Below are 72,089 nucleotides of genomic sequence, written 5' to 3' on the forward strand. Positions count from 1 at the left end.
AGGAAAACCATCATTGTGGGACCACTGCCAAAAAATATGGATCCCAACCTACACGGAAACAGGCGAAAAGATAGGGCCGAATACGTTGAGAAAACGCTAGCGCAGCTGGACAATACAGTATACACGGACGCCGCCGTATATCCACACGGAAGAGAACACGTGGCCGCGACGGTAGTGGTTAACAAGGAAAGAAACCCGATCGCGTATGCCACGGCAAAGGTCGCTGGCACAGCGGAGGCCTAGGAGATTGCCGTAGCGCTGGCGGCAGCGGAATGTTATAGAACAGGCCGATCTCTCAACATACTGACGGACTCAAAAGAGGTGTGCAGGAACTACACCAGAGACAGAATCAGCAAAACTTCCCTCAGAATACTCATCGGAGCCACCTCCGCCGAGAAGGAAAAGCCCAGGCACAAACTAATCTGGATCCCGGGTCACGTAGGCATAGGGGGGAAGGAAAGGGCAGACAGCCTAGCTCGAGGCGAAGCGTTCCGAGCTGGGCGGTCGATGCCCCTGAGACCCACCTACAGGCTTGCGAGGGGGGATACGCAGAGACCCTGAACTTACATACAGGAACTAGAATTAGATATCCGCCACCACACAAACACCTCACGAAGGACGAAGCAACTAGCTGGCGCAGACTACAAACAAACTCCTTCCCCAACTTACACGTGCTCAATAAGATGTTTCCGACACAATACAGGGCCACCTGCCCTTGGTGCGGTGCCAAACCTACACTCTACCACATCACCTGGGAGTGCGAACGCAATAAAGCATTCCACGAACACGAACACCCGAGTGCGGAGCAATGGGACAGTCGGCTCACCAGCAGCGAGGTCACGGCCCAAGGGGCCTAGTGCAGCACGCGAGCGATGCAGCACGACTCAGTGGAGCCTTGGAATAGGGGCCCACCCTTGCTGAAGTGAAGTCTCAAGTCGCCAGCGCCAAGAAGATGAAGACTACGGAGACCTCGTAACCGCGAAACTCTTGAAAGACTCAAAAGTTTTCACTCACTCATTCCCTTACCCATCCTCTAGAATCGGTATGTGCCACTGGGTAGGGGCCCCGAATAATTAAGAACAAGAGACGCGCTATGGCATCGCCGTTGTCGCGTCGTCGTCATAGGCAGCAGCGGCAGCAGCGCCGATGACGACAGTTCGGCAGCAGCGCACCGTCCATACAGCGCTAATAGACATCGTCTGCTTTTGCAGGAAGCATGCTGCACCTAATCCGACATATCAGCAAGAAGTGAAGGAGCGACGCAAGGGCTAATCGGAGGCATCACGTGATAGTCGAGACTACCAGTGCCACCTTCCAGAAAAGGGCGTCACCGTGCCCCTATAAAAGGCGACGGAACGGCTAGCACGGGCTACAGTTCGGCAGCAGCGCACCGTCCATACAGCGCTAATAGCCATCGTCTGCTTTTGCAGGAAGCATGCTGCATCTGATCCGACATATCAGCAAGAAGTGAAGGAGCGACGCAAGGGCTAATCGGAGGCATCACGTGACAGTCGAGACTACCACTGCCACATTCTGGAAAAGGGCGTCACCGTGCCCCTATAGAAGGCGACGGAACGGCTAGCACGGGCTACAGTTCGGCAGCAGCGCACCGTCCATACAGCGCTAATAGCCATCGTCTGCTTTTGCAGGACGCATGGTGCATCTGATCCGACATATCAGCAAGAAGTGAAGGAGCGACGCAAGGGCTAATCGGAGGCATCATGTGACAGTCGAGACTACCACTGCCACCTTCCAGAAAGGGGCCTCACCGTGCCCCTATAGAAGGCGACGGAACGGCTAGCACGGGCTACAGTTCGGCAGCAGCGCACCGTTCATACAGCGCTAATAGCCATCGTCTGCTTTTGCAGGTGAGCTAACTGTTTAGGAGTCGAGCGTTTTATTGGGTTGTCCTGTGCGCTGCTGCCGAACAAAGTGTGTGTCGATATTGATGTATACTTGCTTTGTTGTCTGAGCTAGTCTGGTAAAATGGATGTGAAAGAGTAGTGCCGAGAACTAGAGAATTTCAAGCGGGACATGAGAACGGAACTCAGAGAATTGAAAGACCGCGTAAATTTCTGTTCCACTGCATGCGATGGAATGCAGGGCCTCACGAAAGATATAGCTGATTTGAGGGCTGAGATCAAGGAGCTAGTGAAACTTAATGTTCATTACAAGGCAGAGAATGAAAGGTTGTCACCAAGAGTAAACGAACTAGAACAGCATCAAAGAGCCAATAATTTAGAAATTAAAGGCGTGCCCGGTGGAAATGACGTCATGACAGTGACGGAAAGAATTGGAGTAGCGGTTGGCGAGAGCATTTCAGAAAGTGATATTGACACGTGTCACTGGGTGTCAACTGCAAGGACTGGAGTCAAAAACATTGTTTAGTGCTTCATGCAAAGAATGAAAAGAAACCGTGTCCACATGAAGGCAAGAAAAAAGCAGCTAACTTGTAAAGATGTTGGTTTCACCTCAGACAACTCAGTGTACGTCAACGAGCATTTGACGCAACAAAACAAAAAGCTACCCGCGCCTGCGCGACAGAAAAGGAAGGAAACAAAGTGAAAATATGTCTGGACTGCCAATGGCGTGGTGCTCGCTCGGAAAGATGATGGCTCGCCCATTCTGCGCATCACCACTATTGAGGACTTATCTAAAATGACCTAATGATAAACTATGACACTAATATGGCGACTACTCATTCACCTGATCACCAAGTGACAGACGCTTATTATGACATGCAAAAGCTGAACATAGAATATTCCGGATGCAAGACGTTATCCTGTGTACATATTAATACAAGAAGCATTAGAAATAAGTTAGATGAAATTAATGAGTTAATACAATCAAAAACCGAAAAATTTGTTGTCCTCTTCACGAAAACATGGTTAATTGCAAATGATCCTGTTCCACAGTTTTCAGGGTACTGCTCGCATCATGTAAGAAGAGAAAATAAAGCCGGCGGAGGGGTAGGAGTTTATGTTAAAGAGCCGTTGAAGTTAGTTGTCATTGAAGAATTTTCTGTTACTACTAATGATGTGGAATGCTTGACCGTGCACCTAAATAAAACTATTGTAAGTGTCGTATATAGGCCCCCAACTGGAGACAAGGCCACATTTTGTCCTTTTATGGAAAGGCTACTGCTTTTGACCCGGTCAACTAGTGAGACTTGTGTAATTATGGAGGATGTGAATGTCAACATGATCACGGATAACGCATGGCCGCTAGAACTCAAAACATTGTCTTCTTGTTATGGCTGCAGTAATTACATTACTGCACCAACAAGGGTAACAATCAATAGTGCTACATATGCGTTTCGAACTTAAATGAATGTGATGTCAAGTCGGGAATACTAATAGCGGATGTAAGTGACCATTTACCTGTGTTTTGTTTAATACCTAAAGACCCTGACAAATAAAACAATGACTGCAAACCGCGATTCCGAAGAATAATCAGATCAAATACTCTAGAGCAATTCCGATGTCTCATCAAGTACGTATACTGGCAAGAAATCTATAATGAAACAGATGTAAACAGAGCGTTTGCTCTATTTCAACGAAATGTGCTTGCGTGCTATGATTTGGCTTTTCCACTTCAGCAAGCGGCTTCTGGAAAGAAGCATAAAAAGGCGCGCAAACCTTGGCTCGACAAAGACTTGTACGAACGCATCAAAAAGAAAGACTCCATGTATCACACCTTCATCCGCACGCGGCAGCCTGACCTATTCGCGACGTACAAGAAATTTAGGAATAAAGTACAAGGTGATTTAAAGAAAGCAAAGTGTGTTTACTATGAGCGCGTTTTCTCGAATATACGAAGCAATCTGAGAAAAACATGGTATGCCGTTAATGATATAACAGGAAAAATCCAAACGCGCATCCGCAAATGACACGGCTAAACGGACGGGAAATAGAACGTGCGGAAATGGTTAGCTGCATGAATACGCATTTTACTAACGCTGGTATGAACCCTGCACACGTTGCAATCGGAAACGATCACAGGTTTTCCACACCACGTGTATCAAACTCACTTTTTTTTCCAACCGACATGTGTGAGTGAAGTACGTGATCTTATCAAGACATTAAAGCATGATGTTTGAGCTGGCGTAGACGGTGTTAGTACTATTCCGGTTAAATATGGGTCACACGAAATAGGGCTAGCACTCGCGCATGTTATAAACTTTTCCAGACGAGCTTAAGATAGCGCGTGTCACACCAATTTATAAAGGGGGAAGTGCAGACCAATTGTCTAACTACAGGCCAATTTCAGTTCTCACGGTATCTTCAAAACTTTTTGAAGGTGTTATCTATGCAAGATTATCAAATTTTTTTACGAAACACAGCGTTATTGTGCAATGCCAATGCGGTTTTCAGAAAAATAAATCAACTGAGCAAGCTTCACTGGATATTAAAGATCGAATAATTGCTAACATCGAACAGAAGAAGTTAACGCTTGGCCTGTTTTTGGACCTGAGGAAGGCGTTTGATTCAATCGACCACTATATCCTAACTGAAAAATTGGAAAGATACGGAGTACGAGGCGTTGCAAATGACTTCATAAAAAGTTATATATGTAATTGAAAACAGTTCGTGCAGCTGGGAAATACTGCATCTGACATGCTTACCCTACATCAAGGTGCCCCACAAGGTTCAAAGTTAGGACCGTTACTATTTCTAATTTATGTTAATGATATTACAGATTTATCAGGTTCACAAATATTGGCAATGTATGCAGATGATACAAATGTGTTCTTTACAGCTGATAACAGAACAGAATTACAGCAGTGTGTAAATGAATATACAATTTCGTTATCAGACTGGTTGGCGACCAACAAACTCCAGCTGAACGCAACCAAAACAACCTACATTATGTTTAGGACGCCCAATAAAAGAATTGATGGTAGAATACAATAAAATTTAACTACCTCATTAAACAGGTCAAACAACAAAAGTTTCTGGTAATACATTTCAGTGAAGAAGTGTCATGGCATACACATGTAAATTCCCTTTGCGGTGATTTATCAAAAAACATCGGTGTAATCTATAAAATTGCACATCTGATTCCCCTATGGCTGAAAAAACAACTGTATACTGTACTTATTTATTCGAAGCTTTGCTACGGGGTATTGGTTTGGGGTACAACCACCAGAACAAATTACATAAAATTGATTACCTTACAAAAAAGTTATCCGCTTATATGCAAATTACCATGGCCGTTTTTCAGATCTAAGAAGCGGTCCACTATTCCAAATATGATATGCTGCGTGCGGACAGGATATATTACATGCAAATTCTTCTGGAAATCTGAAAGAGAAATCCAAACGCTCAGCACAGTGAATGTAACCTCTCCGGATACTCCTTGCGACACAGCTCACGACACAAACCAAAAGCAAGGACCAATTACGGGAAACAAACATTTCTCTATCAGTCCACAAAAATAATGAACAGTCACAGTGCACCTGTATCCTTAAACACTACCTTACAGACATTTAAAGAAAGAATAAGGTAATGGTTAGATAGGGAAGACATACTTTAAAATTGAATAAATAGTCTCAGTCTACCCTCGTTTGAATGAACGAGAAATAAAATTCAGTTCAATTCAATCGTTGCATCGTCGCCATTCCCTTGCAGTCACTGCGTCGTAGTCGTGTGTTGGATCGACATTTGCGAGCTAGGCATTTCCCAGTGAAAATATATCCAATCTGGTTGTGGGCTCTTTACCTGCAAAGGACAGCTAAACAACAAAAGCGTTCTCGGCAAATACCAATGAATGCTTTGCCTAAACCGATTCCGACTGTGGGCAGGATATGCAATTTTGTTTCTTCAATTTGTTATTCTTAATTTCTTCTCTTGCAAGCATACAAGCTTCGTTATGTTTCGGAGCCTACTTGCGACTCTGTATTATTGATCCTTACTGTATTTTAGCCCGTACTAATCAGGCCACATCGAAAAGCAACGCCTCCGCGTAATTATATTTCTTATACTGTGAATTTAGCCACGCTTTTGAATATTTCGCTCACAACAACCTGAACAATAAACGTACTGAAATGAACGAAATTAAAGTAATTTGGTGACTCATGTTTTCAACTTGATCTAACGTCTCTATTGCACACTATTTCGGATTTTAAAACACCGCATGTACAGATGGTGGTTAAATTGAATTTTTCTCCTTGTCGCTAAGTAGGGCTAGGAAAATTTCCTGCTTGAACATAAGCTTCAAATCTTCCGTCTTCACATGATCTGCAATACTAAGGATGAAACACAATAAGCGATAATCTCGGGCAGTCGCAATTGTGTTCTTGAAACATCAAAAACCAGCAAGCAATATACATGTGAGCACTTGTGTCTTTAGTACGTGGAAGGCCTCGAAAACGTAAAAAAATAAAGATACCTACAGCTGTACAGCAGTGTTGAAAACAAGTCAGTCAGTGATTCATAATCAAGCGTGTCTCCAAAAGCTGTTTTGGAGAGACAGAAGAATGTAGGTGCTTAAAGCACATCCCGTACAATGAATAATACATACATACAGACACAAAGAAAACTTCTGTGATGCCACTGGAAATAGCTTTACGTATAGCTAAAATAACATCAGTGCTGCGCACCCTTCTCAGACCAACTTTCTCATAAATAGCCCGAGCCTCTACCGTTCTGCTCACATTCTCGAACACCCTTGTTATCCGTTTTGTGGCAGCAATTCACCGAAAGCATGGTTTCTCTTGTTCTAATTGTCATTTTCGCCCTTGCTAAGAGGAGTTTTAGTTCCAGCATCAAGGGTTCTTCGGAGAGCAACAAACCAACATTGGCTAATCTAATCCAGGTATTTGATTATTTAAATCGGGATATCTCGTGTTATTATTGTCAGACGTTGTGTTCACTTGATGAGCCGTGAAATTTTGATTGCTGTTCTAACTGCGACGCAATACTTTCCTCTTCAAGTGACTTTGAAAAATCAGGGCAGATATTCGAATATTCTAGCATGTTTTTTTGCCAGCTGGCCGGTTCGAGCCCGGAGAGGGAGCACAACAGAGGACACAAATGAGTCACATCCATTGTCGTGCAGTACATATCGCCGTCACGGCTTCGTCGACGTTGTCCTTGTTCCACGTCCACGCAGTGCCCTCTTCCTGTCATTGGCGCCAAGCACGCATTCCTGTTGCGCACAAAACTGCTCCCTTTATATGTGCGTTTTGCGCCATTTACGTTACTTTCAGGGCAAAACAAACGAGGAAGTATAGACGGCTACGGAAATAATTTGCAAATGACACTGGTTATCGCAGAGTCTAGTGTCATCATACTCTGACCTTCGCTATCTGCTGTTTGAGACTGCCTAAGCTAAATGCTCGTGAGAGTCGCTAACACATGATGTACGTAATACATAGTTTGCATTAGGGGAAAGTCAGGTGCGGACTTTGCGTACGCGTAATCCGTGGGGCAGCATTATTGCTTCGTACAAAAAACGTACAGTCGCCAAGGAAAAAATAACAATATTAACATAACGTTTCGAATCCTGAGGTGAAACGGCGAAAGAGCGAAGCGTACAGCACTAGCGTAAAATGCAGCAAGAAGTTAGGCCATTGCAAGAATATTAAAATGCTGCAGTTTACAACTGCCCCAACTGCCTTCCCGAAAACCTGACCGACAGCTTGCTAGTACGAAGTCCTTTAGAAGCGTAGACAACCCGGCAGTAATGTACAAGGTACCGTGCAATGCAAGTCTAACGTGGCATACTCTGGCGAGAGTGGAAAATTCAAACGGCGTTTGAAGCAGCACAAAAATGACGTCGCCGAGGGCCACACAGCCATGAACGCCTTGGTGAAACGTCATGAAATAATCGGACACTGCATTGACTCGGACTCAGCAACCATCATCGCAACCGAAAAGCATTTATATGACCGTTCACTTTTAGGATTTACTACATTTACTCATCTGAACGCACGATAACCAGAACGAAGGGGAGGGGGGTAATCTTGCCGAGTGGTACACCCGTAGGCTGTGCCACCCCACCCGTTAATAGGCGCGCGCCCACGATTGCACCAGCACTGGGATCAAGGGACCCGTACGGGGCCCAAAACGTCATATTATTATTTTCATTTGTTGTTTTATTCTTGGGGAGTGCAGTTTTTTTGCACCAGTATGTTTCGTCGCCAGATGAGTTTTCGGCAAACGTATGACTACATTGCCGTTTATAGCTCAATTATGATCCTGCCAATTTATTATTTCATACTCGTGTTTGCCTACTTCGATGCGCTCCACGAGGCACGTATTATGCTCCTACAATGTCAATTGTGAACTAAACAAGGCGCTTCCTCTATACTTGGGAATTGCAAGAGTCAGGCTATGGGTCACATGTAGAGCAACTGAATTTGTGTGGTAGAATATATATCTCGTAGTAAATTGCGTATTGAAGTGCTCCACAGCGCATTAGGCATACATTATGAACAGCACAGAATGTAGTACGCCGATCAGAGGCATTATGTTTTGGACTAGTTGGTTGTACATGATTCTTTAGAGACTTATGCGCGCACAAAGACAGGACGTCGAAGGAAGAAGGGACGCGCAACATGCGTAAACGAGTGGAAGCTTGCGCATATTATGTGTCCCTTCTTCGTTGGACGTCTTGTCTTTGTGGGCGCATAAGTCTCTAAAGAATCATGTAGTACTCCGTTTGGATAACGTAGACGTCCCCACGATAGAGGAAACGGAGAAAACATATTACGACGTTGGAATTGAAGGTAAGTATATGTATAAAAATTTGTCTTTGTGCAAATATGTCTTCATCAAGTGCTTAAAAGCGCGCTATGCTATGGTAACTAGTCTTCCAAGAGAACTCTAACCTCAGAGCAAGTTCATAGCTGGTATAAATACAGGACAGATATGAGTATTGTGAGGAGAGGTTGTATTGTTTCTGGTTTCGTGAGGAGCTTTGCAATCAATAGCTGAGCATTCGTTTTTCTGACAAATTTGACCCGCTATACGAGGTGCCCCAAGTCTCCTCAGTGAAGTATGCAAACGAGTAACATTGTTAATGCATTATGAAAATAAGAGGACGGGTGCGCATTGTGTTCACGCAAAGTTATGAGTCCGTCGCCTCCTTATGGCATTTGAAGGAAATTTCGTATGCAAGTGGTCTGCAGCGTTGCGAGCCGTGTGGTACGCAGAGCTCAGTTTTAGCCAGCAGTCCCGGGGGATCTATTTGTTAAAGAGGTTCACTTTAATTAAAACATGGTGATCGTTATGTCTGATGAGCAAGCGACATTACAAGTGTGTACGTGAAGAAAGGCTTTTACTAATAGTTCCTCACGAGAACTTTTGAAAGGAATGCGCAAATACTTCTTTAAAACTGTGCTTTCTATGACAGAGGGTTGACATTTCTAGCGAAGCTGCTGCAAAGGATAAGTTTCGCTTGAAATGTGGCCGTCATTCTGCTGGGTAACGAAAGCCTACTGACATTTTTTTATGTTGCGTTAGCAATTCCACGGTCGCTGGAAGCGCACTAGCGCCGTCGTCATTGGCGTCGCGCTACTGTACTGCTCGACGGCGCATGCACGGCCACGCAGTGGACAAGTAGAAGGCCTCCAGTGGCACGTGGCGGGTTCTGCTCCTAAATCCGCGAAGCTACTCGGGCGCACCACGACACTGTCCTTAGTCTGTGCTGCCGGAGCTATCACAGCAGTGCTCGGCTCCCGCTGCTGCCATGGGCATTATGCGCAAGCACGTTGACGTTTCTGTTGAGCGACTGAGGGCGAACCGCAGCGTGGTTCACCCACTAATGTGGTGTGGGGATGTTCAGGAAAACATGGCAACGTGCACAGCCGAACGCTAACCGAAGAGCAGTGGCAGGCAGAGCTGTCAGTCCCGGACCCGTGGAGACAGCGTAGCATCATCGAACGGGCACGAGATGGTCATGGCACGCGCCTTTCCGGAATAATGAGGCCGTCCACCTAGGGCCGTCCACCTAGCTCATAATAAGAGTTGATTCTCTCTCTCTCGCTTTCTCTCTATGTTGGCGACTGTTTCACGCCAGCTTTAATCAGTGCGCAGGTAAGTGTTCACTTGCAATAGCTCAACGCTTGCGGATCGTTCGGCTCAGAGCACTGCATACACACAGCAGCTCAGCAGGAATGCTGGTGTGCTGATGTCGGCGCGCGTACAATCCTCCACCAAGCAGCGGGAGGTAGAATCGATGTATTGAAGGACCCTGGCGCCACCACCGCGGCGATTGAGCGTAACGCCGTTTTTTTTTTTCGATTTCGCTTTGTCGTTGTTGCGGCAAAAAGCAGTCCGTGCGCGTGGAGGCTTCTTTGCCGCTGTATCCAATTTAACCCAAGCCGCCCAGATCCTGTCGAGCGGGGTAGCCTTCCAACGGTGATGCATATATGCCAAAAGCTGCCAGAACAGTGCTTTTGCGTCTGAATTAAAACGGACAGCGGGCACACTATTGGGTATTTCTACAGATGCCTTCGCAACTAGAGAAGTCCTTGGCTCCAAAATTATTGCTGCCGAGATAACCTAAAGGATACAAAACTCATATATAGCTCTACGGACTGGGCACCTTCAAAAACTGCAGTTCACAGCCACTTTGTGCACAGGCGGCAACCTTCTCCGCTGAAATCGTTTCTTGCAGGCAAGGCGCGATTGCCGAGAAAATTGAATGGGAAATATACTCGTTGTGTATCCCGCCAATATTATTGAAGCAAATGACGGCCCAATGGAGCAACTGCGCTGGTTTGTAGCTGAAGGCTGCCCGTCTGCTGCTGCAGTCTGCGCATCAGCGCGTCTGCACGTTTTTATTTCGCGCCGATTGGCAGCGTCCGCGTCTCCATTTTTCACAGCGAACCTGTTTATGCCGACCTTGTGCCGTCGTTTTTAGACTTCGCTCAAAAATTGGCCGCATGATCTAGCGGGAGAGGAAACGACGAGCTCAACAAGAGAAATGAGCTGGCGTGTCCCCTTTCCCTTTGTGAGAATGCCATCTTAAGCGCGAATCTTTTACGATTGTCACACGCTACATATTGGGCGATCGAGCCAGATCGGCATCCAATATATCGACCATTGATTCCACCCTGCCGCGAAAAAAGCAAATGTTATGCTTGCGGTTTACGACCAAGGAACAGTGATCAGCAATATAAACACGATACTAGGAGCGCGTGGCTTCCGGCACTTCTTTCTGGCGCAAGAAGTGCAGGCAACTACGTCAATCGTCAAGCCAATCCAACCAATCGTCAAAACGATTGAAGCGTCCCCTTTTCAAGGGGTGGGCCTTGCGCCCAATACTTCCATAGAAGCCCACATGTCAGGAAAATGGCGGCTCGTTGCTACCATCGCCATGTATTTGTCGGGCGGAGAACTAACAGCAAGCTAAAAAAAAATAAAGTGACGTCACAACAGGAAATGTCAGTGACATCAAGAGCTTATGCAGCTTGGCGCGGATGTTTGAACTTTCCGGCGTCCGGCATTTCCAGCGCTACGCCAGCAGTTATTTTTTTTTCTTCAGGGTGTGACGAGCCTGCGACTCACCTCAGCTGAAGCGCCAGCGCGTCATTAAACTGTAGGAATGGCGCAAATCTTAATGAGAACATAGGTTCTTTTTGATGGCAGTTGCTTTAGTAGATTGCTTAAGGCGGTTAGTAAATAGGATGGAAATGAATGAGTTCCACAGATGTTTTAAAAGCAAGCTTACTTTTACTCGTATAAGATAATGCACCAAATGAACCGAACAAAACATCTTTCAATGGATGAAAATTACTATGGCCAGCACCCTTGCCTTGATGTATATACCAACATATGCAAAACCTTTTCATAGAATCATTCGCAATTCCGTGCGGTATCATATATTAATATCCAACAGTTATCAGACAAGACAACATTGCCTTACATTATCATTAAGAAAACATTCGACTTACTAACTTGGCTTCCCGTCGAACACTCAGAGCCTTTTTTACAGAGGGTGAACGAACACAATGCGACGTTTCTTCGTGGAGCGTTCTGAATTTCGCCACGGCGAGAAACAGCGCGTTCGATGCCGCAGTAACTGGAACGCTAACAAAACACTGCACTCACACCTTTCGCCCATGAATGCAGTGCGCTAGGTCACGCAAAACTAGAAGTGAAGCGCGTGTCACACTTTGAATAAACACTCAAGGGAATAAGGAAAAACTCGGATGAAACCGCCGCGTTGAAGTGAGCCGCGCCATTTCCCACGACAACTGGTTTCCGCAGTCTGGCGAAGTCTTGTGCCAGAACTACTGGTTGGTAGGGGTCACCAAGAACGATCTGATAAATTGTGAAATCGAAGAAATTAACAGTTCTTGTAATAGTCGAGCAAAAATATTCGAAACTGAATGTTTACTCGCATGACAATACTCTTAGAATTTTTCTGAATTTCTTTTCTGAGGGATCTTTTAATTACCGTGTTCGCCCCCCCCCCCCCCCCCCCCCCCGGAGACACTTTGTCGCGCTTCAATCGTGCACCACCACGGAGCAAGAAACGTGCACCACTAACTGATATCTCTGGTGATAGGTTTGGGCACGTTTTTCATTCCAAGCCTCGCGACCTGTTTAGATGGACCTTGCGCACTATACGGAGCTTTCGAGTAGTGGTTCCGCGCATTCCATCTCAGCTACAACTATGGGAGGACCACGTGTAATGCATAATCCTGAGGAAGGAGCTGCCTAGCACGAGTGTCAGCGAGAGTTGGCTCGTGAACGGGCTCGTCGTCGTAGGTCCTGCCTGCGCGCAAAAAAAAGAAAAGAACATTCGGGAACCACTAAGAAAGCTCTCCTAAAGCACCCTCACCACGCGAAGCATGCAAAAGCGAAAATTAGGGAGAAGAATGGTGAAACAGCAGATTTATATTATAGACTGCTGTAGCATGGTGTAACATGGTGTAACACTCGGTATAACTAACACATCTTCGCTTTACGACTATCTTCACGGACTGGAAAGGGCGCTGATTTTTTTTATTCTTTTCATTCAGGGACTTCTTTTTTAAGGCAGAAATGATCATAATTCCCTTGTCGGCGACCTTAAAATGACATTGAGCCAAAAACCAGAACCGTTTGCCGGGCAAGTTGCGATAGCAAAACGCGAGTTTACGGGCAACTATGGAGGCAAAACTTAAATAAATGCGGTCTATGACCCCATACCTTTTGTACAGGACCGCTTTACAATAAATAAATAAATAAATAAATAAACAAATACATACATAAATAAATAAATAAATAGTTTTATTTTCGCTGCAGACAGTACATTGTTACTGCGAAAATAGGGGGCCAGAGAAAAAAGCTGCATCTGTGCAGCTTGGCTAAGCTCAAGCCACCGGTGACAAGTGACACGACGATTTGGTATAACGATTCAGTAATCTAACCATCAGCAAATAAAGAAGCGATCAGACACTTCCATCACAAATGGCAATTACAAGAACAATTACACAGCATACTTATTTCAATGAACAATTAGAAGCATAAGCAGTTTTAATACAGTCAAACAAACAGGTCAAATAACGTTTTGTTAGTAAGGGCCAGAACGTCCACATTTCTTCCGGTCTACCTCATTTAGTATAGTTGCTAGAGCGTAGTCAAGTTTTTTCTTTCCCATAATGGGTGCGCGAGAAGGGAACGTAGTATGGCGGTTGATATCGAAAAGGGTAGGAAATTGTACTTTTCCTGAGATTTGATAATTGTTCGAATAATTCCGCCCTACCTAATGTGGAGTTTTGTAGGCTCTTAATAATTTGTATTTGTATATATTGTGGATATTTAGAATTTTATGTTTGTGAAAGAGTTCTGTTCTAAGAACGAGGAATTTTCTATTGATCTAAGTGCTTTTTTCTGAATAAGGAAGAGTTTCTGCAAGTTCGATGCTATCGTGTTTCCCCATATTAGCAGGAAGTAATTGAGTGAGAGTTAGAGTAAACATATAACATCTCTTTAATGCTGACTGGAAAAGTGTGACGGCTCTGGCTTAATACACCGGCGGCTCGACTTAATTTTGGTAATAAAGTTTTCACATGTTCATTCCAAGACATACTATCTGCGAAAATGACACCTGGAATTTTAACTAACTTTTGTATTTTAATTTTGAATGACCCGAGAGCAACATGGTCATCTATATTTTCTAAGGGTGATGGGGCGCGAAACAACACACACTTAGTTTTTGACTCATGAAGAATGAGCCTATTGTTGTGGCACCAAATCTGCAAGTTGTGACAGAACGCACTTCCCTTTTTTCTTACAATATCAATGTTTTTCCCTTAACGAGTACCGAGCAATCATCGGCATACATAACATATCTACAATCCTCATATATTTTTACAATATTATTAATATAGAAAAGAAAGAGAATTGGTCCCTGTATGCTACCCTGTGGAACTCGAAATTCAATAGAGCGTAGGTGAGATTTATGCTCATTTAGTTCGACGACGTATTGATGGCGCGCACACAAGTAAGATTTAATAAGTTGTAGTGTTGTGCCACGAAACCCATAATGCTCTAACTTACCAACAATATTGGATGGTTGCATATGCTAGTTACTGCCCAATACACTTTCCCGTTTGCCCGATATGGCAACGTTTACAATTGAGCGGGGTTTTATAGACGACCTGCGTTGTGCAGTCAATGAAGCGGCGAACATGATTCTTATAGCAACTTTACGCGCGACAGTATCCACGCTACTGACTAATTTGCACAACCCGCTCAGTTTATTAGGCGCATTGCACACAACCTTCACTCCTGCAATGGCGCAATTTTCATAATAATATGGGAAGCATGGTGTGCAAAAGGAATGACGGCAAACCTAGATCTCGAAGGCGGTGACTGCATAGTTTGTTTTCCAGCGTTTTTAAACTCTTTTACAAGGTCACCAGCACCACTGCACAACAGGCTGGTCAGTTAGTCTGCTGATGTTAGTCTCTTAACTTGCGCTGAAACGCTCTGTTCAACAGAGTGCTCGCACGAACGCTTGAAAGCAGCTCGCAAAGATGTTTTGTCGATGCCTCGTTGTACGAGTTTGTAGTGTGCGGACGAAAATGGGAGAAGCCCTTTATTTGAGCGAGGCCCGTAGCTCGAATACACGTGATGAGGTTTAAAAACAAATTCAGTCTCTAGAAACCTTAAACGGTCATTGGTAGGCTCTATCAATAATGCAAAATCTCTCATTATTTCAGTGAAGGCGTCTATAGTTGTCTTATAGGTTAACACCGTGTCAAAAGGGTAATAATAATCACTAATAATCGTCAACAGAGTGGAATATTTTTACGGTTGTCAGCTGTAGGCGAGCGAGCAAGTCCCTGTCATAGCGTGCCAACAAAATTTCGCTAAGTTCTGGTGCCAAGCATGAACCTATACACACTTCCTGCTTTTGTATAAAAAGCTCATTGTCATGACAAATAAATGTGCATTTTAGGTAGTATGTGACCATATCCACGAAGGTGCCAACACTCCTTCCACAGGCATTTTGAAACCTAAGTACCCCGTGCTTATCGATGCAACAGCAACTTCTTCTAAAATCAGGTTACATGTAATGAATAGTTCAAGTCTTTGACATCAACTGAAACGGCGCGGTAGTCCGGTAGGTACACACTTTGCAAGAAAGTAGACACCTGCTGTGGCTTCCGGATGCGGAAAGGGTCGTGAACTTCCAGTATGCCGGGGATTTTTGCAGGAAAACACCTAGGAGAAGCTGTCAGCTTCCCCGCTCTCACAGATTCACATGGAAAGGGGTTTCCACCTTGTGTTTTTGCCGAGAATAACACTGTAAAAGTTGCGTCCCTTTAGGTCCTCACAGAGGATGCCAGCTTGGTCAGACCCGAAGATTCCCACAGTCTTCACCTTTTCTGGCTTGACTACACTTGTGTCCACTGATGTACACCGTGTTTCCCATAATATTTTGAAAATTGCGTCCAATGCCGAAGTGAAGGTTGTTTGCAATGTCCCTAATAAACCGAGCGGGTTCTGCAAAATAATCAGCAGGGTGGATACTGTCAATCGTAAATGTTGATATAAGATTGATGTTCGCGGCTTTGTTGACTGTACAAGGCAGGTCGTCTAGAAATTTCCGCTCGATTGCAAAGGTTCTTTATCTGGAAAACGAGGAGGTGTATTAATGATTGCCTGCGAAGCATGCCGCTTCACTAAAAGGAAACCCGTACAGTCATCTCGCTGCTCACTGTAACACGTGTGGTTGCACCCCGATTTTTAAATGCGCCATAATTGGATAATATAGTGAAAAGCGCGCGCATAAATTTTATAGACACTTTGCAAATTCACAAGTGGCGAAGCGTGTGTCATTTCTGCGTCCCCCGCGCTATCAACTAAAGAACTGGATTATCTCCGTGGCTGACGCTTATCCTTCTTTTTCTGTTCTTTGTCACATTCAATGACGTCTTTATATGCTGCGTCTGCAAATAACGCATTTGGCTGCTAGTGAGCGCTCTACCCTGTGCTCTTTACTCGCTCGTCCTGCTTCGCGCTTTTTCTGTTTTCTTTTTTTATTCTTATTGTCATCTTTTGGCACTGAGACAGGGTTGCGAGCGCCCTTTTGAATGCCAGAGGTCCGGGAGCTCCGCGGCACGGCATTTTCGATGCCCCGAGAAATGGCACCACGCTGCGTGGCGCCGCCTTTAGGTGATTTTCTTCTTCTAGTTGGGTATTGCGCTTTGTCTCCCTGGCGCCGCTCGCCGCCAATCGTGCCGCATCCAACCGGTTTACGTCGTGCAACTGGGCAGCGCCCACACAGACAAGTTCGCAGTATGACGTGGTGTGGTGTGATGTGTTGGAGTGTAATATTGAGAACGTGCACTACACCCATTTTAAGGCTGTCGCTGGTATTATCTCCAACCAATCTGCTTTGCTGGTTGGCATTCCCTTACAAAAACTTTTAATGTGTTTTTTTAGAAAGTCTTTTGAATGTTCTCTATAGAACTCTATTGTGTTTATTTTGATTGCCTATAGAATTTTCCTATAGAGTTTCAAAAGTTATTTGGCCACCGCATTCTTATAGGAACTCTAAAGACGCATTTCTATAGAACATTTCTATCGAGTTGCTTTAAAGGTGCTAAAGACAAATTTCTATAGAATATTTCTATCGAGTTTCTTTAGAGATGCGAAAGACAAATTTCTATAGAATATTTTTATCGAGTTTCTTTAGAGATGCTAAAGACAAATTTCTATAGAATATTTCTATCGAGTTTTTTTAGAGATGCTAAAGGCAAATTTCTATAGAATATTTCTATCGAGTTGCTTCAGAGATGCTAAAGGCAAATTTCTATAGAATATTTCTATCGAGTTGCTTTAGAGACGCTAAAGACAAAATTCTATAGAATATTTCTATGCAGTTGCTTTCGAGTACCTACAAGCAAATGCCTATAAAAGCTAGGCCGATATGTGTAAATAACTTGCAATTTACCAAAGTTCTACTGTAGGCAATAAGGACTACAGTAAATGCAGTGGCAAAATAATTGGTGCTACAACCACAAAGTATTCAGTTTGAAATGTTTATTGCACTTGAGACTAGATACATACTTCATATATATGACATACACTCTTCAGACTAGAACTTGCAACACACAAACTGTAGCTGCCAACATGCTTCTCAGGTCAAGCTGGTGGTGCAAACACGCGAAACATGAGGTAAAAGAATCAGTGGCAGACTTGATTACAGTTGACACCTGGCAATAACAGGCTTGACTAGGACAAGAAACCATACCATTAAAACTGCAAAAGGAGTGCCTGTTCCAGCAGCGCACATTGAACGGTTGGATACTAAAGCCTGAAAATAGACTGATATGAATGTGCACTGCAATGTTGTGTCAGCCTGACGAAACGACACAGCATTTTGGTTTGTTTAAGTGCAAAAATAACACTGGCAGTCGCTGCGAAAATGTGGCAAATAATGGCTTTCACAGATAAGTACACCATATACCGAAACCACACAGCATATTAGTCTATGTTTATGTGTAAAATTAGCACTGGCAGGCCCTGCAAAAATGTGGCAAACAGTGGTTTTCATAGAGCAGTACAACATATATCGTACAAAGTTTAAAAGCTTGTATTTCGTTGTAAGGGAAACAATTTTGAGATCAGAGCCAATATTCTAATTAGGGTGAGAAATACAAACCAAACCGACACACGCAATGACTAAAAAAGAGATTTAGCTCAGGAGCTCCTATGTAATGCACATAAACAGTAAAATAGTTTTTCTAGGCAACTATGGAATCAAATTTGATGAGGTTTGATACATTTAAAAATGTTTAAATCATAGTTTTACATTAAAACCATCAATATTTATTAAAATTTGCTGAAAATAGCAAAACTTGAAGGAAAAAATAAAGAACTAGCACAAGTTCGTTAATTCTGTAAATTTTCCTACTCAAATACATCCAAAATACAGAAATACTTTTGAGACAACCACAGCACTAATTTGAAGTTTGTGGCATTTGAGAATTCAACTTGTTGCAGGAAGAACTATTTGGCAGGTTTAAGAAAAATAACATCACGAAGCTTACTAATCCCCGTCTCTGTGCCAGAAAGAGATATCACAGTTCTGCAGACTCCATCTGCTATGTCTAATGTCAACAAACTTTATATATGAATTTACAGCTTACATGAAATTGTTGCAGAGTTTGATAGTTTCGCACATCTACTCATAAATTAGTGATTGTTTCTTAGAGCAGCATATGGTATCTCTAATTTGCCAGATTAAATTATGGTATTAGGTCCAACAGAAATGTGATCTAATTTTTTAGATATGAGTAAGATTTGTTAACCTTACTGCTCTGTTTCTTCAAAATTTGCAGTTTTCATGAATTCGTATCAAAAGCAGACTAGTTGTCTGAAAATGTTTTATCATGGTACTGTGATACGTGAATTATGCTTTTTGAAATAACATGTTTACTTTGATCCAATGATATTTCTTTACTTTATCTGATTCCTTCCTGAAAAACTGCACAGTATTCACGAGATATGAATAAATAAATATTAAGTGAATAAGTAAACAAATAAATATTGCGGTTTGTCTTATCATTCCACCACCAGCATGACCTGCATGGAGCTTTGGCTACTGCTCACATGTTGCAAGTTCATTCTTACATGATCACCTGCTATTTCACTTCCCAGGAAAGGAGCGAGGAAAGGCTAGTTTTTGGCCTCATTTGGTCCGTCTAGTAACGGCGACGCTGGAGCCTGGAAAATACAATTGAAATTAATTTTCAAAAGGTGTAATGAACATTCAGCCATAATGTATTAGCAGGCACAAACATGCCACAAATATCTATATAGTTGTAGCATTATGCTAAGTTTCATTTCAGTATTTCAGAAAAAAATTATAACAGAAAAGTGGCAGAACACCCCACCTCCCCACCACTCTGCCAAACAGCAGCAGTTCTTTTGAGAATAATTTTTGACAATATCTTTACTTTCCCAAGATACTGTGACATCAGCACTGGGCCAATGTGCCTGGCAGTAGAATATCATTGCTGATGACAAAAAGCATCTCCAAACGACAACAGCCTAGTCACACCTTAATCTCATCTTGCAATGACAACACATTCCCCATTTATAAGATAAGCAAGCAGGAACACCCATGAGCTAAGAGTCCTATACAGACGTCACACTGTGCATAGGAAACAAATTTTTTGAAAAGAAGGGAATGACCTACTGGCTTCTATTGCTGAGCGGTAGACAAAATTAATATTCCATCCGCTGTTAGCCATAGTTGGTATGTACTATGCTTAATATGCCAATAATAAATTTCTCACATGGAGCTTGAGCAATCATGATGGTGCATGTAAGTATCCATTGTATGGGGAACAATAATGTTTTAAGTTGTTTTCGCAAATTATGATGAATAACTGCCAATTAGTGGTATTTGGAACACAGTCGCAGTGTCACTGTCAGATACAATCGACACAGTATATTCGTGCTTTTTGAGTTATTGAAACAATTAGTTTCTAATCTAGTACAGGTATGTACACTGATATGTATCCTAAACGCAATGATAAGACTTCCCAATTGCAATTGAAAAGGTAATTCGGTTTTAATTAAAAAGGGTCCTTCTTGCAACATGGCATGTGAAAAACAGAAAACGAAAATTATACTAATCATGTCTCTTTGAAAATTGATTGCATAACTGCTCTGTAGGTCAAGCAGAAAATTTAACAAGAAATAATGTGCCTAAAACTAGTTGCAACAAACAAATTTGTTCCTACGAAGGTTGCAGACAATTCAGTAAACAGATTGTGACCCAGTCTTTTTATGTGGCATTCCTCAGCGAATTTGTTGGTCAATTGGTTGCTGCAGCTGAACAAAACAGATGAACAGTCTAAATCTGGCGTGCAGCCCCAGTCCCATCGGTGCATGGTCAAGTGGGACGAACATACTGATCCGGGGAGTGAATTATGGTGCTGTCTTAGGCACGTGTTGAGGCACCGGCCAATCTGCTGCATGTACATTTGACCAAATGTACACATGATCACAAGAATAGACTACACTACCTCTGAGAGACACAAGACAAATTTAGTGGTATCTAAGCAAGCCTTTCTTGTCGGGGTGCCTATATGCACAGCAGTGTGCAAGAGAATTGAGAAAGGCAAGCAGGCAAGGGAGGCTTGCTCGGTGAAAGATACCACCAAAATTGGCGTGTGTGTCACAGGCAGCGTACTGTATCCCTTTCACATGTGGTCAAGTGTACATAGGGCAAACTGGCCGGTATCGTATATGTATAAGAGACCACCATATTTCATTCAAAAGACCAGTATGGTCATCCAACTTGGCCGTACATTTCCACAACGGGGCTTCATGTTGGATTACAATCATTCATCTGTTTTCATCCACTGTAAAAATTGACAAGTGAAATCGATGAGGCATACCACATATATAGTAAGACATGTGGGTGAGCCGCCATTTTTAATGCAACAAACAAAAAAGGCATCCTGTGTAGGTCACAAGGTATCCATATCAGTCTGTGCCTATGTACTACTGAAGTAAATGCAGCATAGGAAATACTGACCATCACATTAATTTTCAAGAAATTAAAGCTCACCAAATGTGTATTTTGCAGTGGCTGTTACTAAAGGAACAGAGAAGTAACTGTAAAGATATCAATGATAAACAAAGGTGTGCGCACTACGTGCATAGACCTGTGACATATTTACTCCACTACACTTCGAATTCCTACATGCACAGAAAACTGCACGAGATTGTAACACAAACAGAAAAAAAATATGCAAATAAGGGTACAGCATAGGAAATAGTTTTCAAAGAATAAAACCACAATAAAAAGTCATAAATACACTACGTACAAAGCAAAAATTATATTTAACTTGCAGGTAAGCAACTTACGCAAAAGAAATACTAAACATCAGGAAAGGTTAGGTATAGTTTTATACAGAACACAATAATGTGGGCATAATGGCTATGCACACAAATAGGTAGCAAGTTCAATAAGGTTGCATAAATATTTAGTCTCTTTAGTAAGCTGCAGTATGGAATGTGTTGACAAAATTCACCATGAATGACACCAAGCCTTCTTTTTGGAACACATACATTTCATACACACCTGACATGACCATCCAGATCACACGCCATGCTGCTGCAGCCATATATCCACAGGGTCTGCATTTCTGGGGGCTCCTCGATCTTGCAGTTTATGTTGTGGGTCACGGCCTCGCCACTACAAAATGAGGTCTATGTTAGCTTATAGCAGTGGCACAATAAAGCTGTGATATCGTGAAAACATGCAATCAGCACCTAAAAGGGTCATGAAAACAATGTCTGCACTAATGTGGAAAGAGAGCAAATGCTTGAAATTATCGAATGTCATGACAATAGGGACCTCTACATCAAATAAAGTTTTGGACGCGCCGCAGCAGCAGATTACAATCTAATCTTAATGTTTTTTCCATTACTTAGTATAGGCAACGTTCCCCTGTCATGTTTAGTTAAGTCAGTTATGTCAACACATCTTGTCTTGGAAATAAAGCTGTACTAGTGGCAAGCTGTGATTGGCTTACATTTTTTCCCTAGAACTGTTCGTTAGCCAAAAACCTCGTAAGCAGAGATTGTGCACAACGTCGAAGCATTTATAAGTGAGGAAACGTCATTAAAGAAAGAATCGATGAAGAGGTAGACGGGTCGTTACTATGCAACTTTAGCAGACAGGCGGGAGCTCACGCACAGCTGCACAAGGTGAACACGATTTCCGAAACTTTTCTCAGCGGAAGCAAACGCTTATCAGGATTATCAATTCCGCACTGTGGCAATAGAGTTGCGTACACAATTTTTACAACCAGCGCGTAGCAAGTATCAGCACAGGGTTCACTGTTGACGTGGGTGTTCCACTTGCTACGTTCGCAAGGCACTCTATACACACACGGGAAGCACACACAACACGGATGAACGCACGTGTAGTTGGCGAGCACGATTGCTTACCGTTTCAACAGTACGGCGAGGTCGAAAGGCGCTCTCCAAGTTTCCAGTGATGCGTCTGCGATGTTACTTGCAGCAAACAAGCCGCTGGGTAGTGGACGAGCTGAGGCACGCTAATAATACGCATTACTTCTTTGCGCCGTCCACCAAGCTTTCCACGACAACCAGCGGAGACAAAGGGAACGCACTCCACGGCATGAAAATCGTTGGTCCACATTTAGCTGGCGGGCCACGCATACGGCGTGCTTACAGCGAGACTCAAGCCATCTTCTGGCACTTTCGTGCTCGCGAACTACGTCTCATTTCATTACAGCAAACCTAATAACACACGATCAAACAAACACATCGATGCAGCTCGCACAACAACCGTTGAAGACGGAGCAATTACAACACGCCGTATCTTCGTATTCTACCTGTCGCGTTGAATACGAAAATACCGGCGCTGCCATCGCCGTCTGTATAATAGTGCGGCTGTTGTGGCCTCCGTGATTCCTACAATAATACCCACTACAGCAGGTTTTGTGCCGTTTTGGGCCGAACTACATACATATGTTGCTAGACAAGAAGAAACATTGACATGCTCATATTGTGTGCTATAGTTTAGGGCAGAAATAAATTACATGCAGTATTCTTGCTTTTGAATCGCTTATGCCACATGTAGTCAGCAAAAAGCATGGCCTTCAAGATCCGGACAATTTACCCTGCGTAAGCTATTGCTGGGGTGTGATTTTAACGATTTCAACCTCGGTCACTGGCCTTAAAACCCTAACTGACTTTATGCGCAGCCGTTACCTGCACTACATGCGCCCTCACTTCGTTTCTCATTGAAGTAACTTCCTGCTGTCGTTTAAATGTAGCCCAGAAATTGTCCACACAACCTCGGAGGTACACATGTGCAGTGTGTGATGTTTCCGTGCGCTTGTGTCCGTCGCACAGCAACATAATTTATATACGATGATTTTTAATTTTACCCGTGAGGCACAGGTTACGCTTATGTGTTCCCTATCTTGCTTTCGTGGCGATGTGCTTATCATGCGCGGATCGCGCTCATGTGGTCCGTGACTTTTCAAGATTCCTTGAAAAAAAAAAATCGTTTCTGCAGCGTGCATTTGTCGCATTTGAGTGGTGTGTGTCAGAAATGTGCGGCGGCGTTCGATGTGTTTCCGCCCCAAGTGCTGCAGTCACTGCATGCCAGCAAATAGATATGACGCGATTGCTAAGGCGCAGTTTTGCATAGTGTTTCTTGGTATACATCTTTGTGATTTACCTGCATATGCGATATAAACCACAATGCGCGCTTCCGTTATATTTCTTTGGTTTTCCTAATTTCGATTAGTGTGATGTTTGCCTTCGTCAATGAGTGTCTTTTTAACGATGCTCTTACTTCATAGTAAAAAACCTAGGAAATGCCGATTGCAAGAACCAGCGTCTTCCAGTGCCTTCCTGTGTGAAATCAGCGCGTTTTTTTTTTTTTAAGCACTGGATTGCACTGGGTACGCTGGCGCTCGCTGGGACTCACTCGAGACTAGTGAGAACGCTGGATAAGAGCTGGGCAATGCTGGGTCACACTGGAAGAGACGGTCGCATTGGAAACTGCGCTGGTTGTGTTTGTGCCGCGCTGGTTCCAGTACGCAAGGACGAGCGCTGCTGAATATTAAATGCTTTATACAATTTCATCACTTCATACTAGTCTCTTGTCCTAAATAACGCTATATCTTAGGGTCATAGAACTATTTTGTGTCGCAGCATGGAATAAAGGTGCGTGAGCTGCCTTGTTTATTCCTACACATGTGACAATGAAAATCACTTTCGTTTTTTGCAGTTTGCCTTTTGACAAGGCGGATAGCTAAATTCTTGAACGAAACCATGCAAACGCAGAGGACGCCGCTTTTTTAGTAGTTCGCACGTAACATATGATTGGGAGTTATCGCCATTGTCGCAGTGTTGTGGAGTGGACATGAAATCCAGAAGTCGTTCAGACGCGCTCGAACAGACCCCGAGTTCGAAGCCTACCGCTGCTTGATATTATCGCACCGATAACAAGGCTGAGGCGATTCGTGCGCTTCCACTTTCCCTATTGTGCTAAAAAGAGTCCTGAGGCTCAAATACACACATTTTAGCTTTCGCCAGCTACCCGCGCCGAGATCAGTCCCACCGAAGCTTAGGCATAGCGTATCCGCCGAGTCCGTCTGCACGCTATCGGCGCATCTAACCTCAAGAATCAAGGAGTCTAACAAGGATAAATTACTTTATATTTCAGATTTCGCATCGGTGCTTTTAAATAAACAATTTTTTCATGTCTACAATGCCAGCACAAGAAGTGAGGAGCGCCGATGTGACGCGTCATAAACGCAGGTATATGTGCTGTCGCCGAAGGCTCCCAGCACTAGCCTGCGCTTCTCTGACGAACATATATGACTAGACAGACGTGTAGACTGAAAGACATCACTGAACTAAGAAAACATAGCATACCCCTCGCGTGAAGAACAAGAAGCGGCTATCGAAATCGGCAGTAACAGCCCATTCATGCAGCGTCCCGGGTCGGTGGTTCATTTAGGACTTTTTTCGAAGTTAAAATACCAATCGCAAGTGAAAGTCGATGTTATGGCACTTCCGAGCACACTATTGAATACGGAAACCAAATTTTTCTTTGTGGTACAGGCGTGAGTTTTAGTTGCTGGGCGATAACGCATCTACCACGTCTGTGCGAGACTTCTCTCTGTGAAACTAAAAGTGCTTCTCGATTTTGGTATGCTAAATTATCCGCCTATGTTCGTATGCTGGCGTGGCGTAGCGGTAGTCATCCGGGCTGGGGATCTGCAGGTGCGACGATCGAATCCTGGTCAGAGCACTTCTGTTTTTACATGTTCTTTTTTTCGTTTTTCATTGCACTAAAACGCTCTCTGTTGCTTTCTCTATTCAAAAAATACATACGGTGTCTAGGCACCGCGTATTTAACGCGCTAGAGCTGTTTTTCGCACCAGTAACCAGCGCCTCCCAGTACGCCGCGCTTGCCCAGCGCCCCATGCATCCAGCGCGCGGCACTGGACCCATAATCCGGCGATGCACTGGATACTGGGTACTGTTTATAGAGTGAAAATATAGAGCCGTTCTTAGACAGGCCGCACTTTAGCTTCTTTAATGTCCTATAAACGTTCCTTTATAGAACTCAGTACATATGCCATATGATGGCACATTTTTAGAACGGGAATGGAGAGCCAGTCTAGAGACAGGCCGCATTAGAAGTTCCGAAAACGTTCTATAAATTTTTCTATAGAATTTGGTGCATAAGATGTCAACACTACCTCTATAGAATTATTATGGTGGATGTAGAGCCATTCTATAGACAGGCCGCATTAGAAGTTCTGAAAAGGTTCTATAAACATTTTTTCTGTAGAATTTGGCACATAAGATGTTAATACGACCTCTATAGAACGTTTCTGAAAACGTTCAATAAAAATTTTTCTATAGAATTTGGTACATAAAACGTCAATACGACCTCTATAGAACATTTATGGAGGGTGAATGGAGAGTCGGTCTATAGACAAGACGCATTAGAAGTGTTAAAAACTTTCTATAGACATTATTTTATAGAATATTGTACATATGATGACAATAAACCCTCTATAGACTGCTTATAGAGCGTGAATGGAGAGTCAGTCTATAGAAAAGCCGCATTAGAAGTGTTAAAAACTTTCTATAGACATTATTTTATAGAATTTAGTACATATGATATCAATACACTCTCTATAGAAAATTTATAGAGAACGAATGGAGAGCCATTCTATAGACAGGTCGCGTTAGAAGTTTTAAAGACATTCTATAAAAATTACTTTATAGAATTCAGTACATAGGACGTCAATACACCCTCTATTGCACATCTATAGTGTGTGAAATGACTTGTTTCTATAGAAAGGTTTCTATAGACTTCTTATAGAAATTCTATGCAGACGACTCTATAGATCGCGAGTTCCTATAGAGTCCCTTTTGACTCCATAGGAACTCATTAGGAGTTCTAAAGGAACTCTAAATCCATTTTCATAAGGGTTTCATTCTTACATCTCCTCTCCATTACGGGTGAGCCAGCGCTTTTCTGAAGTCGGCTGTTCAACTTCAAATTTTCCCTCTTCAGGTCGGATGCATGAACAGTGAACATTGACATAAATAATGTATTTTCCATTTAGCGAGTAAAAAGGTTTACATTTATACCTTCGAATATAGTCACATGCTAGAGCTTTCAGAACAAGAAATATCGAAACCATTTCTACTCAGCAAGAATACTGAGATGAGCATCACTTTGGCGCAATCAGCCAATAAATGTGATAAAGTGAATTTTAGGGCTGCACTAATTTTCAGCATTTCTCAAGGGATACTATTAAAAAACGATTACAAGAAGACCATTAGCAGGAACATTAGGGAATGCAACTTGAAAAGGTGTGGGTTCGAAATCGCACTTGACTTGCAAACATGACTTCAGGGCTGCATAACTTCTGTTTTTTGCCGCGTAACACAAGTAAATAATTCACAAAATCTAAGGACATCTAAGTATTATTTCTGAGTTGTGAATACGAATTATAATGTCCACTTGAGCGTCGCTGAGTGGTCCTTCGAATTTTGCGATGCGAGTATTGCCTTCAAATTTTTCTGCAGGGCATGCGATCGAGTTTTGTGATAAAATTAGTGCCACTTATTTTTTATAGCGAAGCTTTCTTTGGGGGGGCCTCTTCCTTCGACATTCCTTCTATTGCTGCTGCTGTGGCTGCTGCTGTCTAGCACACCGCGTCGGGGGATAGTTGATAGCTTGTCTATACATGATAGTAGCTCTGCAGAAAGAAAACGCTACTCGAGAAACTCGGATGGACCTTTCCACCGCGTCGAATGTACACAATGCCCTCTGGGGGCTCCTTCGGCGTCGTCAGAATAGCTTCTTGATATGTATAATTATCTGTGGCCTCCCGCCACGCAGTAAGACATTTAGGAGGTGAAACTCCTCTCAGCGCGCGCGAGCACGGGCCACCAGATAAGGTCGCAATTGTTCTATGCGCCGACGGGGCCGTATACAGTGGCGCCGCCATGCGGCGCGTCGTAGAAGCCGCAGCGAAAAAAAAAATGCAGCGCTCGGGCAGGCGGCTCCGGCGCACGGCGCGCTCTCAACGGCGGTAATTTCATTCCAGGCCGCCAGGCGCCGCAAGCACAATAACGGCTCCGCGGGTTTGTGACTTTTTCTGGTCGCCGCAAACAGCAGCGTTTCCACTCCTAAATGTTTCTTGCTCCGTGCCTCCCGCTGAAGCACCGCTGAAATTGCAGCGCTTACATTTCCACTAACGTGTAAGTCCAGAAGAAAGCTAGATAGATTTGTGAAGAGGGGGAGAGGAGGCAGGCTATGTCGTAGTCACGATACCAGTGAATAAAAGCGTTGCCACTCTTCACTCGCATTTCTTAACTTTGTGAGTTGCGGGGACTTAAGGAAAGTGTTACGTGAGAAGGCAAGGAAACCGTACTATTATAGACAGGATTGCAGTTGTGGGCAAATGGCATAAACTTAAGTTCAAGGTACGGTACGGCACGTTTCTGCTATTTCTGGAAAATGAACACCATGTAAATATGTCAAGTGGACAACTTTCGCTGAACCTATGGGTTCAGACAGTGTTTGATAATTTGTATGGCAAGAGTAGAAATAAAAAGAAAATGAAATGAAATGAAACCTGACGAAGCACAGCAACAGTAAAACGCACCGTAGGGTCTAGGTGACACTATGAAAGTGGTCACACGTCAAATCAACACTTCTATAACCACCGCGGTAACTTTGTGGCTTTGGCAATGTTCAAAGTCGCAGGTTTGATCCATAGCGCGGCAGTCGGATTTCGACACGAGCGAAATAATAAAAAAACGCACGTGCAATTTTATTTAGGGGCACCTTAAAGAACCTCACGATGTCAAATTTAATCCGGAGTCTACCACTACGGCGTCCCTCATATTTCGATTGTGGTTTTGGAACGTACAGCCCCATAATTCAATCGGAGTTTAATAAATCTGTCACGACGCGATGTGCCATGTGATGCAATGAATATGCTCAGTCCTCTCAGAGGTTATGAAGTATGGCTCACAACAACGCATCAAGCAAGAACCTCCCCTTGTGCGCTCTGTGTAACACGCAGACAAACAGCAGTGTTGCACGCTAGGTAACGTTTAACGCCAACTCACCGCTCTCGTGTTGAACTAAACATAGGCGAAATTAAACATTCGCTCTCAACTTTGTCACTAGTTATCGTCCATCAATGGAAACAACACAGAAAGCTTCGCTTACATAGATTCCTGCAGTGCGTGGGATTCGCACATTTTTTTTACAGTTTCAGCGTTAACATGCTGGCTGTAGACCGGTATCAGTAGAATGATATTTCTGAGAAATCATGTAGATTTATTTTTAAACAGTGCGTTCGCTAATGTCTATTTGGTGAGTCAAGCTCACGATATCACGTTGGCTCACGCCAACAAATGAGAGTGAAAGTGCAGAAGAACAACTGCTCGACGAGATACCGAGGAAGTAGCAGCGGCGACGAAAGCCCGCAGGCACACCAGCAGCTAAGCCCAGTGGGCGTGCGAGATAGGGAGAGATACGGACCGCGTGCCGGCATCCTAAGCCCTCTACACTCACGCTACACATCGTTCTATCGGTGCACCAGGGGTTCCGTTTCGCCCGCCCTGCTATGACGAGGCACGCTGCTGATGTGGTGTCGCAGCGAATGAGAATTTAGGTGAGGTTTCACTGCTAAACCCACCAACTTTTTTGCTCATTAGACTATTTGATGCTTTCGAATCAAATGTTGTGCCTGATACCGTAACCCAGTGTCTATATGTTACGCTGTTGATATCTAGGCCGGAAGATTTCCGGCCGGGGAAGCCGCATTTCGATGGGGGCAAAAATAAAAACAGTGTTCGTGTACGATGCATTGGGTGCGCGTTAAAAAATCCTAAGTGCTCAGACGTTATAGGGAACATTCCACTAGGCTATAACTCACATTCATATCCTTGTTCTAGCACGTTATACCTCATGGGTTAATTAAACCTGTTGAAATGGTATATAGCGGATCTTAGACTTGGTACCCGTACATTGCAATTTATTGTGCCGGTAATATTCGCAATTAAGATGATTCACAAGCACATGCTGAAAGTCGCATTTCCATCTGATTATATATTGCTTGTATTTTTTAAAAAAAGAAAGCACAATGTCTCATCTCAATTTGAAATCTCGGGCATCGGATAGCAGAGGTGGTTTTAGGCCAAACAAATTTGTGGGTGATCTTAATCTTTGATTCAGGTGCATCTTAGTGGCCCTCGCACCTCAGCGTTGTCCTTCTTTAGGTTAAGGAAGCGAGGTTAGAGGAGTGAGGGAGAGCGAGGAGGAAACGCAGCGCGCGCAACCTCGCGCGGCGTAGCCCCCTAGCGAGCGGCGCATGAAGCGCGCCTTACGCGCCCTCTCCGGTGTTGACGTCAAAGCATGTAACGAGCGCGCTCTCGCAGCTGTTGCGAGCAGCGAGCCATCGAGCGAGCAGGTGCGCGCCGGGAGAGAAGTAAGAAAAGAGGGAGTGACGTTACACCCGCTCTCCTAGGAAGATCTCGAGTCTGTGCCAGGCATTTGTTTTCGATTAATTAGCCAGTTAAATATCATGTCATTCTGTGCGTGACGTCATTAGTGACGTCATCACTCTCGCTTTATATTTCCGGGTTTCCAGGAATTTCGCCAAAGTCGTGCTCACGGGGCGGGTCTCTAAAGTATAAGGTGTATATGATTCTGTGGTGTGGTGTATGGTAATCAGGGATTTCTAATTAATTCTAATTCTTCCAGCGACCCAATAACTCAACTTTTAACTGAACTTATGCTCTGATACCACATCAGTAAAAGCCTGCCGTGGTTGCTCAGTGGCTATGGTGTTGGGCTGTTGCGCTCGAAGTCGCGCGATCGTATCCCGGCCACGGCGGCCGCATTTCGATGGGGGCGAAATGCGAAAACACCCGGGAAGTTAGATTTGAGCGCACGTTAAAGAACACCCAGTGGTCAAAATTTCCGGAGTTGTTCACTACGGCGTGCCTCGTAATGAGAAAGTAGTTTTGACACGTAAAACCCCGTAATGTTAATCATTTAACATCAATAAAAAGCACTTGAATTTCGTACAGTACCTTTTTTTCTTATTTATTTGCCTTTCGTCCCCGGTCACATCAGGAGTTGAACCGGAAGTATTTCGAAACAAGCAAGAGTACCACTCGCGCCAGAAAAGAGGTACTGAGAAGAGCTGAAAGGACGAAATCACAGGACTCCCTTCAAACTTCCTGGCCTGTTTTCTCTTTCAAAGAGGAATGCGCGGTACATCCTAACGTAGAAATGTACACCACGCTATCAGCCTTACGTGATAGCAGGACATATGACGGGACGTAAGCAATCATGGGCGACGCTTGTGGCAGCACTTGAAAAACACTTTCGTTCTGCAGACACCCGACAGATGTAAATGTAGCACCGACGTGGATGCTTCTAGCAGTGCTGTGAGCACAGCTTGAGATTAGCAGCAGCTGCCGCAACAGTAACGTGCTGATTCAGAGTCCGGCCAAGCTTATCGTGTTGTTTTGTTCCGGATGAAAAAATTTCAAATATAAACCAAAGTTCTCGACATTAACTTCAATGTGTCTCAGCCAAACCACAAAACCCGCTGTGCTGTGATTTGCAGTTCTGTTTACAACAATGCTACAGGTCAGGGAGCCATAGAATGAAAGAGCTAACATCTCGCCGTTCTGGTTTTACTAAATTCTGCACTGGGCTCATGGATATTCCAAGTAGTGGCATGATTTTCATGACAAAAGAGCACTTCAGGCATTTAGCTGACTTGTTCAGGAGTCTGACATATTCTAGGTATTGTGCGAAGCAGAAGCTGCAGTCAGTTTAAATTTCCCGCAACACTGTCGCGGTAGTCGCTTGAATTATTCGGTTCTTGTTAATCAGAAATCAAGAATGCGCTGTACAAGCTGGTGCGGGTAAGTTAAATATCCAAATTCCTATTTTCCCGCTGAGTTGATAAGAAATTGAGGAATGCATGTCGCGATGTTTTTGAAACCACGTGGAACTGCCACATCCTCGACTTCGTAGGCCAGCCTTGCTGAAATCATGTGGTTTCGTTTCAAGTTAGCGCCACTAAAGAGCGTGTCCAAGCCTAGCGGTTCCATTGATCCTACCGTTGTGAGCGTGGGTACATTGACCATTTTTATTTCATATCGCAAAGTGACTAGCTTATTCGTTCAGGGTATAAATAATTGCTGCTATGTGAAATGATTGCCTTACATGTCAATGTTCTTTGTGTTTAACTTAACAGCGGTAATGGTTAGCAGAAAATACTGTTGTCTCTTTTCTTTCTAGGCCTTAGACACGAGCCAAAAGATTTGGATGAAGGTGCATAATTACCCAGTGGAGGCGGTGTCATGTGTTTATTATGGAAAAATCTCATTAAAGGATACTGTATACGATTTCAATGAATGGTACACAAAGGGAGACCGAAAGTAAGTGCCGTGTGAAAGGTAACAATAAAAAAAATTGCAAGGATCCAATTTGCTAGGAACTTATGTGTAAACTACCGACAGCACGCTAAGCTGCCAGTAGGTGTTTGTACCGAATCGTTGTACCGAAGTTAGGTGTTTTGTATGGAATCTTATTATTGACGCCTAAAGCGGCGGACAAGCGCTGCCGGTGTTGAACAATTTTCGCAGGCAAGGAAGAAATTGTGGACACTTTTGTGTGAAGTGTACAGCACCGAGTTGCAGCCGCGTAAAATCTATAGTTTAACACATAATATCACCGTTGGTTTCTCATCCTTCCATCCCATGTGGTGCATTTCACTTACACTTTATCTCTCTTATAAAAATATTATTGGAAAGCGAAATTCAAGGTGTGAGAAAAGGTTGACGGGGTTCCTGGGCCCTTTCACATTCGACAGCATAATATCTTAGCAGCTTGTGGTATTTGGTGAAAATACACAGAAATAACGTTTTAAACTCAGTGCATCTCACGTGGTGCACATATGGTGCAACATTTTTAACACAGTTATAGTGATTCTCAGTATTTGCTACATATTAGAGTAACGATGGTGCATACGCGGCGGGGTAATCAGGCTGAGACTGGGCACACTCAGCAAACTCGCAATCAGCAAAATACAAAGCAACATGTATTAATAAAGCGACAACGTTGGCGGAACTATTCAATTGTGGCGTTTCAGCTAGCAGCTGCGCTGAAATTCACGTGATTTAATGCTATCCTATTCAACGAAAAACAATACATAAGCGCGCAGTCTGGTTTTTATGTTTAGACGCGTCTCGTTTGACCTATGCTTGCCCCGATGGTTTACAATTCTCACAAATAGGATCTCCTTTAAGAAGCTCCTATTTATGAAATTTAAGATTGCTTTATAACACTATGTTTTTGGGGCGATTACGAAAATACAATCACTACGACATGTCATTCTAAATAGGGAGCCTTCAGTGTCATCGTTTGGCCAGTGTTCTGTGTGCACGTAAACTCTACTTACTGTCGTGACCGAAAGTTATGAACACTGCCAATGCATGGCCGGACCATTCCGAACTAAAGCTCAGATGAACCTTCGAAAAGAAGTGATATTCTTTGGTCGCGGTGAGAAGTAAAGCGGTTGGATGGTAAGTTCAAAATAGATTGGATGGTACCTTCCAAAATGGTAGCTTCCAAAACCGTAAATGTGCTGGAGTGGCCGTGGCGAACAGCCCTTTCTGAGTTGCCAGGCTCATCGTCACTTTTTCGTACAAAGGAATAGGGAAAGCAATGAGCTCACGGCTTCGAAAGCTGTGAGAAAATACAGGATTTTCCATTTTATATCACCCAGCCGCTTAAAAGGGCCCTGAATCACTTTTTATCGAAGTCAAGAAATGAATTTATAATTGAAATAGCCCATTTCAAAAATACTTTGCAGCAATATGTACTACAATGCGTTCAGCAGAAGCGGAGTCCTTGGCAATCAACCCGGTGCTTCCGCTCTTTGAATTACTTGCACTGCGAAGGCTAGGATGGAGTAGGGCGCGTCGGCAATGCTCCGCCTACTGAACGTCACCGTAGCGCCCGGTTCATTAGATTTTTTTCCCTTCATTTATTTACTTCGAAGGCCGTACAGGCATTACAGAGATGATTGGCAGTAGTTAAAAAAAGGAAAAAATGCTAATGAGGCAGCACATGATTACAAATAGCCAACTTGAACACTTCACGCTCTGTAATAGCGACAATGGAGGCGGGAATGCGATTCCAGACTTGGCTTATTTTCGGAAAAAAGGTTTTGAGGTATACATGCTTTTACACTGAGACACGCCAACCTTCATTCGATGATTAATACGGCATGACAAATGGTTTGGAAGCTAAAAATTGGTATTTTTAGGCCATTATTGGTGTATTATATTTTATGAAGATGACATAAAGTGCAAATACAACGGGCAGTAGAAAAGAGAGGAAGGTCAAGATGTTGCATGGTGCTAGTAACGCCGGCTAAGTGACAGTAGTTAGCGAGGATAAACCTCGATGAGTGGTTTCGAAACTATTCTACGAAATGTGTTAGTGAGCAAGTGTGCGGGTCCCATATGGGTGAAGCGTACTCGAGTTTAGAACGCCCGAGTGTTTATTTTGTGATAGTTTCAACGGAACCGGGGTGAGACGGAAATTTCGACAAAGAATACGAAGCGTGTTGTTAGCTTTGTTAAAGATAAGGTGAACACGTTTCTGCCAAAAGAGGGTTTTAGTGATATGGACGCCTAGATACCTCTTGACGAAGTGAGGAGGGAAACGTTAAGATCACAGCCATAACTAGTAGACTGGTCAATTGTTCGAGCCATCCTCATTGCTTTACATTTAATGTGTTGTTTCAAATTCCACGTGTTACACCAAAGGGAAATCTTATTAAGGTTAGATTGATGTACGGAGAAGTCAGACTCATTAGTAATTACGTGGTCGTCTGCAAACAGCCTTATATTTGATGTAACAGCACCAGGCAGGTCATTATCACAAATTAGAAAAAGAAGCTGCCCAAGGACTGACCGCTGAGGAATACCGGATGCTACATAGCATGATTTCGAGTGATGATCAATAACAGAAACATACTGCATTACATTTCGCAAGAAACATTCAATACATTTAAACAAGCCGCAATCAAGATAGACTGTGCTAAGTTTCAGTAATGGTAGTTGATGTGAGACGCTGTCGAAAGCTTTTGCGAAGTCAAGAAAGATGCAGCCAATCACGAAAGGTCGATCTAAAGCGTAAGGCAAATCATTAGCGAAGGTTATTGATTTAGTCTCACAAGAATATTTTTTACGAAAACCATGCTGCTGTGAGGTAAAAAAATTCTTAGACACGAGAAAACTAACAAGGTTGCAGTAGATTAGGTGCTTTAATAACATGCATGGAATAGAAGTTAAGGAGATTGGCCGATAATTCAAGGGGTTATGAATATCACCAGACTTGTGGACTGAAATCACCTTTCCCGCCTTCCAGTCGTCAGGCAGTGTTAAACTATTCAAGGACTGAGTAAAAATATGACTAGAAAGCAGATGAATACGCTACAGTACTCTTAAGGAATTTGTAACTTATTTTATCCATACTCGGCAATCAGAAATGTTTAACTTCTTTAATCGAATCGCATATTCCATCAATGTCAATTGAAATCGGTTCCATCTCAAGGTATATCAAGGCACGTGCAGACGGTGAAGTATCTGTTAGAGCTTGAAAAAAAAGATGGCGAGAATGTGTAGTGAAAAGTCGTTGAGCAAAGCTCACGGTGGACGGGCAGTCTAGTGTCAGTTTTCAGAACCATTTCATTAGGATTGCGTCCGATTGCGTACGTAATTAGTTGTTCGCAGGCGTGGTATTACTTCAGAAAAAAGTAATACTTTACTGAGCCAATGGCCATTTTATATTCAATTGCGATAGCCAAGTAGGCAGCTTTTGCTTTGGTTTCCGCAGGCAACATGAAGCGTTGAAAAATGAAATTTTTTTTTTCTTTTTAAGAAGCTGCTTGGTGCCTAAGTTAAATCAAGGAGCCCGATTACATGGAGACAATTTGCGAGTTCGAATATATTTTTCAGTAATTGTTTCAACCTTATTTTTGAAAATAAGGTTGAAATGTTTTCTGCGGTAGAACTTTCCCTGGAAGGAAGAAAACGGGAAAACTTTGTAACCCGTTAATGAACAAGAAACAATTTGCTCTACGGTAGTCACCAATTTTCTTACAGTATTTTACACGCTGGCGCGTTCGTAAGAGATTAGCAAAATTTATCACGTAATAATCGCTTAAACCAGCTATAATTGATAATGAAGACATTGAATCAGGAGATCTGGTGAAAGACGAAGTCAAGGATGTTGGCAGCAATTGCAGGGACACGGATAGGCTCTTTAACAAACTGATAACAAACTTATCATGAAAGGTTGAAGATTGGCACGAGGATATAGTCACTGATGGGAAGTCAACAGTCCAGTAAATCACGGGGAAATTGAAATCACAGAGCAAGAACATAATCCTGCTATATGTTCAACAACTATTTGGTTAAGAAAGCGAAATAGTTCATTTCAAAATGCGGATGTACTATGGGGTGGTCAATAGCAAGCGGAAAATATAATCTCTTTGCTCTTTATGTGAATAGAACAGCAAATGAATTCAATCTGCGAAGGTACCTGCATATCAAAAGAGGTGATATGAAACAGCGATCAACGTCCCACGGCCACATCGTTCTATTCGGTCCTTTCTATAGATATTATATACCTTACTGAACGCTAAAAGTTTTGAATTTTCAATTTCGTTTAAAAGCCAGGCCTCGACTAAAAAAAACAATATCTGCTTCATGTGTCTCGATCAGCGCAGACGGGGCATCGCGCTTATTCATGATGGAGCGGATGTTAGTGAACAGTGCAGAGTAATCATTTTCGTGCTTATGCTGCACGGCCACGAGACGCTAACTCGAAAGAGGTAAGGGAGTATTCGCCGGAAAATTTATATCTCTGCTGCCTACATTACTGGTGGCAGCAGGAATACTGTTTGCTTAAGTTCATAAAGAGTAATGGTTAGAGATCAATACACGTAGCACGTTTTGTTGAGCAATGTGTTGTACCTGGGATGACACAATTGGCAGGAGCACTTGTCAAATATAATTAACTTATTCCTAGTTAATCTAGTTGCACGACAAAAGTCTTCTTGATTGGATACCTCGGATCCTGTTAGTTTCTTCTTTTGTGTTAGTTTGATGCCTTTACTTTGATGCCAGTTTCATGACCACAGGTCGACATTTGTCATTTACAAAAGCACCAACGATACCACAGAAAGTCAAGCTACCTCTACTTGATCTGTCCTCGAAATCGTCCAGACGACATTGAACCGATGCATTCTCACTTTTGATGGCTTCAGTAATGATGCGTTGGATATGAGTTGGTTCCTGCTCAGCTTCAAGCTAAAAACAACTTTCTCCTCAACGGACGTTAAAATGGCATTCGTGCTTGTAACATGCTCCTCAAGTAATTTTTGATTGGCTTTCACTTCATTAAGAGTTGAGATTAGTTCAGCATGATGTGCATCCATTTAAGTAACAAGAGAGTTTATGGCGTCGAGAACTAGGTTTGTTCCACAAATGGGATCAGGCTTAGGGGGGACAAGGTTAAACTCAATGCCACGGGACATCACAAGCAACTTCGTAACATGTAAACAGCCGGTAAACAAACGCCACAAAATGTCCGGGCATGGGACGAGCTGCAGAGCTCGTCCTCGTTGTTTCCACCAGGCAAGCTTTCTTGGCATTGAGGCACTCGTTCACAATAACTTAGTTTTAACGTTCTTACCAGATATTGGTACATTGCATGTCATCAGTCCAAGATATACGTAGCACATGCTCTCACTAGAGGCTGCTGTTGCTATTGCATTTCCATAAAGCACGTGCCTCCCAGTCCTTGCGGTCAAGGTTCACTGCTATGGTGGGAGTGCTACTGGTTCTCACGCGTTTAATACATCATCCATTTGTAATACAACGTTTATGCTTATGGAGTACATAATTAGTCATTGTCATTATTTTACCACCTGTATATTTTACGCGCTCTACAGCGACTAAACTTTAGTACTCTCTGCAGCCAAGTTACACCTGCCATTCGCAATTCAGACTCACAACTCTGACTTTCGTCGCGTTTTACCATCGATAAGCCATTCATTATCTTCTACAGATATGTAACGTTTGCGCCAACAAAAACCATGAATCATCTTAATTTTTGATGTTCACGCAGGCGCCACTATTTCAGATTTGGGCACCTACAGCGCGCAAAAGTAGGTTCTCCTCAGCCAGCCACAGTGCACTCCGTCATTGCGGACCCAGCGGCGGCGGTAGTATCTACGTTACGCAGCATACTTTGCTATATGTGACTGTAGTGCGTATGCGAAGCGTTTTCTTTGTGCACGACTGGGCTTGAAAGTGCGCTAGCGCTCACAAACTAGAATACGAACAGACTACGTGCTGCGGACCGGCTTTGTCCAGCATCAGCGTGAAGGACGGATATCAGCCGAATCTATCTTGAGCATTTTAATCGCTGTCAAATCTGCCAGCGCGTCTAATCAGGAGCGGCCAGGAGTGCAAGCGTTGTGGGATCTGACCTTAAGTTTGGCCCGTTTCGAGGCTAGTTGAGTGTGTGAAACCAGTCAAAACTAGCAAGCCCGACGGATGCAACACCGATAAGCAGCGTGGCCAATGTTTAACTTCCTACTATCAGTTTAATTTCCTACTATCAGTAGGAAGAAACCCACTGATCCAAACTGAGCCCTCTGATTGGTGTCAGCTATTGGCCAATAGCAGCCGCGTATGGGAACGTGCTGTAGTATGGAATGAGACGTCCAGATAATATTAAGGAGCAGGCTTTTGTGGAACCGAAAGGGCTTGAGAAAAAGGCCGCTTTGCACTCCATTTGCGAGCTCCACTCGCCGCGCACGATCGCAAAATATGGGTGACATATTCACAGCAGCGTATGCTATCCAAGGGCTGTGTTTTTCACTAAGTCCGAAGACGAAGAAGAGTACTCGATAAGCTGCTGTTCCTGCTTCGCTCTGCTTTTTCAGTTAAATTTGTGCGTACCGACACTCCCATGGTGGGTACAACTTGAAAAACAATGCAGGACGCTCTGCCCCCTCTGCTGCCAAGGTTGGGGGGCTGGCCTCTAAGCTGCAAGTCGGTCTACTGCAGCCGACCACCTGAAAACGCGACTCTGCCAAGGTCATGGAGCTGCTCTCACGTCGACGACATGGAATCCGACGATTGAAATGCCAAGGCTATAAATGGCCGGTTTATAGTAGGACTTCGTAAGACTTCAAGTGTTCGTGAGCTTAACTACAATAAGCCGCCCTCACAGCAAGCGTACGCAATCGCCTAGATCCCCGTCGCTGCTACAAGCAACCTCAAGTCCCTCAATAGGCACACTCGCACTGCCTATCTCTAGAAGCAGGCTCCAGGGCAAATCAGAGAGGTCCGAATTAATCCCAGAGCAAACATACTTACTGTTGTGTCACAGGAACCGCCCTCGACACATTGTAAACTGTATATCAGCTAGGAAATATACTTTTCCGCTCATTCATCGTACATAGAGGCAGCACCACCGCCGGTGTGATCAACGATGTGCATAGCAATATTGATAATGGCGATCTAGCAAAACTAATCTCCTATACTGTCCATACCACAAATATACACCATTTTGGATGGTCGAGGTGCATGAAGCTCATTTTTGAAGGAGACGACTTATCAACCCATGTGAAAGTTGTATAAGTGAGGCAGCCTGTCCGTCCATTCGTCCCTACGCCAATAAAGTGCCGCAAATGCCAGAAAATCGGGCACGTAAGCACATTGTGTGTGAGCAAGACCACATGTCTTCGCTGTGGTGGTGATCATGATGAGTCGACATGCGCAGGTTCTTACTTATAATTCTTCGGCAATGTCGAAGAATTGTCCGAAATTAAAGAGTGAACTGTCTGTGCTAAGCAAAATGTTAAGAGACCCATCCACACACAGAGAAGCGGCTACGAAGGTACACCGCCACCATAGGCGATCACGTAATCGCAGGATATCAGCGTCGACAACAGGACGACCTGTACGCCCAGAAAAGTGGTTGCGCGGTCCTGCTATTTCTCAAACGCCATGGCCCCCTTTAGCTACTTATACGCTTCTGAACACCAATGACACTACCCTGCCCTGCTTTCCCTGCCGTCTCGGAGTACAGAAGTGCAGCCGGAACGCCACCATGAACATGAAACTTCACCGTCGGATGGACAAATCAAAGCGCTGCTTGCACACTTGATTCGTTCATTGCGAATATGTCTTATGGCAGTTAAGAGGCCCGTTGCCAAGGCTACGGTACAAACTCTCGACGCACTAGAACCGGTGCTTGCTGCTATATAATAGCTAGCAAACACCATGACACCATCAACTTTAAGGTGATCACTGCAGAAAAAGACAAACCGTTCCGTAATATTGCAGTCGGACGCACGAGGTATACGAGGTCGCCTGGGAGATTTTAAAGAAACTGTGCTCAAGCACCGACTTCTAGTTATTGTGATATTGGAGCCGAATATGACATCGCCATTTAGACTCCTTGGATACGAACATTTCGCGTGTGAGACAGGCAGAAATCCTAGCAATGTTTTACTATGCGCGTGGTGTGACCTCACCTATTCGCTAAGCCAAATACCGGGGCATGGCAGCGACGAGTCCATTTCTATAATACTGAAGCTGAAGCGCCAGAAAATATCGATCATCGGTGGCTATGTTTCTACTAGGGGAAGATTTGAATCTGGACAGCTGAAACTTGTTCTTGACTCCAGCCAAGGACTTCGTGTTATCGTAGGTGACTTCAACGCCTACCACTATTTTTGAGGTAGTAGGGTCATAAATATTCGAGGAAAAAAACTTCCTGACTTCGCAAGCAGGAATGATCTTGACATCCTGAATGACCACTCACCAACATTTTTTTTGTTGGTAAACGTACAAGCAGCTGTCTCGATTCAGCTATCCTTCACGATGCATTTCGTCTTCTGCTGCCTGGTGCACAAACACTGAAAGGTATGGCAGGGATCACTTACCTAGTTAAGTACAACTGAGATGGTTTGCAAGACTCTCAGGTTATCATACGCGATGCACTGACTGGGGTGTTTTCAAAAGAAACTGGAAGAGTCCTGCAACTGTATAATTTCTCCGAAAGAGATTGAAGAGTGCACCACAGCAGCAATGCATGCAACAACAAGCATCATCCCAACAGCAAGCTCAAGAATATCCGTTGACGATATATTTGAACAGATGCGGGCAGTCCGATGTCGTTCCGAGAGTGTACAGGGGAACTAAATGTATATCAGAATTGAGAACGTCACGCCGTGTGCAAAAGATAATTGAAAGATGGTTTGACAAGTTCGACAGACGACGTTCAAGGACCTTTTGTACCAGCCTGGACCCAAGAAAACCGTTGTCCTCGATATGGCATGTTGTTCCAGCCCTACAATCTTTTCCACAATAACTACGTCCCTTCCGAGCTTTGGCTATCATCCAGACGCACAGGGAGGAAATCGTGGAAGATTTCTGCTTGCTTCTCTCCAGATCTACAAGAGCGGTAGCTTCACTACTCAGGTGCACTCCTCCAACAATGAACCATCGTCTCGACCTCCCATTTATGCTGCAAGAGCTACGTCCAACAATTTTTTATTCAGGACACTCAAGTGTGCCTGGGCTTGGTGGCATTACCTATTCTGCCTTACGCCATCTAGGCCCTCGAACGACTGAGGAGCTTCTGGCTTTATGCAAACTCTCTTGATGCTCGGGAATTGTGCCTGCACACTGGAATCCAATCGAGATTGTGGCATTATTGAAACCAGACAAGACACCCCATGGTATGCTTTCCTACAGACTAGTAGTGCTTGCCAGTTGCATAGGAAAAACCATGGAACGCATGACTGTGACGAGCCTGGAGAGGTTTTTGAAGAAGCGTAATATATATCCAGACGCAATGACAGGTTTTCAAAAGGGTAGGTCGTCACTCGACAGTGTTAGTGACCGTGTAACGACTGTTGAACATCAGAAACGTCGCCGTCAATTGACGGCTGCTTTCATGATATCAAGGATGCTTTTGACAATTTTCTGCATCATGCAATTTCAAATTCCCCTGAAGAACATGGCATCGATAGCCATATGCATCAGTGGATATCCAGCTATCTTGAAGAGAGAACGATATTCATGCCTACTCTAGATAGTGAAACAAGAAGCCATGCCGTCTATCGTGTGGTGCCTCAAGCCGAACTTTCTTTAATGTCAGTCTCGCTAGACCCGCCGACCGAGACCGAGGCACAGTGTCGGTCTCTGTGTACGCAGATGATATCTGCACATAGACCACGAGCTTAACGCGCTTCCAAATACAAACGAAGCAGCAGCATGCGGTTTCAATACCGTCAACATACCTAAACAGTCGCGGACCACAGCTCTCACGGACAAAAAGTGCAATAATTGCTTTTCACAGAGGTATATGGCCTGCTACCGTGTTATGACTAATGAGAAAATTGTACCTTCGATAAACCACTTCAAGTTTCTCGGAGTCATCAGTGACCGTCGTTTATTTTGGTTGAAGAAAATCTCTTCATTAGGAAAAAGGCTGGACAGCTTTACCGACATATGTCTTGAAAATCGTGGGGACCTTACAAATCATGTCTTCACCAGCTCTACCAGGCACTTTTGGTAGGTTACCTCAGTTACAGTGGGCCTGTACTTTCTCGGATTAGTACATCTGCCCTACGCACACTTGAAAGTGCTCAGACTCGTGCGCCGAGAATGTGCCTAGGGCTACTGCAATGTGCGCATATTTCGGGCACTATTGCCGAGGCACGCACGTGCACAGCTCGTGCGTGCCTTCAATGGCTCATGTTGCAATCTGGAACATGAGCCATTGTGACTGCACACAAGGCTAAAGACTAGAGACAGGAATCATCCACTGACGAACGTCACAAGCATAACGCTTGTCTCCAGTTACTCAGAAGCCGTCTTGTCGCAGAAAGACTTATTGCCGTCGGACTTCGAACCTCATGACATACCAGAAGTTCTACTCTGGAAGATAGCAAAGCCAACGGTGAAACTCTCAATTCCCGGAATAACGAAGAAGGTGAAAATGGCACCTGCTGTGCTCAAGTATTTCGCGTTAGCCTAAATTGCTTACATGTATTAATATACCGAGCATGTTTTTGAAGATGGTTCTGTGACACAGATCTCTTCCGCGGCAGCTTCCAGGGTAACTGGAATGGGCATCGCGTAAAAGTTCAAGATAGGACACCGAACCTCGTCTACAGCAGCTGAGTTGACCTGATGCCGAAAAGCAGTGCGTTGCATACTGAAACCTAGCCTAGAGAAATGGCCAGCGTTCTGTGACTCAAAACCAGCACTGCAACTCATCAGCAATTACATGTAGCACAGAGCGGCATATAGTCCCCTGGTTTATGATATGTGTCTGCTTGCTGAGGCGTCTCAATCCCGATATACTATCATGCTGCAGTGGATTCCTAGCCATTGTGGAATAGCTGTAAATGAACAGACTAACGCGGAAGCAAGAAAAGGCGCACACTGATGGGAAGATTATGAAATTGAATTCTTCCTGGCATGACATCAACGCCTCGCTTCATAACTACATGAAAACCTCTATGGCGCGACAATCGGACAACCCCAAACATCGGCAAGAGAGCCTCCATTCGCTTGACGCTGGTTAGCGATTCCGGCTTGCACTTCGGTAGCGGAAAGGCCAGGAAACACTTATCCATCGATTACGGTTCCGTGTGGCGTACCCTCACCGATATCTTCACAATATTGGACAAGAGCGGGATCCTGACCATAGGGTCTGTCAAACTCCCGAGACAATAGCTCACGTGATTGGGTGTGCCCAGAATATGCGACAGAGCGAAGAACACTTAAGTCCAGTGTTGTCTGCTTGGACTCCCGTTCCTTTTCGGAAGGAAATATTTTAGACGCGTGGAAAAGAGTTGACCATGCTCCACATGCGATAAAGCCAATCTTGAACTTTCTACGTGAGACTGGTTTACACAATCGCCTCTAGAACCTGTGAGACGTGCAGACAGTGCAAAATGTGTTTGCGAGATAAGTAACTTTTTGTGTGGACAACATTACTCTTGCGTGTGTTGCGTCTACAGCGCGTATCCATGTATTGGACAACGTGTATATGGTAGCTCGTTGTACCATAACGTAATCACCTGCCACCAACCTTTCCCTGTTTTTCGAACACCCCCTTATCCCAGTGAGGAGTAGTAGGCTAGAGAAACGATCTCCAGGCCGAGCTCTCCTCCTTTCTCTTCATTAAAATCTACTCCTCCTCCTCCGATGCCTGGTTCAAGACCACTTTAATGTATGTACACATCACTCGCGCGAAATTTAAATCGTTTCGTTTACCAAAACTACGAGACGCTGCCGGCAGTAGTCGCCACTTCTATAAGATTGAAAGGTTTTATACTGGACTAGTGCCCCTACACATGCTTCAAAAGATAACAGATGTGCGCAAACTTCAGCCATTTTGTTCCAACACTGTGTGACAGAGCCCATCATTGTGCGCACAGAAGCCCAACTCAGTCCGTCGTGCTATAAGGATACTCTAAGAGAGACTCTAAGTTATATAGAAACTGCAAGAGCATTTCTGCCGTCACCATGATGTTCCGTGTAAAGTTGAAGTGCGATTATATCATGGCCTTTCGCCGTATGATGCAGGTGTGAGGGAAAGCGTGCAAAGTTGATCCGATAAGGATGTTGGCTCAATCTCGTGCGTGCAAGGAAAGAAGGCAGGGAGGAAGCGTGTCGTCTTCCATGGCGCCCAAGGCAGCAGGCATATGATCTTTGTGATGCTACAAATGAATTCATATAAGGCCCAGCGCGGTCCCTTTATAATAACAATTTAGAGTTTCAAAAAGAAAATATCAATGAATGTTTACTGGCGTACTTATACCGAGAAAGACCACCCAGCGCAGTCTTCAATATTCGTAATCCGTATGCGTGGATCAACTTTGCCGCATATTTATACACTCGTTAAGGCAGATGCCCGACTAATCGCGGGTTCTGACGTACATCTGAGAATGCCCGACACTATTCGCATCATGCAGGTAATCTTACTAGGCTAACATTTCACCGTAAGACACGGCGACAACATTCAAGAATTGTGCAATACAGTAGGTGAGATTTTCGCCGAGCGACAGCTTGATAGTATTAATTTTTCTTGTAATCTAGTCAACGGGGCAAAGCGATATAATGAACCTGTGAGAATATATATGGCTGTTAGTGATAAATATTCTGTCGTTACTTTCTTTTTTTACGCTCTGTACATACAAGACTTGAAGCAGTGTTCCACTTACAAATCCTTTATTGGTACTGTTCTGTTTGACATTTAGGTGGTCGCCCCAGAAGGCGGCGTATTTCATGACGGCCACCCTCTCAGAAGGAGCTGAAGGACCTGTGATGTTGGTCAATTACCGAGCCTCAAAAGGTAAGAAACTCAACATGCTCGTATGCAACTATTAAGGCCTAGTTGCCTTACAAAATGCGCGATTAAACGAGTCATCCAATAGGCGCGGTTTTATGAATTTATGCTCGTATGCACGAGTATACATTTAGTTTGCTAACTTTTCAATATTCAAACGCCACACTCGGAAAGCAAGTTGACAAGACTGCACAGCCTGTGGTTTGCGAAGGTTGCGCAAGAGAGAGAAATGCGTTTTCACGCGCAGTGATGACGTGTTTTTATACAGCTAGGCGGCAGGGGAATCCACTTTGGTAAATAAAGCCTGAGAAGCAGACAAGATACTGTGCAGGATAAGCATGGCAGGAAAGTGTGTCATTGGAGGTAGCGTTTGAGTTGGGAGACGTGTTGGGGAAAAACTAGGTGCGTACCCGAAGGTCCACTTTCGGGCGTGCCGTCTTGGCGGTAAGTCACGGGCGCCAAATTACACAAGACGCGCTAAAGGCCTCGGAACCACGACAGAAACATTGCAGCACGTCCAGGAAGTCGTACTCCACGTCGAGCAAGAACAAGATCTCCCGGCTTATACGACGGAGGCGGAATATAATTCTTCGTATTGATTGCTTGATCTCATGCGCTGGCATCAATAATGTGTTTCAGGGCTTGTAGGTGGTGCTGAGCAACCATTAGTGGGGAGTTCAGTGGACGATTCAGCGGTATGCCAAGCTGGCAGTCGAGGTAAACTGATGGCGTTCGGCTGTAGACAAGCGAAACTGGTGTCCCTTGGCCGTATTGGCGGTGAACAGGGCATCGGGAAGAAAACTCTCCCAGTTATTGTGTGGAGAGTTCACAGATATTATAGTATCATCAACAGTGCGATTAACCAGCTCAACAAGGCCGTTAACCCCTACAGGTTATTATCCGGTGTAGTGGCATGCTCTTTTAAGTACTGTCTTAATGCAGCTTTGAATTCTTTAGACATAAAGGAACTTCTGCATTCCGTAAACAAGAGCTTGGGGTTGCCATGTGACACAAAGTTGCTTCCGAGAAACTCAAGCGCATGTTGTGAGGCCGTATCCTGTGTGGCTTCGGCTTCAACCCAGTTGGTAAAGTAATCGACGGCAACGATAGTGCAACTGTTGCCTTCTTTGTTTTCCTAAAGGGACCGACATGGTTCTTCCAGCTTACTTCAAATGAATGGATTGTTCCCGTGCCAAAACAGCTCCGAAACCCTGGCGTATGTCTTTGTGCATCCCAGGTTCCCGGCTATAACTACATTGTCAAGGTATTTCAACATGTGATTCCGAAGGCAACACGGTGCAACACGTAGCCACCCTGATCAGACTCGTCGCAGAGGCCTAACGTTCAAGAGCAGGCCGTTTTCCTTGTTGTAATTGTGCCGCAGGCTCGTACAACATCAGTTCGATTCATGATTGCTGCTTGCTCGAAGGATGCTTAGGATTCAGAGGAGTTCAGGGTCACGAGCTTGCACACAGTTTAGAACTTCAATAGCGTTGACAAAGGCTCGATGACACGACAAATTGTCGCCATCCGGATGTGATGCACTACTTCCTTGTCCGATGTCGAAATTACACAATTCCGATTGGAGAGACCAGCGTACCAGCACACGGAGCCTAGCGAATCTAAGACTACAGCCACACTAGAGACGACTGTAATGTTAGTTATACAAATATGGCCGAAGCATTAGAAAGGCCCATGTTACCGCGGGACATACAAGTTATGAGCAATGGTGGCATCAATCCACATTCGACAACTGGCGGCTCCCTCGAGTGGAATCTTTTTGCAGGGGAACCACGCTAAGTCTACCTTGAACAGCGTCAGTGTGCAAGAAAACGGGAGCAAATTTATAGCAATGAGAAGTGTTGGCGCTGCATGAGCACTTATGTAATGTCTGCGAAAGCAGCTTGCCGCAATTGTCGCCATCTCCATTGAGCGTTCTTTTTTTTTTACAATGTAATCAGACGTGCGCTACGACAGGCAAAGTCCTTGACGAAGTGCCGGAAGTACGATGCAAATCAGATAGAGCGCTTTAGGTCCTTGGCCGTGCAAGGGGCAGTATAATAAGCTAGAGTACTTTGCCCATTACGTGTTTTAAATACGTGACTTTGTCATAACCAAAGAAGCATTTCCTGGCCTTTGCGCGAAAGGCAGCTGATGACAATGCTTGCGGAATTACTGCTAGCCTACAGTGATGTTCGAGAAATACTGACGCATATAAAATTATATCGTGAAAGTATCCAAGCGCAATGGCCAATTTGAGTCACTCAGGAACCTCATTCGTGAGACATTGTAACATTGCCAGGGCGTTGGAAAGCCCGATTGGCAAGCGATAGAAGTGTTTTAGCCGATCTGCGCTAATAAAAGCGGCCTTGTCCGTGTCGATAGAGCCCATGGATATCTGCCAGTACCCTGAAAACTAGACAAGTGCGGAATATAGCACGTCCTTTTGAGGCTGTCCAAGCAGTTATCCAGACTCGGCAAATAATATTCGTCAAACCTTGGGATACTTTTTGTTCGGTGGGATACCGTCGCTTTTTTACCGGTACTACAGATGAACGCCAAAGGCTGCTGCACTCAGAAATATTACTTCGCTTTAACATGTCGCTCTGGTCTTGAATGACGCAACTTTCGGGGGGTGCAACGAGACGAGTCTCGTTATGAATAGCTGCGTGTCATGTGTACGTCATGTTGTCAAGAACGAATAACATGAATTAATCAATGGATGGTAATACGGTGCTCGAACCAGGGTGTGCAACAAGGCTCGTCAGTGAACAGCGCAAGGCCCGCATGGTACAACTACAGGAATATATTTATGGCATTAAACCCGGCCGCCACCAGAGTAGAACGCCCCCCACCCTTCCAGGTGCCTTGTTCCGCACGATAGAAGACTCCCCACCTTCTTTCCTTGCGTGCGCGGCTGAGCGTCTATCCTCGGCTAACTTTGCACGCTTTCACTCACACATACAGCAAACGGCGCGCGGCTACAATGTTATCGCTGTAGCACTTTACTGGTGGCGAGCTCCACCACTGGAACAGCTGGCACCACCGTCGGCGTGAAGTGGCATGAGGGATCACGTGGACAAAGCGGCCCCATGGCGCATCCGCTGCTTCGGAAGCGCCGAAGTGAACTAAAAACGCAAGTTAAACTCGCACCTGCGCTGCGGTTCTGATTAAGTGGTGAGGTTTTCCCGCCTTGGGTATCTTCTGGACCGCATTTTAAAGCACTATAATAGGTAGTCGCTGCTTTGAAGGCGTGCAGCATGGTAGGCTGATGCTCGGTGCCGCAGTGCCGGACGTAGGCAACAAAGCCTGGTGTCAGCCTTATTCACACGTAGCCGTAGGACGAGGAGCTGCGTGAAGCTTGGCTCGCGAAACTGAGAACGAGCAGACAGCCATCGGTTACAACACGGCTATTCAGCAAGCACATACGCGACGCAGATTTCTGATACGGCGTCGGGACTGCGATGTTCAGTGCGTAGCAGGAAACGCGCACTGAAACGCTCACCGTTGCTCGCTGCCTGGCTAGTGTCATGACGCTTTATTTGGTCTATGAAATTGTTGATGCTAGATTCTGGCAAGTTCACTCGAATGGAAGGGGAGCGATAAGAAGCGCATAAAAGAAGAGGAATGACACATGGTCATGTTTGTGTTATGAATTAAAGTACTGGATTACAAAAAAGAAGCAGCCGGAAATCGCACGCTCAGAACACAAATAGACATACAGCGGGACGCACCCTGAGAAATAATACTGAAACGTCCAATAATTTAGAAGAAAAACAAAGATTGAATCGTCGCGACAGCACATCACAGTCGCAATCCCAGCGTAGCCGCCGGTTTATTTCATAGCCGCCGTAGTCACAGTTTATTAAGGCAGGCCAGCCATGGTGCTGCGGGATCTAGGCAGCGGTTGACATCGCGGCCGGTTGACATCAGGTTGATCGCGTTAACGTGCTCTTCTCACGCAGAAGCTGCACATCAGCTCATCTTCTTCGCCTCCTTTGGAGGCGATAGTCGCGCTGCTACGGGGCCCCTCTCGTAGTGTGAAGCGCGATTGAAATAAAGTCGAATCGTAGGGTCCAGGTTAAGTGTGCAGGTGATGTCGTCATTGGTAGGGTCTGGTTCACGCATTCCCAGAGGAATGCACCTGGAAGCACCAGCAGCAGAGGTCATGGGCGAGGCGCCGCCACAGTGATGCTGTAGTGCTATATTGTGGCGTGCCGCCGATGCCCGGGCCTGTCGATGCTCCAAAAGTGGGCTGTCTGGCAGCTCGTGACTTGCGTGGATGTAGCGCAAGTGTTCGCCACTCAAAATGTAGACGTGGAAGTGTTGCTCGAGCTGAAAGCGGCAGATGGCAGAGCTGTTCCTGTAAAACTTCTGCAGGTACTACATCCGCAGAAAGCGCGAGCAGAGAACATCGGAAAGCTCACCTGCTGCTGCTTGCAGTGAAATATAGAATGGTTATAGTATCATGGTTGTGGTGGTCGCTGAAGGCATCACTAAGGTTGTGCTTATGGCGTCGCCGTGCCTGCGAGAGGGAAATGGTTGCTTAGTGGAGCCGACGGACGAGCTTCTGTATGAGTGATGATTGACGAGCCCCCGAACAGAAAGTGGAGAGCTTGCGGAAAAGTTCAAGGAAGGAGAGCAACAGGCCGTAGAATAGCCTAAAGCCCTTGCGTTTGGTTCAGTGAATTCCTTGGAAAGAGTCGTGGCGCAGCTTCCTTCGAGCTGAGAAGGAGGCTCCCAAACCGAGTAGACGTCTGATGCTGGGGCCGGCGCGTGCTGACGATCAGCGCGAGTAGACGCACGCCATGTGAGACAAGATACCGAATGATGCAACGGTTCCTCTGGCGAGGGCGGTATTGACTGAGCGCTCGAGGGTGGCAAGTCAGCAAGGATGGCTGCCCGCAAGTCGTCGCAGTAGTCGGGCCGGAGCCAGGCAACTGGAGCCTGAAACGCAGCCGGAGCCTGGAGCTTTGTAGAAAGGAAGTGGCTGTCCAGCTGGATGAACCAGATCTTCGGCATGTCAATGTAGAATTTCCGGACACCCTTCGACCACGGGACGTCTGCCGAACTGCGGGAGGCCACCTCAGTCGCATTGGTAGAGTTCGTGCGCTGATGCTGGCATGGCTGTGCTCTGTCTTGCGGGTTACCAATTTGTGGGTAGTGGCGCGAAAAGATAGCCGCCATGGTCATGGTTTATTGAGGCCAAGGTGCAGTGCGATTTGGGGTAGTTGCCGACACCGCGTCCTCTCTGGTCGAGCTTCCTAGAGTGTTCTTTTCTCACGCTGCATCCAGCTGAGCCCATCACTCGCGCCGCTACAGAAGTATTGGTGGGAAAAAAGAGAAACCATGTCAATGGAGCCGACGTCATTAGTGGCACTGGTTACCATACAAGACAAATAGATCTTTTAACAAAGCGAGAAAGTATCAAGGAAAGGTAGCCAAACTAATCAAATGTAATATATGTAGTCAAAACTGACTAACACAAGCTGGGTGGGAGATGATTTCTTGCCGCCCTATTTCCAAGAGGATTCCAATTAAAATTACCACATTCACTATGATCATCATTACAATTGTCATCCATTGACGTTTACATCTCAGTAAAACCACTAAGCCATAAAAGGTAATGTGATCATTGGCAAGCTCAAACTTCCATTACCTCGCTCAGCCACCCCTATACGCATCCAATTGTATAGCAGAGAGTCGATTAGAATTTTCTGTTTGTATCTGACTTCTACTTAATGCTCCCGATGCACTATATCTTTTATAATAGGTAAAGGGACCCCATACACGTTTCGGTTTTGGAACCCGGATGAAAAGTGCGGTATCTTTACGTACCCACCAGGTAAGAGCCATATGAGGCTATGGTGTCTCTGCTTTTCTGACTCCCTGGTCCTTCAATAATAACAGAGATTGCTCACTTTTCATAGAAAGAGCACGTAGCTATACCTATAAAAGTATTGGGCTCTGAAGTTTTTGTAGTTTAATGTCATTACCGTTGGCAGCGGGCTGACATCCGGTATTCGCAGTGCAGCGTGCGCTCCTACAGATCCGGCTTTGTTGGTGGCGATCGCGACTGTCCATGTGTTCAGTTAGGATCGGCATTTCCGTTTCATGCAGGATATTGTTATTTGCTTGTATCTGTCCCATAGTGTCGTAGCTCGCAAAATTTCCTAAATGAGGTTTAGGCTGAACTCAGGGGTTCACTTTCATTGGCGATTGTGACCGAAGGCCGCTAAAATGGACATGCTTGGTTGGCTATTTTGCGCTGACTTGCGCATGGGGCCAATGCAGCGTGCGGGATTTAGCGATAATTGATGGCAGCAATGTTGGAAATTAGCCGAACGACTGCAGTTTTAGGCTTTGTCGAGCAGTAACATAATAGTCGCTAAGAGCCTGGTCATTGCGGGGCGTGAAGGGGACGCGCTGACATTTAGTGGCAAGTTTTCGAAAATACCAGTCGTATGTCACAAATGAGTTGAATGCATCCGCCGGTTACCTGCGCCGAGCCGGAGCGTAGACAATCGACTAGCATTTACTAGGTCAGCCGGTATCTATTAGAGAAAAATATTAAGAGATATTGTATGAGTCTCGTTGAGATATTAGATTAGACTTGATCAAATACCAATGAATATAAATGAGTAATTGGGATAGTACGCTAAACACTTTCTTTTAAAAAAGATGCACTTCTTCCTATAAAAAAATTTTTGATTATCAATCGTATTGTCCATCAATGCTAGGATATGCGCATGAGCGGAAAAAACTTACGCTTTCCGTTTGAAACAGTGAAGTGTGTCTCTTATTTCGTTCTTGTAACATTCAGTTTATCTGTTGTGCATTCATAATATTTATCACATCATAAGCGGTGTTTCAGTGGTTAACTTCCTTTCTTAAGAACCATAAATATTTAGTCATTTTGCAATCTACATATTTTAATATCGAACGTGATGTGTCATGTGATTGATTTGCATTCTCACGTGGAAAAGCGTAGGCTAAACAGTCTCTCGGTGCCCATGTCTGCCTATTCATTCACATTAATTGTAAAATTAAGAGTGCTCAGGTAGCACATACTGCTATTGTAAATTCCCTGCAGTGCAAAACTCGAAAGACCACTCAGCGGCGTTCAATTGAACATTAATGTTTTCTCATTAAAAACTCATAAGAAGTGCTTAGGTACATCCTCGGGTGTTTTAAGAAGTGTAGGGATATATAGCTTGAAGAACTCGTGCATTGAGAATTACGGTCAGTTCAGACCTCAGCCTGGGTTATGGGCCCTTGCTACACAACCACGACTGACATGTTATCACTTGTAATTTGACGTTGGTCTTTATAAAATGCGTCTCGAAGCCAGAAAGAGAACTGAAGGTATAATTAGTCATAGCAAAGTGCCTCATTCATTGCCGCACTATGGCACAATAACCGGTTACCAGTGACTGGAACACATCTAAGCCACATGCAGATACACGGTGCATAATTAGTTAGGTTATACCGTCTAGTTTGTCTACGTGTCCATCAAGCACGCCAGTCCCAGCAGTGACAGCTCTAATTATAAAGCCTTCATGTACTTCCTGATGATGCATAATTGCAGTCATATTTATAAGTTTCTTTTCTAATTAGTTTTTTATGCTACGAGGCAGGCGTTAAAAAATGCCAGTCACGCTTACCGAATAACACTATTACGGAAATTTCACTAGAGAACAACGCTCAACACTGAAGGAACTGCATTTCGAAGTCCGAACCAAGATGGTTATCGCAATATATTAAGCACATAGTATTGAAGGAGAGCTGGAATAAAACAGGCGTCATTCCCTGTGTTTTTGATGACATGGGGTACTATAAGGTAAAGCTATTCCAATCTTTTTTTTTATTCAAATCGCCTCGCGTCAAATTTACGTAACTGCTGACGCAAGCATCGCGACGTGGCCCGCTGCGTTGTCTGGAAAGCCCCATGAAACGCTCTCCTAGAATATAGGAGGCACTTTTGTTTCCTTTTAAAGCAAACAACACTGCCGTCATTGAGCGCTTTTTCTTGCCTAACTGACTGACAAACGGTGAGGAGCACGCTCAAGTGTAGTTGGTTTAGATATGGGCGAGGCAGTGGCAGTGAAAATAGATAACCGTATGAAGAGGGTGTTATTTAGCTTGCGGTGGGGACGGTCAGGGGACAAATTGCAAAGCATGCTCACAGACTTGGATAGGCAAAGGAGAAGGGTGTGATAAAATTAAACCGCAGAAAACTAAAATAATGTTTAACAGTCTCGGAATAGAACAGCAGTTTACGATAGGTAGCGAGGCACTGGAAGTGGTAACGGACTACATTTACTCAGGGAAGGTATTGACCGCGGATCCGGATCATGAGACTGAAAGAATCATCAGAATAAGAATGGGCTGGGGTGCGTTTGGCAGGCATTCTCAGATCATGAACAGCAGGTTGTCATTATTCCTCAAGAGAAAAGTGTATAACCGCTGCGTCTTACCAGCACTCACGTACGGGGCAGAAACTTGGAGACTTACGAAAAGGGTTATACTTGCATTGAGGACGACGCAACGAGCTATGGAAAGAATGATAAGTGTAATGTTAAGGGATAAGAAAAGAGCAGATCGCGCCAGGGAACAAACGCGTGTTAATGGCATCTTAGTTGAAATCAAGAAAAAAAATAGGGGGGCATGGGCAGGACATGTAATGAGGAGGGAAGGTAACGGATGGTCATTAAGAGTTACGGACTGGATTCCAAGGGAAGGGAAGCGTAGCAGGGGGCGCCAGAAAGTTAGGTAAGCGGATGAGATTAAGAAGTTTGCAGGGACGACATGGCCACAATTAGTACATGACCGGGGTAGTTGGAGAAGTATGGGAGAGGCCTTTGCCCTGCAGTGGGCGTCACCAAGCTGCTGCCGCTGCCGCCGCCGCCGTTGATGGACGGTCGGAAATCATGGCGACACACAACAGAATGCTAATAATGCAGCTAAAACGAAACATCAGCAAAGAAGAGCTGGTAGACCGAGGTCGTGTACGCGCTGAAAGGGCTCGACTACGTTATAATGTCACGCGAAAAAAGATTTGTTATACGCAAATAAACCCATGTTCTTCGGCGGGTGCGAGTAGAAAGCACCTGCGCGATCGGCGGGCAGCTATCTTCTTTTCCTTTCGTAACGGGGCAGTCACCGATTATTCAGAAAAAAAAAATTTAGTTTTGTTTGGCATACTAATGCATCTTTAATTCGTACATGTCACTTCAACGAGGTGAGTTTTCGCGGTTTGGTGACGTCGCGTGATAGACAGGCGAAGTGGACGCAGCCTGAAGACTTTTTTTTTTATGCAGCAGAAGTTATAAAGAAAGAGGTCCCACAGTTAGAAACTGCAGCGGGACCTCTTGTTCTTAGTTACATAATATATAAATAAAAAGGCGTCAGTTGCGGTTATAAACAAAGAATGGATTACACAATTTCTACAGTGTTAAAGTAATAAAACCTATGGCAACAAATCACAACACAAAAGAAATTAGATAATAAGCAACATAAACATACTTCAAAGAATAGATGCAGTTTACAGGGTATTAATGTAAGCTCTCAGTGAACGTTGGTATGAGGATAATGTAGGTGAGGATTTCACGTGAGTAGGTAAATTATTCCACATTTTCACAATAGCAAAACCAACAGTTAGTTTGCCATAGTTGCGGGATTTTGGAAGTAAGAGGTTACTTTGTAAAGAGAACCTGGTAGTGTAAGGATTAGCAAGACTATACCTGCCAATGACAATGTAATTGTGGGTTTTTAAGAAGGCGGTAAATAACGATGCTGTGGTTGTACCAGATAATTTTATCTATTGTGAGGATACTTAACTCACTGAAGATGGGCGTAACACGAGCGTTATAAGGAGCTGAAGCGATGATACGGACAGCGTTATTTTGGATGTGCTGCAAGGGAGCTATATGACAGCGATATGCAAGACCCCAAGGACTGATACAGTAATTTAAATGGCTATAGATGAAGGCATAATACAATGTCAGGAGAGTGTGCATTTGAAAGTACTGTCTGGCCTTTAAAAGCACCCTGATACGATAGGCAGCTTTCTTTATGATGAAGCTGACATGCAAATTAAACGTTAGAAAGGAGTCTATTTGAACACATAAAAATGAGCACTCATTAGATGGTAATATTGGGTGAGAAGCTATGTACAGTGGTGGAAGGTTATGTCGAGGTTTACCGTGTGAACTACAAACCATAATCTTTGTTTTCTGAGGGTTAATTAGCAACTTATTTTTTTCCACCAACTACTGACATCTTTTAGTTTATCATTTAAACGCTGTGTTAGCGTAAAGATGTCGTTATGTGAAACGTAAATAGTGGTGTCGTCCGCGTACAAAAGACATTCTGTAGAAGTTAGGCAGTTTGGGAAATCATTAATGAAGATTAGAAATAAGAGGGGACCGAGTACGGACCCCTGCGGAAAACCAGTACTCCTGAAATGCAAAGCTGTTGCTGTCTATCGTATAAATAGCTTCGCAGTAGCTCCAAAGATGGACCTGTTATGCCATATGCGCTGAGTTTAGTAAAGAGAATGTTGTGATTAATGGAATCGAATGCTTTCGAGTAATCGATAAATACAGATCCTACGAATCTGCCCCCATCAATTTCCGCTTTGATCTTGTCAGTGAGGATGATTAGAGCTAGGTAACTAGAATATCCAGCACGAAAACCAAACTGTCTTGGTGTTAATAATTGGAATTTGTCCAAGTAGTTAGATGGGCGCTGTGCTAATAGTTTTTCTATTACTTTACTGAGACACGGCAAGATGGATATGGGCCTGTAGTTTGCCAGTAAGGTGACGTCTCCTTTTTTGTGCACAGGAATTATTTTTGACCTTCTCAAGTCACCAGGGAAAACGGCAGTTCTAAAGATTAAATTGACAACGTGACTGCAAGCTTCACATATGCTGTCAACAATTTCTTTGATATGATACGAGCATATGGGATCTAAACCAGGACTGCAATTTTTAAGATTCATAATTGTTGCGTGAACTTCACTGGGTGTAGTTGGGAAGAGATAAAATGATTGTTGTGTCAAGCGTGGCATGTGAGTGTCATTACCCCCAGGGATATCAGTGACAGTACCAAAAAAGTTGCTGAATGCGCAAGCAATATCTTCAGGGTTTGTAAGTGTGTAGTCTTTTTCTTGAATTTTCGTTATTCTATTCCTAGTAAGATTCTTATTCAGAAACGCATTAAGTATCTGCCATTGTTTCGGGGTATCGTTCCCGGTTTGATTTATTACATTTTCATAATAAGTTTTCTTTGCTTGTTTAAGTAGATATATCAGTAAGGTGCAAAACGTCTTCTACCGAAGCTTAAGAGATTGGTTAAATGGTCTATTTTTGCATTTTCGATACAGATTTTCTTTCTTGCGCATGCTCTTCAACAGTCCTTGTGTAAGCCGAGGGTTTGATGGGGAGGCAAAATGTTTACTGCACTTAACTATTGTTGCTTGTGAGGATATACAAGCTTTATATGTGCCATATAACTCAGTATAAGAGGCTTCAGCGTCATTTAATGATGTTACACGCGACCTATCTGAACTGTTAACTAGCTCTATGAAATTTTCTTTGTCAAACCTGGGTTTTGCGTACAGAGTTTCCATGGCGTGATTAAGACGTGGAAAACAGAGCACGATTGGAAAGTGATCGGTTATGTTAATTCGTACGATAAAAGCCTTAAGGGTATAAAGCAGGTTTGTTAGTGCATGATGGATGAGAGTAGTCGAGTTAGAGACGCACCTAGTAGGTAGTTGTAACAACGACTCGATACCGTATCCATGACAGATGCTAATGTATTCTTTGCTGTAAGCACTGTCCTCATCCAGAAGATTGATGTTTATGTCTCCCATGATAACCATGTTCTTGTTTTCATTCGAAACAGTGTGCAAAATTTGATCTAGAGCGCAGGAAAACGTGTTGATACTAGAGCTCGGTGATCGGTAGATGCAGCCAAATACAGTGCTTTTTTCACCGGTACTGAAACATGAATTATTGATTTCAATCCATACTGCTTCGCAATCGGCCATACTAAGATTTAAATCTAGCCTGCGTTTATACTCTACATCTTGTGAAATAAAGATTGAGGAACCGCCGTGGTTCGATGATACGCGATGACAATATTCCTGACTGTATGATGGAAATGAAAACAAATTCTTATCGCTATCGCTTAGCCATGTCTCCGTTACACAAACCAGTGAAAATGAAATATTGACTGATGATAACAGCAGGTGAAATTCATCATAGTGTTTTTACAGATTTCTTGCATTGAAATGGATAGCTGAGCAGCTGGCATTTGACAACAACGATGCCAGTTCATTTGATTCAACGTAAGCCATGTTGGAAGAAGCGAAGTGCTATTACGCATGGTTAGTGAAAAGCGCGAGATCTGCCTCGTTTCGAATTCGAAAAACCCTGCTGTCAGTGTTCTTCCTTGCCTTGATTAGGCAGTCGTCAGTCCATAGGAACTGCCAGTGATTTTCTTTTTTCAAAGGTAGAGCTTTCGAAAATATCTTTTTGTTGTCCTGTGTCAGATGGTCGTTGACGTAAATCGGCTTAGACTCAGTTCCATGAAAGCCTATGTCACGAGTCTGTAGACGCGCCTTACGCGCCTTGCTTACGAATTCTGCTTTCTTTCTCCTTGAGGTGAACGTTGCGTATAAATTTTTCTTGCTTGAGACAGATGTCACTCGATGGGCAATTTCGACGTCGTCCCTCGATACCGGACAGTTGATTTTACTTTCAACAGCCTGAAGAATCGCCACACAGTCTTCGCCTTGAGTGCAGGGTACACCCTTTAGTTCAACATTATTTTTGCTTGAGTATTGTTCTAGCTCACTTACTTTCTTTTCTAAGGCTGCGTTTCTAGTTGTAAGTGCCAAGTTCGTATTCTTCAGTTTCTCGTTCTCAGACTTCAGTTCCTCAACAGTTTCATTTAAGTAAGCCAGGCTCCCCTGCAATTCCTCCAAGTCTTTCTTGAAGTTACCAACAAACGTTTCTGGTTCAGTGGCCATCTTCGATTTAACGCTCGCCAGAACTTGTTGAGCCACCGTAGCCAGTTTTCCCTGCGGAACACTTTCTAGCGCATCAAGACGCTTCGCGAGTTCAGCATTTGAGGGCATGATAGATACAAAGCACCGAAACAAAAACTGTAATAGTGGCAGTAGTTGTGATATGTAAGAATTAGGAAAAAATGAAAACCAAAGCTCACCTGTGTAGGGAATAGCAGATGCTTATTAGCAGGAATGGCAGAGGATCCCTCGTGCACGCTCGCAACCGCTGCCACTAGTGTCGACGATCTGGACGTGTTGCGTATATATAGGCTCAGGAGTAGACGGTGCGGCCGCTAACGGAATAGACGGTGCCTCACTGCGCAGAGGTTGGCGATCAGGCCTGAGTCCGCTGGGCCATGCGCAGAAGCAAAATTCAGTTTGGTGATCAGGCCCGAGTCCTCTAGACCATGCGCAGAAGCAAACCGCAGGACGCAGTGTCGCCGGATCCGCGCTCCTTGTGATATCTGTGTGTAGGGAATAGCAGATGCTTATTAGCAGGAATGCCAGAGGCTCCCTCGTGCACACTCGCAACCGCTGCCACTAGTGTCGATAGCACTTCTGACCAATAGCACAGGGCTAATTGCGAAGGCGGCGAATCGTAAATAATGTTTCTTTTGTTTGGTCTATTCATGCATAATCAGTGTGTACACGTAGTTCTCGATGGGGAGCGAACGCGGTTTTCGTGACGGCGCGTGACAGAAAGGCCAAGTGGCGCTTGCCCAAAAAAATTCTTGACCTATAGTGGAGGGATGACTTCAGAATTGGAGTGGAGATGTTTGCGACAACTTTACGTGATAGCGCTTCCATATAGTGCTAAACAGACGATATAAGTTTAGAGAAAACTAACTTTTTATTTCCTTTTCATGCAGATGGCCGATGCGAACAGATTGTTTGGGGCTCAGTTGTACGAGCAAACGCAACATCTTGCAACGAAGCATACAAGACAATTTGTGGTAATAAGCGCTACAATGAATACCAAGACGATTGCGGAACTTAATAGGCTGTGTCTTTTATGGAGCTAGTAAAAATATTATTTCCTGATTCTAAGCAAGTGAGAAAATGAAAGCAGTTGTAACCATATTTGAAAGTGTTGTAAGGTTTTTCGTAGCGTCAACAGAAACCATCCTACATAAGGTTTGGATTCGCATTAATCTCATGGCTTTTGCTTTTCTCATAGATGCCACAAGAACTTTATTGTTATTTTATTAAGGCAATACACAGATACCTAGACGGCTATGCACATACCTTATAACGGCTTCATGGTCAAGTTACACACGGGACTTCAAAGAACCCTGCACCCCCCCCCCATTCTTTTATAACTATAAATAAATGACACTAGAGGCGACAGAAACTTCCGTGAACACCTGAACCAAATACTACTGAAATCCACCGAGAGGATGACGTATAATGCCTCTGCAACTATTGGTTATGCTTTCCTGCAGGTCCGTCAAACACCCGCTATGAAAGTGCATATAATGGTGTCATGGCGCCCTCATGCTAGTATTGCCTAGACGTACCAAAAGGTAATGAATTGAGTAATATTAACTTTCTTTTAACGGCGTAAATGTGTCTGCAGCAGCAACAATGCTCATCATTATTCAAGGTAAAAAAAATCCCGAAATACCACTTCGCTAAAAGTTTTCAAATAAAAATTAGTTCCCTACTTTATATACTCAGCGACTGTCTTCTGCTCTAGTTGGCCCCCATTCTCTGGAGCGCAGGACTTCGGCGTCACTGAAGTATAGGTCAGCGCTACAGCAGTGCGCGCCCAGGCGTTTCGTGTATCTAGATCTTTGTGTGGATGCTTATGCCTTCCGCTTCGGAAGTGCGCGGACGTTTCCCAAACGTGCTCCACTTATTTTCGCCGTGTCGTCAGGAGTTTAGCCCCTTCAAATCACAAGAATGAACCAGGAAGCCGTTTTCGTCAGTGCAGCCGACTTCTATCACCCGGGCCCCAGGATACAGTCACAGAAACGCCACGAGTCTGTAATCGCTTGCCGACAACCTGCGGTAGTCGTTAACTTAGCTGCCCGAAGACAACTGTGGCTGATAAGACTGCGGCGGTTCCTGTTACTCCTGGTACACCATCCCAACTATTCACAGCAGCGTGATGCTCATTCTCCTGCTACCACGCAGCGAGAATCGGTGTCGCCACGGCAACAACCGAGCGACGCCGTGTCAAAGCATCTCAAGGCCATTAAGACTACCCCACAGACCGTGAACACTGAAGTGACGTCATTTTGTTTTCGAAGGTGCGAAATTTGTTTTGGTGGCCTGCCTTTAGAACTATATATTCAATTGCCCCGCCTATCGATTCGATGGGCGTTCATGGATAGCGGTGCGGGAATGGGTCAGTCGTACGGTTGTCGAAATCTCACCCCCGCACAGAGCATACTTTGTTCTGAGGCCAACGAAAGCTTTAGATGTAGAGTGCTAGTCCTATCGTCGGACACCAAGCCCGTCGGCCTGCGCAGTCGCACGAAAACAAGTAAACAATTATCAGGGGTTCGTAGCTCACTACTTTTGGCTGAAGAAGTTAAGAAGCGATGAAGCTACCCGCGTCACCGAATTCAGACAAACATCAGCAAGCAAAACGGCACGACGTGTGAGGGGGGCGTATTTTAATAGATGAACTCTATGAGTGTGCCTTTCTGCACATTTAAAGAGCTGCATTGCATTGCGAGTGATAGCGGCGTCAACGTCCTTTGTAACAATTGGCGCTGAAAAATGTATTTATTAATATCAATAAAATTAAATAAACTTGTATTTTCTTTTCTAGTCGCGAATATGTAAAACTGATCAGGAATTTTAGTTCCGCTGAAGGAATCTGTGTCTCGCTTGACTTAAAAAAAGCATTTTTCTTTTCCAATGTTCGTTCCTTCCAAACGTAGTCGCGCTTCAATTATGCTCCCATAACCACCCTTGCTGATGTCGGCGACGATTTGTACTGAATCGCCTTTCGCCCGAAGCTTCGCGACCTATTTCGATCGACCTTGGCAACAGGTCCTGTTGGTCAATGAAGTCTGCAGGAACTTCGTTTCTTCCAGATTCCCGCAGCAGTGCATATTGGAACCGTGCACTAAAAGATAAAACTTTTGCAGATGAGAAAAACTTTTTCACTGGGATATTGTAGCCAAATAAGCCTTACATTGGTGCACTGCTGTTGGATATACTGCGTCTGTTTTCTTCGATTGATGCTCTCTCGCAGTGCATTTTGGATGTGTGCGTTTTTGGTGTGGTTGTATGCCCACTATAGGCAAGGACTCGAGTGATACTGCTTGATACTGCTGATTGCATCGCACGCGAAATGCGAAGGTTGTGGTCCCCACCTGCGCCAAGTTGTTTGTTCATCCAGTTTTGTCTCTATTAATTTTTTGTTTCTTTATTTCATGTATTAAGCACAAGTAATTTCCCCTATGTTGTCCTCGGTATCAGTGTTTGTTGGATTCTTATGATATGACTAATAAAGACTGGGCCCCTCAGTTAATCCCCTTTCTTCTTGCTTGATACTCGAGTGATGTCAGCAGTATGCTGCTGATACTGATTCGCTGGAGACCAACTAACAAAGATGACGACGGGCGTACCTAGCTTCCACTTCCTCTCTGAAACGTCCGACTGACGCCAGGGGTATTGCTCTTCAAGTTTCGTGTGATCGCTGAACAGGCATCGGCGCGTGCGCACGATTCAAACGGCGACAGCGCAACAACGAATCTTTCTGCTGTTCCTTCGTTTTGAGTAGAGCGCAGCGCTACCATGAATGTGAGCCTGCTTTTCTCGCTTTTTGAAAACGAAGGAGAGAGGTGTTTTCGGGAACAACGGGACCCGTTCACCATGTCAGGCGAGTCTTTTCGGAGGCATTTTCTTCTTTCGAAAAGAATGGTGATGTGGCGTTGCCAACAGTTATTCCACGACTTGCCGCGCGAGAGAGAAGATAGGGAAGTTGCGCCCTTTGTTTATATGTTACCGGTGGTTTCCAAACGACTGTCGGTAGGGAAGCTACCGTATCGCATTCGCAGCCATCTGCCAGCCGGTGCGTTCACGCCGTATCGAAAGCAATCGTCCGTATGGGTACCGAACAGCAAACTGAATGAAAATGGAAATCCAACGACAACTCAACGAACCCAAGAAAGGCTGAGCACCCGATGCTATCCAAGGCATTTGATTGCTCGTGCAGGATTGCATTTTTTTAATGTTGAAGTTGAAGGAAGACGCGTTTCGTAAAATTGCATATCCTTTATTTTAGATCGCGTAGCCGTTGATTACGCGCGCACATTCAAACTTTCACTGACGACTGTAGACTTGCACAGTATTGCCTCGTGATCGCTGTGGTAGACGGTCAGAGGCTCTGCCATAGGAACTTGACACAGCCTCCTTGCAAACGGGAGGTCAATGCAGGAACGATGTTGCGCCGTCGGTCTCCGTAGCGTCTTCAGTTTTAACGAGTAGCAATCTAGCAGTAAACTCTCGATCCATTTGCCGTGCTCTTTCGCCACATCGACGTTAAAGTTAGCGCACTCGAGGGTCGGCGGATTATGTGGTTTTAAAGTCTTCATAGTTTCCGCCAGGAACATTTCCGCGTCACAACGCCACGTCTTCGGCCCGATCTACACGTTGCCAGTCGCAAGACCAGTAGATAGTTACACTGCACAAGCGTCTCCCATATGGCTCCTGCCATGTACCGGACGCGATCTGCCGTACGGGCAAGATCGCGCTCGCGCTTGAGTTCGCGTACGCCAGTCTCTCGTGCCGAGCGCTGCAACCCCGAACTATCATGGTGACGGCCGGGAATGCACTGCGTGACGTGTGAAATGCAGTACAGGTACATACAGTTCGTCTCGGTAGCATGGTTTTCAACCATCTTTCTTTAAGAAAGGGGCTTTGATCTTTTCCTTTTTTTTCAATTCCTAAGACGGACCTCTGTTCATGCGCACTTGCGGTCTTCGATAAGCAGGGAAGCTCAGTTGAGAGCCGCCTTCCGGGCAACTTGGTAAGCCATCAATGAAGTATTATTGCGCAATAAGAAAGGCACGGAAGTAAGAGAAGGAGAACACACATCAAGCGCAATGAGAAAAGGGCCCGTTCAAGAAGAAATGAACTTATTGAGAGCAGCATTCCGGTTAAGTTGGTAATTCATTACTCTTAATGTGTGCTCTCCTTCTCTTATGTCCCTGCCTTTTTTGTTGCACAATAATGCTTGAGCAGCTCAGTTATTTGGGACAGGGTTGTTGTCATACCTAGCAGACGCCACTTGCACTTTGAGTGAACTTTCTCGGCAGGCGCTACTCTTGCTGAGCTCGTCGTTTCGCGCCGTTAGCAGGCAGAGATCGGCAAGCCAATCTATGAGGACGTGGTTCTGGGAATGTAAACTGTGCAGTGAAGAGGACGAAGAAGACGCTCTTGGGCCGACGGTGCGCGCGATCAGCGTTCGTGTACTGCCCGTGCAACTAGACTGTGCCTGTTGCGTCTTATAATAAATCATCATATTACATTTGGTGGAAGGTGCTCCACTTCCCGGCCTCACCCTGGAACTTCGTAGCCGAACTTTGACAACTGCTCCAGCCGCTACCATCAATCTGCTTGGAGCATCAGCCGCTCCTATCATGTGTGGCGCCGTACAGCGGCAGCGGGACCATCCTGTTTTTAGCGGATCAGGTGAGACGGACGTAGAAGATTGGCTCTCTACCTATGAGCTCGTCAGAGATCACAACAAGTGGGATGACCCGAAGAAGATACGCACCGTCATCTTCTATCTGGCTGATGTTGCGAACCTCTGGTTCCACAACCATGAACGGGAACTACAAACCTGTTCTGCTTTCAAAATAGCATTCGCGGAAGTCTTCGGTCGCCCGGCCTTGCGAAAACTCCGTGCTGAACAGCGCCTACGCCAGCACGCTCAACAGCCCGGCGAGACTTACACCAGTTACATAGAGGATGTCATGGATATGTGCGCCCGCGTCGATGCCACCCTGAGCGAAGAGGACAAGGTGAAGCACATCCTCAAGGGCATCGAGGAAGACGCATTTCAAGTACTCCTGGCGCGAAACCCCACTTCTATCGCCGCTGTTGTCACTCTTTGCCAGAGCTTCGATGAACTCCGTCGACAAAGGGCCCTTGCGCGCAGCGCTGCTGCATCTGGCGACTCTCTCGTGCCTCACGCTTCGCTCCAACTCCACGCCAGCATCATCGTTCTCTCTTGAGATTAAGGATTTCATTCGTGAGAAGGTGGCGCGCCAACTGTCTATGCTGCCTCTCAACGATCGACCTCCCTGCCTAACACATCTCTGGCTGCTCCCACTAGGCGGGCCATTCGCGAGGAACTTGCCAAGTCGCGACCTTCAGTTCAACCCTGCCCTCGCGTGGCGGCACCTCTGACCTATGCCAAGGTCGCCGCGCGACCTGCGTCGCCAACGTTCGCGTTTCCTGCGCCAATGCGACTTCAAGCTGCAACTTCTCCCGCGTCGCCTCCAATTCCGTCTCGAAGGTGAGTTCAGACCCCTTGGCGCACACGCGACAACCGGCCCATATGCTTCGCTTGTGGTGTCGCCGGCCATGCCGCGCGCTTCTGCCATCATCGCATGCCACCTGCTAACGCTGCTGTCGCAACGCTTGGATATCGCTATTTCCACGATATTGCTGGGCATGCGATGGTTCCCAATCCAGAGTTCTCGCCGCCTCCTCGACGCCCTATCGGCACTCTTCGTTCGCCATCACCGCGTCGTCGCTCGCTTTCCCCCTTGCGTCGGCGCTAGTCACCTATCGAGGGAAACTAGTTGCTGCAGTTCCGCAAGCACGAACTGCAAGCTTCGCGACTTCTATAATACCTGCACACACAGTCGCCACGAAATTTATTGGACGTTTTCGTCGAAGGAACCGCCGCAATTGCGCTATTGATACTGGGGCTGCAATTTCCTTTATCGACGTAAAGCTTGTCGTACCCTCCACAAGGTCACAACACCATTGTCTGGTATGCTTCTACGCACCGCGACTGCGCCGCATATAGCCCTGCTTGCTCAATGTACTGCAAGGGTGGTCATCGACGGCATTGTCTGTGTTGTTGAATTTGTCATGTTGTCTTCATGTTCACATGACATCATTCTCGGCTGGGACTTCTTGTCTCACCATCATGCCATCATCGACTGTTCCCGGGCCGAAATGGCGCTTTTCCTGCTTGCCGACGCCCCGCTGCCAGACCCTTCTGAAGATAAAGCCTCGAAGCCAACCGTTGTGTCCGATACGGACATACCACCCGAAATATCTGTGATTGTGCCCGTATCTTGCCCTACCGCGCCAAACGCCACAGTACTTTTAACACCGTCACCTATTTTTGTACGTCGCAAGGCCCTACCTCTCCCGTTTGCTGTCCTCACCACTGTATCTGGATTATCCTCTATGCTTGTGTGTAACCAATCTCACTACCCTGTCTCCTTACTGCGCGGCGAATCACTAGGTCGTGTCCAGCCCCTTGACCCGCTTCACATTCTCGATGCTTCCGACGACACGGCCTGTTATGAACTCGACGCCCTCACTTCTCCCGTGCTGTGCACGTCATCATCATCATTGTCATCGTCGTCGTCAGACGTTCTTGATTCTGTTGTAGACGCCGACCTGCCACCTCCGTATAGCCAGCAAGTCCTCGCGCTTCAGAATTTTCGCTCGTCGTTTGATTGTGAACAGCCATCTGTCAGGCGTACGGCAACCGTCACTCGCAGCGTCCACACTGGTTCCCATCCTCCTTTACGCCAGCGACCATACCGCGGGTCGGCAGCTGAGTGGCTGCTCATTAACGAGCAAGTCGACGATTTGCTGCACCGTGGTGTCATTCGCCCTTCCCACAGTCCTTGGGGGTCTCCTGTGGTATTACCACGCGAGAAGGACGGGTCAATACGCTTCTGTGTGGATTACCGCCGACTCAATAAGATCACTCGTAAAGATTTCTATCCGCTGCCTCAGATAGATGACGCCCTCGACTTCTTACAAGGCGCGGAGTAGTTCTCTTCTTTAGATCTTCACTCCGGCTATTGGAAAGTGCCGATGGCAGATGATGACTGTGAGAAGACAGCTGTCATCACGCCCGATGGTTTGTACGAATTTACCGTAATGCCACTCGGGCTCAGCCACGCGCCCGATACTTTCGAGCGCATGATGGACAGCATCCTTCGTAACTACAAATGGAAAACGTGTCTGTGCCACCTTGGTGATATCGTGGTGTTTTCGCCAGATTTCTCGACGCACCTCGTTCGCTTGCGTGAGATACTGACTCGCCTCACCTCTGCTGGCCTACAACTCTGCTGGCCTCCAACGGGGCTCGGTTGCTGTACCACAATGCAGACAACTAACCCGTTGCTCTTCGCCAAGCAGGTGATCGTAGCTATCGTCACCCACGAGCGGCTGTAATCACGGATAACTCCGGTTATCAACACGCCAGTGGAATGTTCGCTGCTGCGCCTCATCGATGAAACCGGCACGTGGTCACCTTGTACGTCATCTGGCGCCTACGCCTTAGGAATCGACTGTGCAACCTCATCTGTGTCTGCGCCACTATGAGACATCTGGATGCTGGATTTCATGTAGAAGGCCCCATTGGCACTGACACTAGGGCTCCCGCCAAGTATAAAGCAGCCGCGATTGTAGACACCGCTCTGTGGGCTCAGTTGCTGTACCACAATGCAGACAGCTAACCCGTTGCTCTTCGTCACGCAGGTTGGTAACAAGTATTCTCTTTTTGCAAAGAAGTCTAGCAATTATCTTCTGGTGCAGCTGCCGAGCCCCAGGTGCTGTGTCGCTATTGTTGTTGAGAGTGTTTGTGCCATTCGGTCCTTGCTTCTCTTGTAAGAAGCAATCGAGTCTATCCCGGGTACCGATAGTGCTGACCTTGTAATAAAAGAGCTGCAAAAGCTATCAGCCGGCCAAAAAGAAATAATCACAGGAATGAAACAAATGAAGAACCAACTATTAGCAATGAATAAGGTGGTGTCCGATTTGACTTCCCGAGTGACAGTAGTCGAAAAGCTTTGCCAAAGCATAATGCCGTTGCGAAATGAAATCGAAGCCGTAAAAACAGAAAGCGCTAAAGTTACTGACCTGGCCACTAGCTGGGGACGGAGTATGGATGACGCTGAAAACCGATCACGTAGAAATAACCTAATCTTTTAAGGTGTTCCTGATACTAACCCCTCGGAAACATCCGCCCAGTCTGAAGAAGCCGTAACCCAGCTAGCTGTGCTCTTAGCACCTTAACATCATCATCATCATCATCATCATGATCAGCCTGGTTACGCCCACTGCAGGGCAAAGGCCTCTCCCATACTTCTCCAACTACCCCGGCCATGTACTAATTGTGGCCATATTGTCCCTGCCAACTTCTTAATCTCATCCGCCCACCTAACATTCTGCTGCCCCCTGCTACGCTTTCCCTCCCTTGGAATCCATTATGTTACTCTTAATAACCATCGCTTATCTTCCCTCCTCATGACGTGTCCTGCCCATGCCCATTTCTTTTTCTTGATTTCAACTAAGATGTCGTTTACCCGTGTTTGTTGCCTCACCCAATCTGCTCTTTTCTTATCCCTTAACGTCACACCCATCATTCTTCTTTCCATAGCTCGTTGCGTCGTCCTCAATTTCAGCAGAACGCTTTTCGTAAGCCTCCAGGTTTCTGCCCCATACGTGAGTACTGGTAAGACACAGCTGTTATAAAATTTTCTCTTCAGGGACAATGGCAACCTGCTGTTCATGATCTGAGAATGCCTGTCAAACGCAGTCCAGCCTATTCTTATTCTTCTGATTATTTCAGTCTCGTGATCCGGATCCGCAGTCACTACCTGTTCTAAGTAGATGTATTCCCTTACCACTTCCTGTGCCTCACAGCCTATCGTAAACAGCTGTTCTCTTCCGAGACTGTTAAACATTACTTTAGTTTTCTGCAGATTAATTTTTAGACCCACCCTTCGGCTTTGTCTCTCCAAGTCAGTGAGCATGCATTGTAGTTGGGACGGAGTATGGATGCAGATTAACGTAACATTAACATAGATACAAAACAAATTGAAGGAGCACAACGTCTCGGGAGGCATACCGCTGGGCGCCGTCGGCCTATAATTGTTAAATTTACTTACTTTAAGACAAAAGAAACTGTCCTATCCAATGGCCGTAAGTTCAAAGGCACTGAACACAGTGTCGAGGATTTTTCTAAGGCTGTGCAGAACGCCGACAGGCACTTTTTTCCTTTTGCTAAAGCAAAATTTGTTCGCTTTTCATTGCGTTACAAAACACTGCACATAGGTACTAAACGCTGCATATTTCACGAGACATCACAGCCCGTCAACGAAACAGCATACCAATCGCATTATCCCACGAATATAAGAACTCGCCCTCCTTTCCCACGTAATAATCTTTCTTTTTGAGTAATTTTCACGAACGCACGTAGCTTTCTGCCAAAGCGTGTGAACACGTATCAAATCTTATGTCATCATCCGCCAGTAACCTAATGATACTAACAGAAACGTAGCTTAAAAAAGAAATCAGTGACGCAGAAGTCCTGGCTGATCTTCCCGACTTCGACGTTTATCGATGCGATCGGAGAGACGCACGTGGCGGAGGTGTTCTGATTGCCGTGAACCAGCAATTGATGTGCACACGAGTTAACATTGACACCCACTTGGAAACACTGTGGTTAAAATGTCAATGTTCCCCACAAACGGTAGTGTTAGGTGTTTGTTATCGACCCCCTCATCATCAACTGGACTTTTCTAATCTCTTAAACAACATATTAAATTAAATTTCTTCAAATCATTCCAATGCTATTATTCTCCTTTTTGGAGACGAATTTTCCCGACATTATCTGGCACAATGGCACTGCTTTACTAACACATCAAACTGTAGCGAGCGACTTTATAGAAGTGTGTTTAAATTACAATTTAACACAGCTATTACGGGAGCTACCCGTATGTCGCGGACATCTTCCAATATTTTAGATCTTATACTAACCAGTCATACTGAAAGCTTAACATCCGTTACATATCTTCGTGAGATTAGTGATCACAAAATTATTCATGCTACCTTCACTTTCGCTCCCCCACCACGCGACATGCACGAGAAGACAATTTGTTTATATGACAAAGGTAACTACGAGGCTATACATACTGAATTAAACGCATTCTTTTCTACCTTTGCAGATGCATTTAATAAGCATTAGATTTATGATAACTGGCTGTTTAAAAACAAACTATGTGAACTGAAGAACCAATTTATTCCCAGGATAACCATTCCATCCAATCGACAAAAACCATGGTTTAGAACGACTAGAAAATAAAAAGGCGCCTTTATCGCCACGCTACAGTTAAGGCAAGCTCAGTTGCGTGGGAGAAACATTACACTGCTGAAGCTGCGTACTTAATCGGAATTCGCGATGCCAAGCGAACCTTTTTCACTATGACCTGCCAAACATTTTACTTACTAATCCAAGAAAATTCTGGCAGGTGACAAACCCCAAAGAAGTGCGTATCAATAATCTTACTGACTAGCTGGGTGAATAATAATAATAATATTTGGGGTTTTACGTGCCAAAACCACTTTCTGATTATGAGGCACGCCGTAGTGGAGGACTCCGGAAATTTCGACCACCTGGGGTTCTTTAACGTGCACCTAAATCTAAGCACACGGGTGTTTTCGCATTTCGCCCCCATCGAAATGCGGCCGCCGTGGCCGGGATTCGATCCCGCGACCTGGTGCTCAGCAGCCCAACACCATAGCCACTGAGCAACCACGGCGGGTTAGCTGGGTGAATCGGTGGCGGATTTAAACTGCGCTAATATGTCCAACAACGCGTTGTCTTCAGTCTTCAGGAATGAAATGGACACATTTCTTCTCTCGCCAACCACAAATATACTATGGAACATGTCAGCCGTCACATTCACAGTACGTGGTCTTTTATCTGTGATAGAAAATATCAAGTTGTCTTCATCATCTGGCATCGATGACATTAATTCCAAACTATTAAAAACACGAACATTCCTGCAGAGTTTCTCTATTTATTATTTTCACAGTCGCTTTCCACAGGCACCATGCCAGACGAATGGAATATGGGGAAGGTTACTCCAGTCTACAAATCGGGCAAGAAAAATTATCCCCTAAATTACCGCCCCATCTCATTGACAAGTGTTCCCTGCAAGATCATGGAGCATGTAATCTACTCTCATATTATGAACTTCCTAGACGCTAACAACTTCTTTCATCCTTCACAGCGCGTGTTCCGCAGGGGCCGTTCTTGCAAGACACAGCTGACACTATTTCTTCATGACGTTCATGCTAATTTTTACCGTACCATACAAACAGACGCCATATTTTTTTGTATTACGGGAAAGCGTTTGACAAAATAGCTCATCAACGCCTATTACTAAATGGCTACTATTACTAAAGATGGCTTGAGCAATTTTTAACTAACCGCTCCCAGTATGTCTCATTTAATAACCACGCTTCAAACATTACACTCGTCACATCAGGCGTACCACTGGGGTCCGTCCTTGGCCCCCTTCCTTTCTTAATTTACATTAATGACTTACCTTTGCATGTGTCCGGCCATATCCGTATGTTTGCCGATGACTGCGTTAATTACCGCGCAGTTAATACCATCACTGCCCAAATAACTCTTCAAACCGGCCTTAAGCAGGTACAAAAATGGTGTGATATCTGGCTAATGACACTCAACTCTAATAAATGCAAACTTTTCTCATTTACCCGTCGTCATCACCCTCTTCGCTTTTCTTATCAGATTGGTGACGTCACCGCGGAACCAGTGGAATCCTACAAATACCTAGGTATCACTTTTACTAGTGATCTAACCTGGAATGCGCATGTTACTAATGTTATTTCACCGGCTAACAAAACATTGCGATTTCTAAGACGTCACCTTCGCCTCGCTCCATCGCATGTAAAACTGTTAGCCTATAGATCATAGGTAAGAACGAAACTGGAATACGTATCTGCCATCTGGGATCCGCATCAAGCATATCTCGCCAATGCCCTTGAGGCAGTTCAAAATTGCGCCACAAGGTATATTCATACCCCATACTCTTACACCGTCAGCATATCATCTTTAAAAAAAGTCTACCTTATCGCTTCTATCCCTTCGTCGCCGCATTGCCACCCTTTCCTACTTCCACAGGTTATACTATTCGACACTTAATCGACCACCATACATTGTTCCCCCATTGTCGTGGTGCATCGGCAATCCCCAGCAGGTAGCCCAACCATATTCACGCACAAATATATTTTCAGCCGCATTTCTCTACCGAGCATGTAGAGCCTGGAATGGCCTTCCTCATCAAACCTCTGCCGTCACCTGCTCTTCACAGTTTGTTCAAGATGTAACAACATTTACAGAATTTAATGCATTATAACACTTGATTTTATATGTTGTATTCCCATCCTTTATCTAATACCCCTACTTGGTGTCTTTAAGGAAATAAAATGAAATAAAATAAAACAGAGCCGTTTTACTCCCCGCAAGTTATCAATATTAGGACACGTTGTGTCGAAGGACGGTGTGCTTCTTGACTCAGCCAAGCTTCGCGCTGTCGCAGAGTTTCCGATGCCCACTACTCTTAAGGCGCAACTTTGCAACTATCATCGCACCACTGACCAATTTACTTACCGCTACCAATGGAATCTCCGTGTGGCCAACTTCCTGCGACGAAGCCTTCAAACAACTTCGTCGCCTACTTACTTCGCCACCGATTCTTCGACACTACGATCCCACAGTGCCTACAGAGGTACACACGCAAGCCAGCGGCATTGGACTTGGTGCAGTCCTCGCACAACGGAAAGACCGCTATGACGAATACGTCGTCGTGTATGCGAGCCGCGCTTTAAAGAATGCAGAAGCCAACTATGTGACAGAAAAGGAGTGCTTGGCCATTAGTTGGGCCCTCGTCAAATTTCGTCCATACCTATACTGACACGTGTACTTATCTTTATCGGGCGACCGCGTTTCGCTGCCTAACAAATGTTATCGCACAGCGCGGGAC

General features: G+C 44.9%; 1 protein-coding gene and 1 long non-coding RNA gene across 3 annotated transcripts; one reads left to right on the top strand and one right to left on the bottom strand.

Moving 5' to 3' along the window:
* The first annotated feature begins 6,601 nt into the window (after positions 1–6,601).
* Positions 6,602–59,115, top strand: LOC142559676 (uncharacterized). 2 transcript variants are annotated; one of them, XM_075671240.1, is made up of 5 exons: positions 6,602–6,816; positions 31,825–31,964; positions 44,900–44,994; positions 50,762–50,833; positions 58,938–59,115. In XM_075671240.1, the coding sequence occupies exons 1-5, from the start codon at positions 6,706–6,708 to the stop codon at positions 59,063–59,065; spliced, it is 546 nt and encodes a 181-aa protein (XP_075527355.1). In that variant the 5' UTR covers positions 6,602–6,705; the 3' UTR covers positions 59,066–59,115. The 2 variants fall into 2 exon arrangements, with proteins under 2 accessions (XP_075527355.1, XP_075527356.1); XM_075671241.1 differs by lacking the exon at positions 50,762–50,833.
* On the bottom strand, positions 17,495–22,839 carry LOC142560861 (uncharacterized). Its single transcript, XR_012823456.1, has 3 exons — positions 22,425–22,839; positions 21,553–21,666; positions 17,495–19,178 (listed from the first exon to the last, which is right to left on the bottom strand). It is a non-coding gene; the product is annotated as an uncharacterized LOC142560861 (long non-coding RNA).
* Positions 59,116–72,089: the final 12,974 nt, after the last annotated feature.

The sequence above is a fragment of the Dermacentor variabilis genome, chromosome 10 (genome assembly GCF_050947875.1).
Source record: "Dermacentor variabilis isolate Ectoservices chromosome 10, ASM5094787v1, whole genome shotgun sequence".
Classification (NCBI taxonomy): Eukaryota; Metazoa; Arthropoda; class Arachnida; order Ixodida; family Ixodidae; genus Dermacentor; species Dermacentor variabilis.

Excerpts from the sequence above, each read along its gene's own strand:
- LOC142559676 (XM_075671240.1), top strand. The coding sequence starts at position 6,706 with ATGGTTTCTCTTGTTCTAATTGTCATTTTCGCCCTTGCTAAGAGGAGT. Across the intron at positions 6,817-31,824 it reads CATTGGCTAATCTAATCCAG|GCCTTAGACACGAGCCAAAA; the intron begins GTATTTGATTAT and ends TTTTCTTTCTAG. Across the intron at positions 31,965-44,899 it reads TACACAAAGGGAGACCGAAA|GTGGTCGCCCCAGAAGGCGG; the intron begins GTAAGTGCCGTG and ends TTTGACATTTAG.